Source organism: Pseudoliparis swirei, chromosome 17 (assembly GCF_029220125.1).
Source record: "Pseudoliparis swirei isolate HS2019 ecotype Mariana Trench chromosome 17, NWPU_hadal_v1, whole genome shotgun sequence".
In the NCBI taxonomy this organism is placed as follows: Eukaryota; Metazoa; Chordata; class Actinopteri; order Perciformes; family Liparidae; genus Pseudoliparis; species Pseudoliparis swirei.
In genome coordinates this window covers 18,073,649-18,145,737 of record NC_079404.1, presented here as the reverse complement: position 1 = coordinate 18,145,737, position 72,089 = coordinate 18,073,649, and the positions used below count along the sequence as shown (strand labels likewise).

The 72,089-nt window shown below is 42.1% G+C and overlaps 2 protein-coding genes across 3 annotated transcripts; both read right to left on the bottom strand.

The window, feature by feature from the left end:
* Window positions 1-23,899: 23,899 nt before the first annotated feature.
* wapla (WAPL cohesin release factor a) lies at window positions 23,900-39,059 on the bottom strand. Its single transcript, XM_056435806.1, has 20 exons — window positions 38,805-39,059; window positions 37,762-38,172; window positions 36,855-37,566; window positions 36,193-36,497; window positions 35,820-35,950; window positions 35,026-35,121; window positions 34,292-34,453; window positions 33,048-33,184; window positions 32,180-32,291; window positions 31,311-31,541; window positions 30,489-30,600; window positions 30,245-30,342; window positions 29,950-30,026; window positions 29,617-29,792; window positions 29,256-29,371; window positions 28,894-29,124; window positions 28,240-28,459; window positions 26,816-26,904; window positions 26,628-26,723; window positions 23,900-25,733 (listed from the first exon to the last, which is right to left on the bottom strand). The coding sequence occupies exons 2-20, from the start codon at window positions 38,144-38,146 to the stop codon at window positions 25,668-25,670; spliced, it is 3,552 nt and encodes a 1,183-aa protein (XP_056291781.1). The 5' UTR covers window positions 38,147-38,172; window positions 38,805-39,059; the 3' UTR covers window positions 23,900-25,667.
* Window positions 39,060-46,404: 7,345 nt separating this feature from the next.
* htra1a (HtrA serine peptidase 1a) lies at window positions 46,405-71,116 on the bottom strand. Of its 2 annotated transcripts, none has more exons than XM_056435808.1 (9): window positions 70,480-71,116; window positions 64,042-64,141; window positions 63,246-63,450; window positions 52,926-53,120; window positions 52,810-52,842; window positions 49,811-49,925; window positions 48,949-49,006; window positions 48,697-48,792; window positions 46,405-47,071 (listed from the first exon to the last, which is right to left on the bottom strand). In XM_056435808.1, the coding sequence occupies exons 1-9, from the start codon at window positions 70,937-70,939 to the stop codon at window positions 46,903-46,905; spliced, it is 1,431 nt and encodes a 476-aa protein (XP_056291783.1). In that variant the 5' UTR covers window positions 70,940-71,116; the 3' UTR covers window positions 46,405-46,902. The 2 variants fall into 2 exon arrangements, with proteins under 2 accessions (XP_056291783.1, XP_056291784.1); XM_056435809.1 differs by lacking the exons at window positions 48,697-48,792; window positions 48,949-49,006; window positions 49,811-49,925 and adding exons at window positions 51,531-51,626; window positions 51,782-51,839; window positions 52,623-52,737 and having other exon boundaries at window positions 70,480-70,947.
* Window positions 71,117-72,089: the final 973 nt, after the last annotated feature.

Below are 72,089 nucleotides of genomic sequence, written 5' to 3'. Positions count from 1 at the left end.
TTAAACACTGCAAATATTGAGGAATGCCAACAGGGGAACTCTTGCCGAGTGCAACAGGCCAGCTGGAACAACTTTCTTTAATCATTTAATTTGTTACCACTTGTATGTTTTACTTTCATCATATGTGATAATTTTAAAATAATTTAGAAGTTTCATCAACAACTTGGCGATGCTTTTTATCCTCAGCGGATGTTGAGTTGAGTTGTCTCTTTTTGGCCATTAATATTTAGTTTTGTTTATTTATTCTGTTAAACAGTTCGAGCTGCCACCATGTATGCATTTTCCTTTATAAAGAAATGACCTTGCCTTACAATGGGGAAAGACGGTATGGTATTGGAAACAAGGATCTTTTTGGAAAAATCTGCAGAAAAGCATTGAGGTCAAATGGACGAGAAGCCAATAAGAAAAGAGAATGATGTTTTAATCACATTATGACCTTCAGGGCTCGACTAGGAGCCCTTATGTTCTCAATGGTCCTCATGGTTTCGTCAACTGTTATTTCCAAAGTCAAGAATTAAGTTGCAAGTGCAGCCATGGCTATATACATCAAAATACAAATACTTATTTTTTTTTGTCAAACATTGCAAAGTCAGTAAAAAGTCAGACGATATAAATTGTATTATGCATCAACGTTCTTTTACAGAACCAAAACTGGTTCAAACTATTTCCTCAAATCCGATGTTTCAATATCAGTTCGCTGAATAATTAAACTCACTGCGAAGAATGAGCGCTGGACTTCCTGACCTGGATATATCTTACATTGTACAGAGAAAAATGATAGACTCTCGAGAAAGTCAAATAAAAATAATGAGTGTCTTGCCACATTTAGAAGCACCCAGTCTACTCGGCCATTCTTAAATTTGCCAACTTCAGCATGCGTCCTCCCCACACTCATCTGTCTTCACCCACTTACAGCAGCTGTTGCTAGGGAACAGTTCACGCCTGCATGTACTGTATGTACATACCAAGTTGTGTATCAAAACAACATTCAGAGTGTGAGGAATGGACTGGAAATTAAGAAATGGAACACGTAAAGAGATTTGCTTTTGCTGGCTCAGAATTAATATATAACAACATCATTTACTATAATGCATTACACCATATTATAAGTTAGGAGGGTAATTTAATCACATTAATAGGTTACTTAGAAAGCATTAGTGGTGTTTAGTCTCAAACTTCAGGCTGATAAGTCTCCCTTTACCCTTACATGAACCAAAAACCCGTGGCTGAACTCCTACCAGTAAATATTGTGCTTTGCAACCAAGTCCTACAGGGGATTTCTAATTAGGTAAGGAAACAAAAACTACATTGCAAGTGATGGGATGAGAGGAAGGGTACTGGCATATTTGGGGAATAGAGAGAAAGAGAGAGAGAGAGGGGAAGTAAATAACAGGAAAAAGGTGGAAAAGACGGAAGCAAAAAAAAAACAGCGGAAGATGACAGGAAGACTAGGGACTTATCAATGAATTATAACTAGAGAGAGCCATAGCAAATAACATGCAGCAAAGGAACCACAGTGATGAGGAGACTGGGACAGGCACACACAAAGAAACCAGAAGAAGAAGGAGATTTGCACATGAGAGGGGATCGAAAAATGTGCACATAAAAAGGCCAATAATGAGACTGTGTTGAGGGAATGACGGAGGGGAATAAAGCCCCTCTTCCAAGCCTCTTAATCATGATCCTGAGTAGTCAGCGAGGCAGCCTGCCAGCCATCTTGAGCCTATATATACGTCCTGCCTGTCACCGGCCAGCTCTGCATATCCCACGGATGATGCTCCAGAGGGGCCAGGCTCCGTGGCGACACATTCCAACACAGAGGCCCTTTGAGTACACATGAGACGGTGGTGTTGTGGCCGGGGACTAGTCTGGGTCAGCCTGCATCGCAGAGCTAATACGTGCCGAGACTTTCACCACGAGGCCCCTCAGGCCCCTCAGGCCCCACAGCCAATGAGCCCAGAGATTGCTGTGCCGCTTTCACTTTGGGAGCTTGGGATGCGAGGGCGAAGAGCGGATAGGGCGAAGCCACGCTGCCTTGGAATGAGAAGTAAAACAAACAGACGTTTGAGAGGAGGATACGGCTGGCTGCTTACATCTTAGCTCGCCCCTGATGTGTATTCAGCATTTGCAACAACACAACAACAGCCTGTGAGCAACATACTTGAATATCCATTTTAACTAGGAAGCTGAAATCGGGGAGTTTCAACAAGAATTCTCTTTTTGTACTTGTTTGCCATTCACACAAGCATTGTAGGACTTCTCCAAATCATACTTGCAAATGATGCATGGGAGTATTGGTAAGTGGGTTCACAGGGATGTCGGGAGGTAAGCAAGAATCACCGGCCAAATCAAAACCAGTATTTCAGGAAATGCCCCATTGAGAATAAGCAATGCAGGGTGCGTTTAGTCAAGGCGGTTCAGACGATCCCTTGAAGCAAACGGCAGCCAGACAAAGCCCGGCCCTCCATTTCACTTGGACAAATAGTATAGTTGACAAGTTCTTGTAAATTTTGTTTACAATATCATGTTTTGGTGAAAAACACCTTTAAAAGTTTGAAACACTTTCTAAATGAGACAATCAGACATACTATGAAGAACTTCTCCTAAAGCCAGTGCACATTCACGTTAAAAACTCACAGGCGTTTGTCTTAACCTGAGCAGAGGACTAATCAGGCTAAAAGAAACTCCCTACATGAAGAGGTAGCGACCCACACACACAAACACACACACACATACAGCAGCTTTTGGAGAAGCACTGTTGACAAAAGCGTGTCCTATTTATTTATGTTGTAGTATGGTATCGTTGAGAAAGTGTTCAGGATACATTTACGAAATTAGCTTAATGGTCCTGAAGTCTTTTATTTAAGTTATCCGTAATAAATGATGTGGCTCACCTGTTTGCGGTCATTGTAAGATGTTCTGTTACTATTCACATTTCGATTAGTTAGGCAGGAGTTAGTTTGACATATGTCACTCACTCAAGCCCGCTAATGTACCCATAATGCAGCGCTCTCTTAATGAGCCCCTGCTCACTCTTAAGAGCTACTCCCCCTCGTTAAAAGAAAAACATTGGAGTTATGAATATTAAAATGCCTTATCAATATAACATGACCTCCAGCTATTTTAATTATGTCAGACGAGCAGCTGAAACATAATTGTGGTTTTCTGACCACATTCAAGAATAAAACAGAATAGATACCTGCTTCTCCTGTCTATACCAGCCTACACCAGTCAATCATGTTATCTTCAAATGTTACTAATCAGTAGTCAATTGTAGTAGCGAATTCCCATCAAGCATTGTTCATCGGCAGAGACAAGCTGTACTAAATTAACTAAACATGATACCCTCCATTACAGGGAGACAATTAAAGAACAGAAGCAGACACATCTGTGCTATGGTGCAAAGGGCCATTCTATTTAATACAATAACAATCTTTCAAGAAATAAATATACTATTTTGTCTCCAACAACAGTTTAAATATTACAATAATAGCACAGCGGTTGAACCTCTAATTAATTTAGCAATATTCTGAGTTTAAAAAGCATTGAGGCAGATGCTTGGGTGCACTATGCACCAATTTACTGCAATCGCAGCATCAAAGAATCCCAAATATCCAGGTCAGGTGAGTTTGTGTTTTATTGGACATCCTTAAGTTTTTTGATAACTGATGAGCCCTTAACCCTGATTCTCCGTCAGGGGCTTTATATATATATATCTCCTGTATCAAATCATCATCACTGCTTCTGAAGCCCCAACATGAAAGATCGATTTTTTTTCTTTTCCAAGTATTTAGGTCTTGTAGTATGGGATACATTCAGGTGAGCCCCAGATTGAGCGTTGGTGTGATCGGCGTACTGAGTGACAGCACAGCAATAAAACAGGAGGAGATAGATGGAGTGGTTTAAAATTAATTATAAACATGAGAAGAAAAGTCATGCAGCCAAAAATAACAACCACGCAGACAATTTAAACTCTTTATCTTGGGGGCCTGATTGTATTGTACTCTGAGAATAACAGACACAACATTCTAACTAATCAGCACCTAATGTGTTAGTTTGATCGGATGATGCACAGAAATGTTAAGTAATGATGAGATACCCATAAGTAACATCTAGCGTGAAAGCTCATGATGCATTGCTTTATTATAAGAAGGCAGGAAAACAGAATGTAGTTGTGCGTAGTAAGGAAGTCATGATGTATTATTCCATTAAGAAGCTGATTCAAAGCTTATTAGAAATGATGAATTGAGAAAGTGGTTAACTAAAATGTGTTCATTACCAGTGTCTGACTCGTTAGCTATATTACAGACCTTGAACACTTATTGGTCATATTATAGTCACCAATTGCTGCCTAACCTATTTTGGACTTGACTGTGAGGAAACCAGACGAGTATCCATCTTTCTTTCCTTGGCTTGGTCTAATTTATGAATTTAATTGCTAGAATATACAATGTTGTCTCCCAGTTTCTTCACGGCAACAGCTTCATTTTGGTAACTTTGCCGTTTTTCTGTCCTTTTCCCATTTCTTCTAATATCTAAAATGTTGTCATCAGCTGGTTTCCCGCAGCCACTCCACTCAGCTCATCAACACGTGCCTGCAAACCTGCTCCCAATTTCCTCTACCAGCTTCCCAGCATGTATACCCGCTCACACTGGCTCTTTGTCAGATTATTGTGGCACTGTATTCATCGGGGTCCAGCCTCTGTTCTTGTTTACCTGCCTGCACCCTTTTAGGATTCAGCTGCCTTTGTTGACTTCCTGCTTTGAATTTCAACCACACAGACCAAAGACTTGTTTTTGAGCGCAAGCACTTTATACCAGAAACACATGACAGAATCAGAAAATCAGCTTTATTGGCCATGTGTGTGTGTGCACATACATGGAATTTGACTCTGGTTACATGTACACTCTCATCGTACATATATGTAATTTAAAAATAGCAGGATAAATATAAAAAAGACATTGAAGACAACAGAATAGCAACATGTATGTACAACATTTAAAAACAACAACAACAGTGACAACTAGAATGGGCACTCGGTAGAGCGCATACCTTCGCATATCACAAGATTGGGCATTGAATTATGAACATGTTGGCATTAGTTGCATGCCAATTGGATAAAAATTGACCGCGCTATGGTAAAAAGAAGATGTTGACCTTTTCATGACCTTGACCTTGACCTTTGACCCGATCGATCCTAAAATGTAATCAAATGGTCCCCGGATAATAACCAATCATCCCACCAAATTACATGCGATTCGGTTTAATACTTTTTTAGTTATGCGAGTAACACGTATACAAATAAATAAATAAATACACAGCGATCAAAACATAACCTTCCGCATTTTCAATGCGAAGGTAATGAATTTGGGATGTTAGTGCAGAAAGAAAGTGGTGATAGTGCAAGTACTGCTTATAGGTTCTATAGGTACTTTACACGTGTCCTTCTTTAATAACTCTTGGCATCAACTCTGACCGGGTGTATGGTCATGCTGATGATGCATCTCAAACTGCTTGCACTTCCCCATAATCAGTAGTGCGTTACGGTCTTGTTCTCTGAGGCCGCTCCGCATTACATCCTGAATAACAGCTTTAAAGGAGAATGTGTTTCTCTGGAAGGAAATGTGTGTGTGCATTCTGCTGCATTAAGCATGCACAGGGGTCTATTGCATATGGCTGGTGTCCACATTGCTTTTAGATGAAACTGAAACGTGCCAAGAATTTTGGACACCTTGCAAAGCATTTAATCATTTTACATATTTACTGTTACCTAATATCATCGGTGAGTCACGGTGACTACATTTGAGCAAAGTGAATCGGATCTAATCAATGTTTAATTCAAAGGAACGATTATGGCATTCCTGAGGCGACCTTAATGAAATTAGCTGTTTGATTAGTGATTTCACGCAGTGCAGTGTAGATTCTGTTTCGCTCTCGTTAAAAGCTAATGAGTCGACTGCTCCACTGAATCAGAGGACTCTCGCTTGTCCTCCCCAGGTGCTTCTCGCACATCTAAAATCCAAATTGTTTTTTCAACCATGACGGAAACCTCTGATATCTGATACGCGGGGCTCACAGCACCATGCATTGGTAAGCAGCGCTGCTGTCATCATCGCTGTCAGTGTGTGTCTGTGCCCGTGGGCAGTTACCATCGCTGCAGCCAAACAAGTCAGCCGCTCCGGCCGGCCTGGAATGTGCAGCGGGAGGTTGGGCCGGTGATCCCCTGAGTGCTTCCCCTGGCTGATTGCTGAGCTGAAGCTGAGAGGGCAATTAAAATAGATGGGAGCATTAACAGTGCATAAAACAGTGCGTGTGTAGGTGTGTGTGTGTGTGTGTATATATTATTCAGAATTCCTGTCATAGTCATTGGATATCATTATATAACTGTGTAATGATTCCTTCTGTACACATGACATCTCTTGCATATGTCCATCCTGGAGAGGGATCCTCCTCTGTTGCTCTCCTGAAGGTTTCTTCCCTTTTTCCCCTTAAAGGGTTTTTTTTTTTTTGGGAAGTTTTTCCTGATCCGATGTGAGGTCCTGGGACAGGGATGTCGTATGTGTACAGATTGTTAAGCCCTCGGAGGGAAATATGTGATTCTGGGCTATACAAAATATGTGTGAGTGTGTGCATGTGCGTGTGTGTGTGTGTGTGTGTGTGTGTGTGTGTGTGTGTGTGTGTAAAGGAGAGCAGGATGTTATACATTTGATCAGGAGCTCATCTTTGACACGTTGTTTCTCTCTGTCAAAATACACATGACTGTAAGAACGCAGAAAAGGCTTCACATTTTGAAACACAATAACGTTAATAAACTATATTTGTTCGAACAGGTCAGAGGGGTCTGCTAGACGAACATGCCTTACATCAGCTCCTGCCACTGCAGCTGCTTCCATGGTAACCGACGAGACATCCAGAAATACATGAACGCATTTAATAAGAACAGAGTACAGTCTATATGAAAACACAGAAAAGACACTCAAAAAAAGGAATTCACATCAAAGAGTAAACATGCACATGTAATTGCATTCTCGTATCAATCAAGTGCAAATGCAAGCGTTTTCTCTTTTCAACAAACAGATTGTGAGAATTAATAAGAATGTGTGAGGTAGTCAGAAACAAAACGGGAAGGGGAAGGACAGGAAGAAACTAAAAAAAGAAATCTGTGCATTCTTCTGTTAGGGAATATATAAATTTCTTTATTCCAGACTCATGGGTCCATAAAACAACAAATACAACAACAATATATAAAATACAATACAAGGACACAAGTCCAACCATTGCAGCTAAAAAGTCACTCGTGGTTAAAAAACATACAAATGCTTGTTCAATTTCTTCCAGAAACAAGACAAATCCCTGCATACTAAGTGCTGGATCAGCCAAGGCTTTTATAACTAAATTCTCTGAGACACTCAATCGACATTTAAATTTACAGTATATATAAAATTCCTCAAAACAGCATGGAAAGTGGGAACATTACGGCTCACTGACTTTGCACTTGTCCATCTAGGAAGCTTGAGCGAGATTCTGAAAGCATCACAGTTTGTTCGTCAGGACGGATTTGGAGTGGTTGGGCTTCAGCCGTAGCTCTGCCCGGACAAGCGAGGATAATCAGAGCGGGGATGCTGAAACTCTAAATGAACTCTGCAAAGTCCAACAGGCTCTCTTCATGCAAGCAGGAGCTTAGGGAAACCCACATTGTTGTCTGGATTTACCATGAAAATCTTTTTAGCCACGCATGGATAGGAACAACAAAGCAATTTGAACACCCGCAACCTCCGTTTAAAATGTGTTCATGCCCGGTAGACTCAGCTCCACTCTTAGAAAGGTCCAGCAGCGCTCACGTGGCCCTGCATTGCTCGACGATGGAAGCACTCTGAAGATAGATGACTCATAGTTTTACCTTTACAAGCATAACAGACCTCCTCCTCAATCATACTGATTGTGCGAGAGGAATAAGTGAGAGTCGTAGTAACATTGTTTCTGACATTTTGATCCTGAGATATGATTTGGATGTTAGGTAGTGTCGTCATTCTCTTCCTCCCTTGAGGTCTCATGGCTCCGACCCAGATCAGAGCAATTAACGTGTTCAATGAAAAAGACGCATGATCCCCAGAGCTTTTATAGAGCAATGAAACAGTGGAGCAGAGCAATATTTTCCATGTTCATTTCTTGTTTTGAGGCTAACATAAACTATCCTGTTTATTCACTTCCAGTATTCCAGGCTTCTTCTATGTACATTTGTTGAGGAAAACACAAGAGTTTAATGCACAGAGAGTAGTCAATGAAATTGCTGAAGCTTGTTGGTTGTTCATCACTCTTTAGTTTTAAACTGCACAGCATCAACCAAAAACAAATGTATTTCAGCTCTAAGCATTTTACAGCATTTACAAACACATTAGTTTCCTTGCCTGCTGCGGCGCATTAAAAATACACAGTGATATGTTTTCCTGTCATGGGTTGACCAGGCCATCTTTATTTAATATGATCTTTCATCAGCTCATGATGACATGAAGGTCAACAGCATGCCTCTTGTGATGGTACCAGTTGGTCCACAACTTTGGTCTGAAATATATTAAAAAGTATTGGAATGGATTGCGAATAGAAATGTGTCCAAACAATGTTCCAAAACACTAATATTTATCATACTTTCTGTCTGTCTGAAATACTCTTCACAACGAGAAAAAGGCCAGTCTGCTCTGATTGGCTTGAGAGGAAAATATGATCCACCTTTGTGGTAGATCTAATGAGCCTGTAGGCTATGTGACATACAAAAGGGGAACACAATCTGAATGGCTTCTCGAATCAAATGATTTCTGATCACGTCTGCACACAAAAAACTGACTGACTTGTTTCACAGTTTGTGGGTTGGTAGGCGCTCCAGATCTGAACATATTGCACGTACGTTGAGAGATTGATGCCTCAACATTTGTGCAATATGTCCCTTTTAAGTCAAAATGTAAACGTGCCCAACACTTCACTTCACAAAGCAGCAAAACAGTCCCGTCAGCATAAGATTTAGCATGCCAACGTGCTAAAGTAAAATGGCGACCTTATATCTGTCACGGCGCTATTAGAGTGGACCCAAAAGCACGACTCAGACAGGAGTAACAAAGATTACTGTCTTTGGTTGGAAACAGGCTGGGTCAAAACCGGGAGATCAGTCGAAGAAGCAAACAAGTCCAAAAAGGGGCGGGGCAGAGAATCAGAGGTCAGGGCAGGGAGGGTCAGAACAGGCAGGTCAGGAATATACTCTAATAACGCTGGAGAACTTGGCACGAAAACACAAGACAATCTGGCAGAGGATAAGTGGAAGTGAGGGAGCTAAATAGTGAGGAACTAATGAGGGGATGGGCTGCAGGTGAGAAGGGCGTGAGGACCAGGTGAAGGGAATGAGGGACTAACGAGGGAGTGATCAGAGGCAGGTGAGGGGAGTTGGATTGACGAGATGGTGTGACAGGATGAAAACAACTATTACAAAAAGGAAGGCGTGGAGCTAAACTGTTACAATATGTGCTTAACATCAGCATGGCATTGCCATGGTGTGCAAGCTAACATGCTAAAGGTAGCATTTAGCTCAAAGGTGTGTACAACCCCACAGAGCTGCTTGTCCGGCTGTGATGAAGAAATCACAAGCAAGTTTGTAGTCTACAATATAGGCTACTCTGCTGTGTCCACACACATGTCCAACCAGGATGTTCTTAAATCCGTTTTAGTTGATGCATACATGTATCTGTGTAATGGTAAAAGAACACAACAGCGAACACCTATACCACAGTCTGAGTTGGTCATTATATGTGATAACATACTAAGAATACCAATAAAGAGTGTTGTGTTTTCCCTCATTGATTTACAGCCTTCTACTCAACCAACTTTCTTTTGTGTGAACATTATTTCAATTATCTCTTATCACTGCAGAGGATGACCGTGTGCAGAGAGTACCACATTCCAGAGATGTGTGCTGCTCACTCAGGATATGATGTGGACTCACTCAGTATATTATGTGTGCCTAAAAAGTTTATTGGCTACATTTCTCCCTCAGGCGTCCAACAAATTCGAGAATAAATGTGTGAATTTCCAATGTGGGTAATAGTGGAGGGAGAACTAGTGACACAGTAATGGCATTACAAGCCCACAAAATAAATAATAATCATACATGTTTTACTCAAACACTGCACGTCTTCTCAATTGCATCAGGGTCTGTGCTGGAGGTGAAACTGGCATCTCTGCTTCTGCTATATAAAGGTCTGTGGGTATGATTGCAATTCATACATATATTTATATCATAGTATTTTGGATTATGTAAAGAATATTTCCTTTTTAGACTCCACAGTATAGAAATAAAAGTATTTTCTTTGAGTACTGAGTTTCTTTGGCTGCCTCGCTTCCGTCAGTCTGCCCCAGGGCAGCTGTGGCTACTGATGTAGTTTACCACCACCGGGATGACTGTGTGTGTATGACTACTGGACTCTGTAAAGCGACTTCGGGTATTTAGAGAAGCGCTATATAAAATTGAAATTGAATGTTAGTACACATTTTGACCATTTATATTATTCTTTTGCTAATTTAATGTAAAAAACAGTACATTTACATGTATGCTATCTATTTCTATCACGTTTTTTTAACCATGACTTCCCAATATAAATGATGTGTTAAAGCATAAACATGCATGTTATGCATTGAGGATATTCATGATTTTATCTCTAAAATCTGAAATATTTAATATTTGTGTCTTGAAGCAAGTCAGTCATGTTTACAATATGGAACTACAGCTATACCCAAGGTCTTAAAATAATCATGAGACATTGTTATTTATTATGCATCCATGTTTTAATCTCTCCAGCGAACGCAGAATTTAGAATATCTTCATAATGCGGTCGTGACAATGCAGCAAAGCCACCTGAAGATGAGGAAGGTAACAATGAACTGAGGAGCGTAACATGCCTAGAGGTTGTTTATCAGTGCTTCTTTCCATTCAGGCTCTGGTGAACACACCAATCTCTGATACTTGTATACAAGTTGTGTTGTCAATGTAATTGAAATGAAGTGATGAGGAGTGGGGTTAGAAATCCCAACATACAGGCTGAATGAGTTCTACACATGGAGCTAGAAGTTGTAATCAGGCTAAAAGCAAAATATCACACTTGGGAGATACCGGCCTTATTCTAAACTGTAAACACTTTCACAGGGAATGAACTGCTCGTGTGTAAGTGTCAGCAGCTTAAAGCGAAATGCACAATATAAAAACAGGGCCCTGAAAGAAGAGTTGTAAAAACTCTCAGTTTAGTGTGTTAAGAAAATCCTTTGGCAGTCCAGCAGCAAATCCATTCGAGCAAAAATAAAAATACAAAGCATAGTCAACTTTGCGACAGAGACGACAAAATCCTCCCAGATCGGTGCTTTCCGATTGTTAAAAGTATAACCGCAAACTTTTACTCACCCTCAGGGGCTTCACTATCTTTAAAGGTTTTACAGTACCTTTTTTTCTCCTTTTTATTCTTCCTCTTGGAGCCAACAAGAAGCATCTGAGGAGTACCCTTGTCCTCCACCAGATTAATAGGTTTACCTATAATTCCACTTTCCATAATGTTGACACATTTCACATAATCATGATGGCAGCTTATTCATGGTAGTCATTCAATGTAATGCTGCATTTATTAATAATTAATCCTCATTCTGTCATGCAGGTATTTACCAAACACTATTTATAAATACATAATTTGCGCTTTTCATGGCAACTGGACAAATTCCATCTGCTGTTGAAGGTCATGCGATGCTGCTGAGAACTCAGGGAGAACTCGACTAAGTGGACCTGGAGAAAAAACTCAACATGTGTTTCATCGTCATGTGGCAACCTCCGCTGAAAAACAGTCATAAATTTAATCTAACAATGCTCTCGATATGGAGGAGGATGTGAAGCCCCCCAGAGTCAGACTCTCACGGGTTTTAAAGTCAAACACCCCATTGGTGCGGATTGTTTTACTTGAAGAGGATCTGTGCATATTTTTCCCCGTGTATTTATACTTCTCCCACCGGCGCTACAGTCTTTCAGGGCACCCTGCCACAGGAAAGGATTAATATTCCTTCCTTCCAAATTACTCGGAGATTCAATTATGCAAGATAATGCAAATACTGAGTCTTTCAGTTCTGATCTATTTCGTACACACACACACACACACAAAAGAATACAAAATGTGCCAATTGGTGCAGCATTGTCTGACATGGCTATTTGCCTTCTTACCTGCACCTCTGGGCTTCCTCTGTGTTGGGGAAATATTTGGTATGAGGCTAACGATATCGGGGAAGATGGTGTCATCTGCAGGTCTTCAAACTCCGTTTAGGGGCTTGTGCTGCTGATGTTTTGATTTGCTTTTCTGAAGCCACAGGGGTCTCGACTAGTTGGGCTTGTATGCCCTCAAATGCTTCACGCTCACGGTTAATCTCCAGCAGCAACAACAACAACAACAAAAACAACAAAAAACAGCCTGGATAAGTGAGAAAGAAATACATAAGACGGAGGAAAAATCACGGCAGGGGAAAGTGGGGTAGAGACAGAGGGTCAAAGTCAAGAGACCAAAGTTTAAGAAATAGTGCAGATGGGGCTCCTCCAAACGGATAGCTTGTCTTCCAAGTTTTGAATACTTCTTTTATACTGTGGCATATAAGGCGGTTGACCAGCTGGTCAATGAGTAGAGCCCTGTATTTAGAATAACGTACGTCCTTGGAACAAGCAGGAAAAACCATAGACATTCCATCCATCTCTCCACCAATCCCCAGTAGCCTACTATATCTCTCCTCCTAGATAGCTTGACTACGTTTACCCACACCCTGGAAATCGCAGCTGCATCTAAAGGTGCGTTCACACCAAAAGCAAAACTATTTTTCGTGCCGCCCCAAAACGCGTGAGTTTACTCGCTCGACCATTCACCGTGTTCTCACCATAAGCGTCGAGAATCTCCGCGAGGGGCGGGGCTTATCTCCGTGTCTCGTCTCCGTAAAGACCGTTATCATCTCCTTCATCCACCACGGAATAACTAACCAGTAGTTCTGCTTTATACTTGTTGTGGACATCCCACACACTAACGCCCTCGTGTTTGGGTTGATGACATCACCCGGAGGCTCACTCAGCTCGGTCACTTTCACCGATGAAGTGACTATTACGTCTGAAAGACTTCCGCTTCCAGCTACGAGAGCGGAACACAAGAGCTGATTGGCCCGAGTTGCGAGATGACCGCCTCAAAGTTGAAATATTTCAACTCGGGGCAAAAATTGCGCCGCTGCAAACGCGTCACCCACATCGCGTCGCCCCAAACGCGCCACCCGGGGAAATATCGCATCTATCGCAGCCACACGCGTCTGTACGTTGACTTTTCATGGGATTCGGTCACGCGAAAAAATAGTTTCGCTTTTGGTTTAAACGCACCGTAACAGCTTTTCATCCCTAAGTTGCCAAACTCAATTTATCCTCTGTCATAATTGCAACTATAAACCCATGTGTTACAGCAGAGAACCCAACACATTTACAAAAAGGGAACCGTTTGCGTAAACAAGAAAAGTAATCGATACCGACGACTGAGCTTGTGCTGTGTTTCTAAGCTAACGAACTTGCTTGTGAAGTTGTTGTTTTTACGGTTAACAACTAAGCTAACAAGCTTGCTAGTGTGGAGAGTGTTACCCCAAAGTCTTAACCAAATTAAATGATGTACAATCCTGAAAAAGAATATTTGTGATTTGACTATAGCTACTGAGCATATTCGGGGCTGGCCCTCGTGTTCGTAGTTAGCTCTTGAGCTCCAGGCGTTCGCCAACTCGCCTCGTGAGGAGTTCCGTCACCGAGCTTAGAGAACAAACTATTTCACCAAGAGGACTTTCGCTGGTTGTGACCAGGCTGTGAAAACAGTTTCAGTGGTCTGACATCACTCGAGTCATCTGTGCTTGCACTCGCTATTGGCTGCATTACATGATCGGGAAAGAATAACACTTACAAAATAATATACGACAGCCATTAGAGATAAAACATAAACCTGTATCATATTAAGGGTTTACGGTCGTTACACGTGGCAGTATAATAATAGGCAGGCTCTATGGAGGACTTAGAATAATAATAATAATAATACATTTATTTTATAAGGCGCCTTTCAAGGCACTCAAGGTCGCCGTACAACACATTTAAAAATGGACACAATTAAAAAGCAGAAGTCAGAATCTAAAATACACAATAAATAATTGTAGATAAGTAACACAGAAACTACCCAATTCAAATCCAAGCAAGGATCTGTGTTGCACGTCATCAACCTCTTTCTCTCGCTGTGTTTCCTGGAAATCTCCACAATGGACCTTCAAATAATTAGAAAAGATGTCACAATAAGCCCAGGCTTGCATCGCCTCATTGGCTCTTAATTTGCAACCAAGAAATAGTCAATGTTGTGCACAGCAAGATATATTTGTACGCGTGTGTTGAATTGACATTAATTTATTCCCTCTGTTGAACACATTTCTCAAGACTCCCCCTCGGTGTTGTGATCTCAGGACGAACGCAGGCACAGATGCTGTGAATGAGCTCGTGTCCCTGAGATCCTCATGACGTTCGCACAACCCAACCCACACACTTAGCCTGCTTCCTCACTGCAACCAGCCAGCGGACAAATATGAACATTTAAATATGAGGCTTCATAAAATCAGGTATCATTCAGCGGCTGATTTGCGAATCTGTAATCCGAGGGGGTTTGAGTTTCCCGTGGGACTTTCCTGATGAATATGCATTATATGTGCGTGTCAGTGATTGATGCAATGCATTGAAATGAAACAATGTCTTCGCAGTTGACACAGGGATCAACTGAAGGTGTTGGCAATGTCCGTCTCAAAAACTCAAACCGCGCCTGCAGGTGGAGGATAGCAGAAGGCCGGGGCAGTGTGGGGTAGTAATACTCTGCTCCTCAAAGCCCATCCGTGAGAGTGCAGGTCACGCACAACAGAGAATACAGATGGGCTGCAGAGTCTTTCTGTCCTGCCACTCAGGGATTCAAGGGCCGAGATGAGACAAGTTGAGCAACATGCGGGTGTTAAGCAGACAGCGTTGTGCTCTGGAAATGGAAATGGGTTTGATGTTGCTCCTTGGTTTGTTATTTTCATTGCGAGGGGTCTGCAGACCTGTGTCGTTTTTTTCATCCGCCTGATTGACCGTGTACCTAAAAACTGCCTGTGTGTGTGTAAACAAGACACCCTGTGAAAGAAAGAAAAAAGTCATTTTGGGCTGCAGAGCACACAGTGTGCTGTGGCAGCAGAAAAGAACAGCACCGGAGGACAAACTGTTCGAATAAATCCTTTGTGGTCAAAGCGACATAATTCAAGACTTGTTCACAAATCAGCGAGTGTCGGGGTCCGTCGTCGGCCTGCTTTGTGGTCGAGTGCAAAGTTCTTCATTCAGTTGACAGTGTGAGGCTCCGGGTCGGCTCCAAGTTCTCCTGCACTTTCAAGTTAAAGTGCTCCTGCAGCCCGTGTGGCCTCGGACTTAAACTGTCTTGACGTACAAATTGAAGGGCATAGTTAGCGGGAAGAGTCGCACTTGGTTTTAACAGCAGTGGTGCAAAGTAGCCAAGTACAATTACTTAAGCGGTGTTGTTTAATACAGCTCGGAGATACTTGTTGCTCTTTTCCCTCCACGACATGGTGACTTTTCCACCTGGAACGAGGTGACACGGGGAGGCTAAAAATAACCTGCTGGAGATGAGACTCCGGCTGCTCCAACGCGGCACAGGAACCGGACGGAAGCGGATTGCCGCATCCTCGTGTTCCACAGGGAAGGAATACATTTGATTTTAGCTATTAAAGTATTGCAGACATTTTAATGGATCTGCAACTATGATTTCTTATGGAAATAGAAAACACTGAAAAAAATACATCTGCATAATGAGTCATCTGTTATGCTTTGTGAGTTTCTAGAATCAGGAATTAATTCTACGAATTTTTAAAACACACCAGTTAGCATGACATGTGGCTTTATTACTTTGAATAGGGGGGGTAGTTTATTTGAGTATATCTTATGTTTTTCTTCCATTAGAACTCACTAGTGCACAGAATCGACATTAAATGTTTAAATAAAATTAGCAAAAACCTACACTGCCCAGCAGGCACGTGCACAGATAGAGCCCTAGTGGTGCTCAAGCACCAGCCCCTTTGCCCTGGATGAGTAAAGTGCCCTTTTTCCTGGAGACACATTTTTTTCATTCATCCGTATTTAAGAATAAAAGTTACTCTCTCGGTCATCAAGTCCCCCCAAATGTGTTTTAATATCCGACGGGGCATTTATTTGAGTTATTGTGAGAATTTCGACCCGACCCGCTCCGCGACGCTCACGAGCCCCCCCTCCTCTCCCTCCCCCCACCCCCCCCTCCTCTTCCACTTCCTCCTCCGCGCAGTGCTCCTCGCGCCACAAAACGGCTGCACCTACTTCTCCTCTGACCCGCAGCACCAGGCACACAGGTCATGACGGTGTTTGTCCCCTGACGTTGTTTTGTGATAAATCAACCACAACATTAGTGCTGCTGAAAATATGACATCACAACTGGTCCGACGTTTCCTGCAAAAATAAATAAACAAAAACTCACGAAATCCGTGATTTCAAAGCCTCGTCCAGCGGTTTACTGACGTTAGTTATGTTTAGAGAATAGAGCGAGGGAGAGAGAGGAGAGAGAGAGAGAAAAGAGAGAGAGAGAGAAGAGAGAGGAGAAAGTTAGAAAAATCATACGGCCTCTCTTGTTCAGAGGGCCGGGCCTTAGTTTGAGGACCACTGCTCTTGGCTGTTGATGTCTATCAATATCGCTCATTTTGAAAATGACGTCAGAGGGCAATACGGATCCGTATCAGACCAGCGAGGAGGGCGATACGTGGCTGGCATGAAGACCCATTAGCCAACCAGAACGCTTGTACTGTTGTTGCTATATAATAATTCATCTTTATTCATAAAGAAAATGTAAGCTAGTGGTCTGATGCTGCCCAGAGGAAACGCAGGTCGAGGACAGCTCCATCAGTGTATTGCTGCTTATGCTTCAACTCTTTCAGAATTTTTTTTTGGCATTGGGTGCCCTTTTTTTTGGTTTGAGCACCTGCCCCCCAAAATGTCTGTGCACGTGCCTGCTGCCCAGGATAGGAAACAAACTAGCCTTTTAAAAAAAAAAAACTTTTTAGGCCATGTCCTCAGTAGAAACCAATGGGTTTGGGGTCATTTATGTTCACTTAAAATGTAATCATGAGATATACAATATATAAATGGCTAATAAGAGCAATGCTTTTACATTGTGGTATTGCTATACCTGTTCCACTAGGAACCACTCATCTCTTCCAGTGATATTCTAAAGCCCGATTTCACTTTGCCTATATGTTCTAGTTGATTGAAAAAAATATCCGCGAAGAATTAAATCTGCCTAAATATGTAGTTGAGTAAATCTTCTCTGAAAGTAAAAAGACTGAATGTTTGTTTTAAATATCTTAACCCCACGTAATCATCCAAAGCACTCAAGAGCGCTGCAGATTCAAGAGATGAGCGCCGCTCGAGTCCGTTTCATGTGTCGGTACAGAACTGTGCGCCTATAGACTGATGTTGACGGTAAACGCATTCGATCGAACATCCGGTTTTGCAAAGTTAGCGGAAAGAACTACGTGACACAACATCCGTTTTTCAAAATAAGATGTCGACAAATCATACACTAGCATATACAAGTAAACAATTAACTGATTTTGAATCTTTATAGATCGTTAAATTATGCTAACATTAAAACGTGTTTACTGTACCAAGGAAGAGTTTATAAAATAAAACTCAGACTTTGTATATTAAAAAGATTTCCAACAGTTCCAGGAAATGAATGATGCAGCTGTGTTCAAGACAGTCCTGACTTCCATTATCCTGGGAATCAGACATATCTTCAGGACAATCCAGACTTCCATTATCCTGGGAATCAGACATATCTACGGACCCAATTTGGAGATATTTCAAATTAAAAGTCCAAAATGTTTGAAGTGCTTTTCTATGTTTTTCCCCATAATGCCCGGCATTGACTGATGCAGCTGTGTTCAGGACAATCTTGACTTCCATTATCCTGGGAATCAGACATATCAGATATTTCAAATTAAAAGTCCAAGATCTTCATTGACTGATGCAGCTGTGTTCAGGACAATCCAGACTTCCATTATCCTGGGAATCAGACATATCTACGGACCAAATTTGGAGATATTTCAAATTAAAAGTCCAAAACATGTTTAAAGAAATCGGTCATTTCTTTCATGTTTGAAGTGCTTTCTCTATGTTTCTCCCCATAATGCCCGGCATTGACTGATGCAGCTGTGTTCAGGACAATCTTGACTTCCATTATCCTGGGAATCAGACAAATCTACGGACCCAATTTGGAGATATTTCAAATTAAAAGTCCAAAATCTTTAGAGAAATCGGTCATTTCTTTCATGTTTAAAGAAAATCAGATAAATCTACGGACCCAATTTGAGATATTTCAAATTAAAAGTCCAACATCTTAGAGAAGTTGTTGTTCAGGGGAATCCAGGTTTCATTATATCGAATCAGACATATATACGGATCCAATTTGGAGATATTCATGTTTAACTCCAGAGAATTTCTTTCCCAGAAGAAAGTGTCCCACCAGTTGACAAGTTTCAGCCCAAATACGGAATTGATCATTTCTCGTGTTTCCAGGACACTGACCTCCATTTTCTCAGAATGAACCGGTCATTTTTTGAGTTGAACCAAAGTCCTTTTCCCCAAGAGAACAAAATTTTCCACCATGACCACCTGATCATCCGAATCAGACAGTCTCTCCCCCGGCATGGATTGATCGATCACTCATTCCTTTCTTCTGTTTTCTTTTTTCGACACTTGACCCATTCTGAGTTCAGACCAGTCCGTCATCATCATCTGACGATTTATCCAATCACCCGACCAATATCTCCAGAACTCAAATTTCTGATTGAAATTAACGGTCATTTTCCAGTACAACGTGATTCTTCTCTTTGAATTTTGACCATGTCATGCTGCATTGCTACAACCACCATCTCATTCCAATCCATTGATTTGAAGAGTGAATCAAACATTCACCCGTGTCACCCTTCAATGACATCAGGAATCATGACCCTTTTCCCACTTCCAGACCGATTGACTTTTTCTTTTTCACCGCTCTACCTCTTGTTGACTGCGCCACGTTTTGTCTTCCCTTCTTCGACATGATCGATACTTTCATGGATGCCCTTCATCACATCGTTGCAGATCACCAAACAGCTCCCTTCATGTTCATCACTGAGAACATTTACCATTGAACGATTCAGCTATCAGGTCATTTTTCTTGAGAGATTTCAAATTAAAAGTCCAGAATCTCGGCGGCACGAGTCAGCTCCATCAGTTTGACTTATCTTTAGTTTTCCAGATGGCTTGGATGACATGATGCAGTGTATCAGATTCTCAGCAGACTTCCATCACATGATGCCTCGACTTTCTGGACATACCGATGCACGATATTTTTACACCTGGACCTAAATGTTTACAAGTATTAAGTTAATAATTTATAACAATGCCTTCACATACATGTTAAAGCAAAATGGGAATTGTGACAAGAATTGATATTTTTAACGCAATTTCCCCATTTGGCTGGAACAAGCAATATGCATGAAACATGGTTTACACACACACACACACACACACACACACACACACACACCACCACACCACACACCACACAACACAACACACAACACAACACACAACACACCACACAACACAACACACACAGACACACACACACACACACACACCACACACACACACACAGACACACACACCACACACACACACACAAACAACACCACAGAACACACACACGCCACACACCACACACACACACACGCATACTCTGCAGACTGACCGAATTTGAAAGATCCACATCTTTGAGTTGATTGAAAGTATGACAAATTAACTAAAAGACTGGTTTTAGAGGATATAAGGGGGTTATAACGGTGACAATTTTCTCTTGTGAAAGTTTGAGGGATTCCTCATGAGAGTGTGTGTGGTGTGTGTGTGGTGTGTGTGCCTGTTTGTCTGTGTGTGTGTTGTGCGTGTGTGTCTGTGTGTGTGTGTGTGTGTGTGTGTGTGTGTTGTCTGTGTGTGTGTGTGTGTGTGTGTGTGTGTGTCTCTGTCTGTGTGTGTGTAAGTGAGTGTGTGAGTGTGTGTGTGTGTGTGTGTGCAAGGTTGCCTGTGTGTGTGTGTGTATGTGTTGTGATGTTGTGTTTCTGTGTGTGTGTCTGTGTGTGTGTGTGAAACAATTATCAGTTGTTTTATTTACAATTCCCAAATTAATTAAATTTTCCCATTAAAATATTTTAAACATTTTCCAAACATTATCATATTAAGAATACTTAAACATTTTGTAGATTATTTGATAATGGAAGTCTGGATTGACCTTTACTTTGTCTGTCTCCCAACCAGGATAATGATAGGGGGAATCTGAACGAACCTGCATCAATCAGTGCCTGCCGGGATGGAAAAAATCAGGACTTGCAGATCTTTAAAAAAAAAAAATGAATTTTCAATATAACCAGAAGATCGATTAATAAATTAAAAATAAATCTCCTGAAATCTCCGTGAACATATAATGGGAAGTTAGTAGGGGAAAAATAGAGAAAGCACTTCAAACATGAAATCAAATGCGAAATTTCTATGGGGAAAAACATTAAAAGTAATTACATGAAGAAAGACTTTTTTTTGATTTGAAATGAAAAATCTGATTTAACAAAGATTTAAATGATGGATAATAGTCTGGATTATTGTCCTGATCTCTGGACTAGACTGAGTCAGTCTCCATGGGTCTGAAAATGTAAATGTAGCAAAATTCTCAGGAAATGAAGAATGGGAAGAAAAATGTAAATAAGGCATGAAAATGAAAGAATATCCTGAAAGATGTTAGACTTTTTCCATATTATGAAAAATATCAAATTGAGATTTGAATAGATTTGGCTCATAATGTAGCTTGGCATTATCTGAACAAAGCCAGACAAAACTGTCTCAATGTGACAGAAATTCTGGGGACAAAAAAAGAGCAAACATTGAAAGAAAAGAAATGACTGATTTCTTTAATTTAACTTGAAATATTCCAAATTTTTGGACTTTAATTTGAAATAGATGGGATAATGGAAATTGAGATAAAGATGATCCCAGAATGACCAAGAAATGCCGCATGATAACTAAATGGCATCAGATAAAGCTGAACATGAAAGAAAATGACCGATTTGAAAACATGAAAGAAAGAAAAGATTTGAAAATTTTAAAGAAGATGAAAGTGACCGATTCTCCAAAAATGATCAACGATTGTCAGGATGATAATTAAAATAATTGTTGTCGGGTCCTTGGATATGAGGTAGAATGCATGCCATATGGAACAGACGTCAGAAACAACAACAATGCACGGCATGGGGAAAAGAAAGAAAAACTGAAAACAAATGAAAGAAAATAATTTCCATTAACTTTTTGGACTTTAAATTTGAAAATCTTCTCATTTTAACTTTAATTTGAAAATTGATAATCAAAGTCAAGATTTTGTCTTGTCTCCAGTGATCACAGTTTGAGTCACACAAGTCGGGAAAGTATATTCAACACAGCATTAGAAAAAAAGAGAAAGAACAAAAAACATGAAAAAAATGACCGATTTTAAAAAAGATTTTGGATTTAAATTTGAAATATCTGAAAATGGGTTGAATATCTCGCCTTTGATTGGGTCCATGGGAAGTCTGGATTGTCCTGAACGCAGCTGGCTGCATCAGTCAATGTCGTAGTCGGGGGGAAATGCAATGGGGAAAATTATACATGAAAGAAACAACATGAAAGAAATAAAAAAACATTAATTGATTTATTTCTATTTTAAATATCTCTTATCTGGGGATCTCCCCGAAGATATGGAACTCTGGAAGTCTTCCCAGGAAGGATGTCTGAACACAGCTGCATCATTCATTTCCTGAACTTATTAAATTTTTTATATTTTTTTTTTATTTTTTTTATTTTTTTTTTTTTTTTTTATTACCTAAAACACGTTTTAATGTTATAATAATTTAATAATTACTATAAAATAATCAAAATCATCGCAAAAGATTCAAAAAAAATCTGCTTGTTTGTTTGTTGTTATTAGTGTCTGATTTGTCGACATCTTATTTTGACAAACGGATGTTGTCACGTAAATCCTTCCGCTAACTTTGCAAAACCGGATGTTGTGTCACGTGAACTCAAAATCAACTTGCGCTAAACCGCGCGCGCCGTCGAATGAATGCCATCACCGTCAACATCAACCCATAGTGTCACAGATTGAGTTGACCGAGGAGATCCGATGTCGGCTGAGTTTGACGCTGTCGTACAGAGGCGTACAAGTGATTGAGAAGACAGATTGACACAGATTTGATTCACCAAATACATCGTGCTGACCAGCAGAGCAACTTCTGAGCCTCTTCGTGAAAGTTTCACCATTCGGATGGACGTGCGCGAGCGTGTGACAGTTTCAGCGAGGGCATTTAGCTCACCAGATAGCAGAGTTCTTACAACTCGAGGGGAAATCAGTAGGCAACACCACCGATGAGAAGATGCGTGTGTGTGTGTGTGTAGGGAGGTGGGGCTTCAGTTGTTCAGGCACTGCGGTCAGAGCACTCACACCACCTAGTGGCATCGAGGCCTTGTATCGTAGCTCCTCATGTCGGCGGATCCTCCCTTCGACAATCCCATTCACAACACGGCAGGCCAGAGGTAGATCAGAAGTCTCCTGGAGTTGAAAAGATCATCTTTGCATGTGCACATTCAGCAGCATCCGAGACACACGAAAACAGGTTGTGAGGCACGAAAGCACAGACGGCTGAATAGACAGATAAGTGCGGCGGGAGAAAGGCATCCGGAGACGGCGGGAGATGAAAGGATGAATCGTGGGGAACCTGCAGCATTCATTTGTCGTCCTCCCCCTTCAGGCTGTGCCGCTTCACGGAGGCTTCTGATTGGCAGGTGGTCCCTCATGCTTCCCTCCTCGCATCCTCTCAGTGGAGGACATCTCATCAATCTTAGAACCCTATAGGCAGCGTCGCTTTCCTCCTCGCCTCTGACCATCAGAGGGAACACACTCCGCCTTTGTCTTCCTCCAACTGAAGAACCGCCATGTATAATGCACAGAGGCAGCCATCATCTACATAACCACTCTTTGGGATTTTAAAACCTGCACTTCCACCCCCATCTAATCACATATTTGCATGTGGGCGACGAGACATAATCACACGTTATGTACGAGGTTCATCAGAATTCCCGACGTTTCAGATTTAGAGTGCGCATTCGTCCACGACGTCGCATCGCGGTTGACACCGCTGTCGGCTGCGTGGATTCAGCGTTGACAGATGGTATTTCTCTGCGTTCCCCGAGCTATTTGTAAGTTTGACTCTCGCGTAGCAACTGGAACATGAATCTTTTGGTTCCATTATGCAGCAGTCAGTCAAGCCGAGGGCCCGTGTCCGCAAACTGCCGCAGCTGAGTGCCGTTAAGTACACCGACGCGCCTCTCACTCCATCCCCTGCTAGTTCGTCAGGGATGAGACAGAAACGCTGGCTAGGCGTGCACACACACACACACACAGAGAGAGAGACATCCCTCACCACACACACGTCCACTTAAAGCCGTGACAGGTTACAGGCACAGAGGCGAGTTAGAATACAAAGTTAAGCATCCCGTAGCTGCCAGATGCATGAATGCCAAAAGGAAAAGGAAACGCCCCGTTGGTCTGGTGAGACTGGAGATGTTGCTCCTGCAGCGCGAAACGCTGGAAAACATTCAAACAAACCAAAAGACTGAAAGAAATCATTCAAGGAAGAAAACACATAAGGGGGGGATGTACTGAAAGTAGCAAGTTTTCTTTCTTTTTGGAGATACAACTATTTACATGTAACCAAAGACAATGTCCTTGAAACGGGTACAAACTTTTTTTTGTTGTCCTCTTCCTGCAATCTTGTTTTTCCAAATGAGAACTCAGAAATACAATACAAGATAAAAATATCAGCTTTCAGGGAAAAAAGTAGTCTTAGCATCATTTTGTGTTTTGTTTTTTTAACTGTCCATTACCCGCTATGTACAGGAGTATTTACAGTCTAAAACTTCATTCAGACCCAAACTTTGCAAAGTAGTTGATAGTAGACACGGCTGCAACCCTGTGCACTCGGCCCTCCAGCCCAGGTGGAACTGCTCTGCCTCCACAGGTATGGCTGTCATTCAAACCAGTGATCGTACATGTGAGCAGCACAAGACAGAGGCGTTCGCTTTGAAGGTTCATGTGCGTCATTACAGGTCACATGACACCAAACGAATAAATAAACCGGAGCTTATGAACGTTGAACAATGCAATGAGTAAAAACACAAAACTGAAAAGGATGCGGGAAATCCAGAAGCCATCAGGAAATCCTCCACATCGGTTAACACGAGGATAAAAATGACATCCCTTTCTATTAAATGCAGAAAGTTTTGAGAAATTGTTTACGCTTTAAAACCAAAACCACGAATCAGCCATGAAGTCTGTTGAGCTGTGACACATGGGATTTACCTCAACAAAACAAATAGCATCTGAATAGGTAAAGACTATGCATTTACAAAGGATCAAAACATTAAATTAAATTAATTTCTAAAAAATTAACGGTTATAAATTCAAAACAAGAACAACAAGAATTTCACAACTCGTCACATCTGTTATACCGGTGAGTTCCAATGCATACTGGACTTACATACTCTTGAATTCATGGGAATTTAAATAAGCCAATAGTAAAATGTGAGGACATTTTAAATTGCTGGAAGGAAATCTAGTTATTTCCAGGTGGCCTCATCGGTCAATAAAGGACACAGATTTAAACTCAGCTCATCACGCGGTCCTGAGTCCTTTTAAAGTTATTCCTAATTTGGACGAAGAAAAAAAAAGAAATGCACCAAATAAAAAACCGAAAATCTAAAAACGTAAGAGCGCAGAGGCGACTTGCTAACAAAATTGTTTACAAAATGAACGGGCATAATGAAAAGATTTTTAAAAAAAATCCCTTTAACATTAAAGCCAACTGCAAAAGTTTACTTAAAATGGATGAATGCATTCACAATCATTCCACACGAGTTTACACAGAGACGTCGCTCCATCATTCTTGAAAAGTATCGTTTTCCATGCTAATCAATGATTTCACCCGTGAATTTGATGGGGATGAGTGGAGATTCAAATGTAATGAGCCATCAAATTTGATTGCGAGGTTCAAACTGCAGCTCAGTGACCAGGCTCCACCTCCGTGGCCTGCAAACTATTCCTAGAAGAGGTCCGCTCTCAGTCCATCTTCATGTCTGACATTCCAGAGGATTTAGAAACGTTGGGCTGATTCCCAGTAACCTGAGGATGAATGTGGCGTGAGAGGAGCTGCGTGTCCGTCAGGGCTTTGGTTCAGTCTGGGCTCCAGAGGGAGTGAAGCGTTGACGTGTGTGCGTTCGCACGCCTTTAAATCGGGAACGGTCCAGATTGATCACAGCGGCAGAGTCTCCGATGACCCCGTGTGGCTCCCGTCGGGTGAAGGGGGCCCCGGGGCGGCCTGGGATCCCGTCACTGTGCCGCGCGCGAGTTCCCCGTCTGGCGGTCTGTTAACAGTGCTCCAGGTAGTCGATGACCCGCGTGATGGACTTCTGTCCTGTGGTGCCCATCTCACACTAAGAGACAAAGGAAAACAAGCGTGTGAGAGCACCGACACGTACTCGTGTCCTCCGACAGGAAGGACCGCTGAGCTTCCGTTTGCTTGAAAAAGAGATATTTATGAAACGGATGGTTTCGGTCTGCGGCGCTGACGAGATGAGTCGCTTTCAAGGCTGCAACAAAATGTACATCTGGGATTGTTCAGTTAGATATTCATGGTCGACTTACTTTTTTAATAATCCTTCATATCACTTGAATTGTGCCGCTTGAATATACAAGTCATATTTAATTGATAACAATGTGTTGGTCACATTTTGTATCATAGTGGCACACAGGCCTTTTATTAAGTGCCCCTGGATGCTGCGTTTCAGATCTGCTAAGAAGCTTTAGAGATACAATCAGAGCCTTTTGTATATTGGATTTTACAGCCATATCAGACATTATGCATCCCTCAAACTCTGCGCTAATGAAGTAAAAGCTTCTGCTTTTATCGAAATTATAGGGGTTCCTCGGAAAAGGTGCCGAATGGAGGTGTAGAGAAAAAGAGTAAAAACTGCAATTACATTTGAAACTAAAAGGAAATGTGGAATTACTGCTCCGTGAAAGTGTTCATTTGATCCAGGCCTCACCATCGAACAAAAATGTGCTTCTCCCCCAATGAGTACAATTTAAGGGCCTTTTGTAACATATGTAATTTGCGAGGATCGCATCATCATTTTTAGGCGTTTCCAAAAACATGCCTCTCATGTCAGCGAGAAAACGATCACTTATCTTTAGGAAGGAAGTCGATTCAATTCGTGACGACAGCACTACACGATCATTTACTTCCAACGCTCGAGTCTGGTTTCTTTTATCATAACGGCGACGGCATCATCATGCAATGCTGATGAAAGACACCCAGATATACTCACAGTGAGGTTCATGAAACTCAGGAACTTCTTCAGCATTTCTGTCATGATGGAGAAATCCCCTTGAGGCAGATTCTCTCTCACAGTCGTCACATTGACCTGAGGGGGACGGAAAGGTGAGTGAGCAACGGCGTGAAGATCCCCGAGGGGGGGGAATACCCTTGGATATTGTGCGTGTCTGATCGTCTCACCTGGCTTCCCTGGCACAGGCAGCCCAGCAGCAGCGCGGTGTAGGAGGCAACGATGCTGTCCTCCATATGCTTGCCTGCATGCTGCAGAGCTGCAGCAAACACAAGGGAGCAAGAACAACATTTACAGAAACATCCACCGCCGCCATCGGAGAAGACGGTTTCAAACCCTTTTCTACCGATGATAAAACTGTTGAATAGAAATGTGGTCCGGACACGGGACAAGTAGCTGCAAATCACTTCTCGAGCCAGACTGGCTTTTTTTTAGACAAAAGAACATCTGCAATAAGAAAAGCGTAAACTAATTATTTGTTTTTAATTGAAAAAGTCAGAGTCTAACACCAAGTATCTTGTTTTTGGATTGATGGGAAGGGTTACTTTTAAATACCATGTGATGCTGGCGAGTCAAAAGGCTTCTTCTATTAGGAATAAAAACATGTTTTCCTCTGCATTGTCGGAACACACTCATTGGAGCAACTCAGTCATGGAGTATGCCGACATGTTATCCACGCATGATTCAGCTAGGACTGATGCCCCTGAAAGCCGGTTATCACTCTGCACTAAGATTTATTACCAGAGATAATTACAATGCTCATCACTGTGACCTGTACGTTACGGTTTGGTGGATTTTTTTAACGCGGGCCCTTGTCAAACACGCTCCAATAAGTCAAACACTCTCATGATTGAATTACGCTGCAGGTGTTGGGATTGTTTGTTTCTGAGCTTGGAAAACACCTTTTTCTTATTGCGCAACAACAGCGTGGAATAACATGCAGAACAATTCAAAGCTTACATGACTTTAATCGTACGGCGATTGCAATTCTCATTGAATCCTCTTCGTGTTAGTTTAGTTTCCATTTTGGTTGATTAATCTGCCTTAAACTGTAATCTCTTTATTTATTATCAAGTTTAATTTCTATTTTTCTTGGTGGCCATCGTCGTTTCTTTTATTACCTTAATGTATTTTTAAAAAATTGGAAATGAAGTTAGAATGATTGTTTTACTGTGCTTACCATATTCATTTGAACAGCAAAAAATGTGCAGCTCAATGGCTCATCATTGTTTTTCTATACGTCTTCACAGTATCAGACAACAGCGGCATGACGCCAGTTTAGAAAGTGGAACAAGGGTAATGTTGGGTAAGATGTGCTTTGACAAGACCTTCAGCGCGAGGTCAATTGATAAATCCCTTCAGCTCCAGTGAGTACTGTTCAACGCCTTCATGATCAAGTGCAGTTATGTGAAAGAGACTGAAACCCCACTTGCTCCAATCTTAATTAGATGAGGTTACAAAAAGGTAATTAAGCTGTCGCACAGTAATCATCACTGCAACATTAAACACATGCATCTGGATTATGAATTTAGAGCGAGCTAAAAACAGCTCCTGATACATGCACAAAGACAACTTCCCACACACAAACGCCTACCTTTATTTAGATCCAACTCTTCATCCTCCTCCTCCTTCTTCTTCTCCTCCTCTTTGTTCTCAGTTGGGTTCTCGGTGGGTTCGGCTGCCACCCACTGGATCTCTCCCGACGTCTCCTGCCACTCTCCGCTTTGGTCCAGTGCCGGTTTGGGTGCTTCGGTGATGATGTCGTCAGTCTTAGCCTCAGCCAAGATGGCGGCGCGCTCCCTCTCCAGGAAGAACTACAATTTGGAGGGAAAAACAGACGTGAACCCTGAAAGCAAACTTTCTAATTGGAGGCAAGTAACACAGCAGATTTTTTATAATATAAAAAGGGAATTAAAGGATGGCAGTTAATCATGATAGCCGAGGTAGTTCATTTCTTTATGGCGAGATCAGAAAGCAACTCGGTGTGCCAAAAAGTCCCACGACAGTTAAAAAGGGCAATTTAAAGTGAATCACTACTTTACTCTCAAAGAACTAGACTCTTCAAAAAACGTTGCGCTAATAAGTCAGTTAGGCAAAGAGTTGGGTGAAGGAAAATTAATTATAAAAGAAATTTAAAAAAGAAAAATTAATATAAAAAAAGAAAAACTATATCTGAGACAGGAAGAAACAAAACAAAAACACAATGACTGCTATAATATATATTAATGAGTCCTGGCAGAATTCCTACCAGCACCAGAGCAGCCAAAGCACCGGAGGCCCTGGGCTTCACAGCCTCTTCTCCCGGAGTCTCAGCTGTGCTTGGCGGTGCCGCCGCTGCCACCGAGTCGGATTGTGTTGGGTCAGCAGGCTGCATCAGGCTGTCTTCCAGATAGGTGTCGTCGATTATATACTCCATGTCCACCAGACAGTGGCGGTTCCTGGAGCTATACTCCACAAGGTTGATTAGTAGACCCATACCCTGGTATACACAACAAAATGAACAAATGAGACACACGTACGTACAACACAGACCTACACCGAGCAAACGCGGGTTGGAGGAATGCCCTTTTAACAATTATGAGGCGTTTTGCTTTGTTCAAGACATCTTACCAGGACTCGCACGTCAAATCGCTGCTCCTGGGGGATGTAGCGTGGAACTCGGAGGACGCAATTCAGAGCGGTTACGGTTAGCTGTTCCTGCTCACCTGTCTTCGTGCTCCCCCACTCTGCAGAGAAAAACAACAACATTAACACACTCTGAGTGCCTGGGTGATATGATTGAAGTCTAGTCGAGCACATTAACAAGAATATAGTCCAATAATGCAATAAACTGTGCTTCATTGTTATGCATCACATCAGACAAACAACGAATAATACCGAGTCATTGTCTAGCTTACAATATCCAGAAAGGCCAAATAAAAGCAAAAAAACAGAACAAAGTCAAAACGTAGAAAGTGTTAAATGAGAATACCATTGTCGTGCGTAAGGTTGAGCAGCACTCCTATGATGGCCCTCATGCAGTCCTCCACGGCCTTGCCCACGTTACTAAAGCTGCAGTGGGGCAGCGCTGCCCCCGACAATGACAGAGAGCTGTTGTTTAAGGCCCTGCTGTATCGCTGAATCATGTCCTCACAGTAGCGCAGAGCTCTGGGGAATGCGAGAAAAAAAATGCGGATGAGAGAAACTGAAGAACAAATATACATGGCAGGCTAGTGTTACAAAAGGTGAACCGTTATATTAGTCAGTGCCTCAGTATGTGTTCCTGTTCAGTCAACAATAGCTTGAAGCTTTATCTGGCGCTCACCTGGCAGCGGACACGATGAGCTGCGAGTCTTTGTAGGCAATCAAGTAACCCTGGTTTTCTGGGTTCTGCACCGTCACCTGTTGTCAGAAGAAGAGAGAAATAAAATCAATATTGGCGGATGAACACTGACTGAATCAATAAACAGAAAAATGATGACACTTTTGCTTTGACTTTTGATCAGAGAAGATTTTTTTCTTCTTCTTTGAACATAGCCTTCAATAAAGGGAACAATAAAAGTAACCATCCACTTAACAGTACTTCGGTGAAAGAGGAAACCCAACTGAGCAGTACTTACACTCTCAAGTACTCTCAGACACCTCTCAGCCCCCCATAAAGACGCCACGAGGTTCTCCTTGTCATCCTCTTGGCTCAGGTTCTCCACACACTCTTTAACTGTTGAAAAACAAAAGACTTGACCATTGCAGACCCTGACAGATACATGAAAGTTAACAGCTGTGCTTGAAAAGCAAATCGTTGCACATACAAGTATAGAGAATTGCAAACTGCCAATCCGCGTTCTTTTCATCCCCTTCACATACCTTTGTCGACAATATGGTCCAAACCGCCGAGGAGTCGCAGCTCTTCTTTGAACCAATCTCCTGCTCTCTTGGAGGTGAGAGAGAGCAATGTCTCCATGGCAAGGTGGCCCGTCTACAACAGGAAAAAAAAACTTCTGAAATCGACATAATACACCTATTTCTCATCTTGTCAAACTAGAAATATCTCATAATTTTCATAATTATTTAATAATATTAATATATATAATATTGTCATGGATGCTCGTCATCCAATTTGACATCTCCACCCAAAATATGATCTACCCCGCCCTATTAAGTTAAGCTTGCAGATAGAGAATATACAGGAGTTAATGTGAAAAGTGACATCACTTTAATATAAGGGGCAAAAATATAAGCATTTATGCTTCAGCCTATATCTTTTCAGTCATTTTCTAAATATTATTAGTTAAAGTATATATTATTATATTATATATATATTATTAAAGTATATTTGATAGTTACTTTACTTATTGTATGCAATGATTGACTGAATAAAACACTCAAAATACCAGTATAGTTATTTCTTTAAATAACACAATATATTTTCCACAAACAGGTGTTTAGTATTTCTTCAGGAATAAGAGAATAGAAAAGGTTGCGGTGCATGAAAACAAATTAGACAATATCTTTTGCTCAATTTGAAAGATTAGGCTTGTTCTAAAACATTTCCAAAGAAGCCATTCAAGTATTCATGGAGTTTTGCTCATTACAGAAAGAATCATTGAACCTAGAGAACGTCGTTACATAATGAATCGTCCAATACATCAAAAAGGTGACGGTTTTTTATTCTGTTATTTAACCCACCGTGATGTTTTCCAAGTCGAGGTGCTTGTTGTGCACCGTCTCACACAGCTTCCTGATCTTCTCCTTGACCTTTTCCACCTCCTTTGGGGTGAGCTGCTCCTGTTCAGCTGGGCATTCTAGGTCCAGCTCCAGCAGCTTGATCATAAGCTCCAGACAGGCCCGGTCCAGATCCATGTTAAGACGATCCCGACTCAGGATGTACATCAGTGCAGCCGTGCACAGGGCAAGGTTCTGATGGACCGATGGAGAACGACTTTTACAAAGTGGTGTACTGAGGTGAGACGTGGTCTTCAGCGGTTTGTATAGATCTCCACTGTCACGACCGCATTCTCGAGGTTAGAGGAACTTTGACATGAGGGTTCCACATAGTCGTGTGTGGATATGTGCAACCAAGAAGAATAATCAATAGAAATAATGAACAGAGGAAATGTGACAAACTAAAACTGCACAAAAGCTCTTAGTGCTTTGAAAATCTATGTAATAATGAAAAAAATAAATGATGACTTTCAAATAACTGCAGGCATGTAGACATTAAAAATCGACTTAATTAGCAAATATTGCGACGGTGTTGTACAAGAACCTAGAACAAAAGTCAACCACGCCAGAATATATGTAACATTTTTCTAAAGCCTCTCCAGATCACACTGCTATTGCTACTGACGCCCTTTTCAATACTGATAATTAAGCAACAACGTCAACATGACATAATAACAATGGAGGTCTGCATGTCCTGCAAGCAATGAGCTCCTATAAAACACTCGTATTCAAAACTTTGGGACTTAAACTTAAGAAAATGTCTTTCCCAAGTAAACAACGAAAGCAGTAATTACTGGAAAGGTGATACACATTTGTCAGTGTTCATTACTGACCGGGTGTTGTGGAGCATCACTGATCATTTTGAAGACCTGCGCCACTTTCCCTCTGGCCCGCAGGTGCATCCTGAAACCAGGCATGGCACACCGGGTGGCCAGGCTGATTACACTGCAGCAGCAAGAGAGGGAGAGAAAGGGGAGGATTAGAGAAACGCTGGGTCCAATATTTATCATTTAGTGCTAGAATCTGAGATGAATGAGTCAGAACATGGGATAGCCCACTTACAAAACAAATATTTTTTTTTTTGTCTTATCTCTATATGGATAACATTAATACTGAACTACCAAAGGAGGCTGTACTTAATGCAGTGCTTTCTGAAGTCAAGGTTGGCTCTCCTGAATGGATTAATTTTTCACAACAAGATGGCTTTGTGCTTTGTCAAAAAAAAAAAAAAACGGTTTATCTCAGCACATTACCCTAAAAGATAAGAAATCAAAGAGCAGATGATATAGACAAATATAGTTAGTACACACATACTGCCTCTAAAGCATTCAAAAATGTTCCTTAAATAAATAAAAAACACAAAAGTACCTGTTGGTATACTGCATTTAAACGAGACATTCAAATAAGAAAAAAAAAACCCTTTAAGAATTCTCTTTAAAAGACATGTACTTTTTATCACTACCTGCTGCTCTCCCTTAGAATATTTTTTTTATTTAATGAAGTATGAAATTTCAAGCTTTGATCAAGTAAAGTAAATGTGTAATTGCTTTATCAAGAGGCCAGGCTAAGAGTGAACAAATGTTAGGTGATAGGTACTTGTACCATTCAAACAACTTAATGAGGTATTTAATACTCATACAAATCAGAACTATCAACACGAGAAAAAAAGAAAGAATATTCTGCCAGTTTCATTCGACCTACCTAAGGCATCTTGTGTTGAGTGGCTGACTGCTCTTCAGCCCCGTCTCCAGGTACTCAAAATCATCTGTGAACTCTTGATTCTCTCCAAACTCCACGACATCATTGAAGTGTTTCACATGCTGCACCACCGTGTACAGCTGGGGAAAGGGGAGTGGGGTTAATAACAACTATTTGGAATTCCACAATTAGAGTCCACTCAAACAAGCACAGACACACCAACACGATGAGAGAATTGCTCTCATTGTTAAAATCCTCGTGTTGATCGGTGCCATTACCAGAAATAGCTGGCTGTGCTAATGCCCCGTTATCAATAAAGATCAGCATGTGGAGTTGGGGCTGGGTCAGCAGTTGACTCTGTATGTTTACCAGAGTCAACTGTCATGCTGTGTCTGCTCAGCATGACACGGGAGGAAGGACCCGGGTTTCAGATAACACCAGCGTGTGGCGACAGCTTAGCTGAAGCCATTTTACCTGAGGGGGTCTGTGGCCAACTGCCTGATCTGGGGCCCAGAAGGCTCATCTGTAAATGAGACGAGCTGAAGGACATTTTTTATCAACCGCACACTCTTACGAAAACCCAGTGGGTAGCTAGCTACCTTGATTTAGTGAAGATGGAACTATCAATAGCCAGAATTCATGGTGCTAAATTAAGAACCATCTTATCCTGGTCCACGGCTTTAAGCAACATTCAACAATATATATATAATTGTAATATAATTGTAACATAATATAATACATTCCCTTTTATCATAGCTGGAGATGTATTAGGGGGGCGGGGGCGCCAACAATGGGAGGGGGTACATTTACATTATGTATGCGTGTGTATGTGCAAGTATGTGCATACGTATGTCAATATGTATGCAGGTTGTTGCATGTATACCCGTGTTTATATATAATTTCATTTTTATTTTTTACTTGTTATTTTTATGTTTTTGTCTGAGTACCAATGTGTACATATTTTCCTGCATGTGCATATCTCGAAAACCAATAAAAGATTTGATCACAAAAAAAACAGCTTCAGTCCTCATTGCTACCTCCAATCAACAAAGAGGTTTGACATGGAATCAATAAACGATGTGCCTTTACTGTATAACCTGCATCAATGGGTAGCAGAAGCTTGGCTGAGTATGAAAATATGATTCAAATCACAGCAGCATACAAACAAATGTAATAAAAACTAAACACAAATAAGCTTTACGCCGTGTTCCCCAGTTGACTAAAACCATTCTGTGCTCCGGATTCACCTCCTTGTGCTCCTTCCTGCATTTGAGCGCGGTGACGATATCCTGGTTGAGTCGCGTGGGGATGGTCTCTGACTTAATGACTTTGGGTGGCGGTGGAGGGGCTTTGAACAAGCCATCATCTTTATGGGAGTTGCTGTCCTTGCTGCTGCTCAATAAAATTGACTGAAGAAGAAAAGAGGCAGGAATGGGGCTCAAACCAAAGCAACACAATCTGTTTAACGACATATCTGCAAGCTGAATAGTCTGCTAACCACACAAGTCTTTAATAAGTGTTGTTGACATGTCTGAGGAAGCAGTGCAAAGTTAAAAACTACTTTTAAATCATCTCTCTTAATGGCCTGTCTCTGAACAAACATTTATTTTCATGGTGGGAAATCAACATATAATATACATAATTATAATATACAAATAAACCCAGTTTCACTTGTCTGGGAAAACCACCGTGGGATAAGAAAGATTAATTTTAGCAATTAAACAAAACTGTTGACTACCAAGAGACCAATAAATGCTATATCCTGGGCTGTGGACAGTAGGGAATGGGAAATGTTGGAAACAAATAATACTGCTCATTAGCATTTGCTTAACATAACACCTGTAATATTGTTTGCCTGCTTTGTGCAGATGAATGCATGCATTTCAAATTAGACCTTTAAACATCGCAAATTCGAACGCACCATAATGGTGCTAAAAAAAACTTGATATCAATAATATCCAGTCAGGGAGCGGTATCTTACCGGGGCAGTTTGAGATCGAGAAAGTGCAGGCACAGGGATCTCTTCAGGCTCAGGTTGGTTCCAGTGGCGAGCGTTGTACACAGCTTTAGCAGGAGACTGGAAACGAGTACGGATTAAAAAATTGGTTAGTTAGACAAAGCATATCACCAGATGTATTCATATATATATTGCAAAGACAATGTGCCGGATTTTGAGGATGATGTGGAAAAAGTAAATGGAAAAAATTGGGAAGATGGACCGCAAATAACCCAAAGCCACTGCACAATGTTATCTAGATGAGCAGAGCAAATACAGCATTACACAAAATACCACAGTTCAAAGCTGAATTGAGATAAATATGAGCCTGACCAAGAATCCCCTGCATAATGAAGGACCGCATGGGGGAACGCTACTGAACACACATTCATATGACTGCTGTCAAAAGTTAGTCAATGATGGAATTGTGATGGGCAACTGTAAATCTAGCACACATTAAAGCTAAAAAATAAATAAAAAATACATTAAATTACATCCAAATTAATCTTAGTAAAAGTTTAGATTAATGATAGCCTCCTTGCTTATTGTTTTTTTCTCTGGTGCTCTCCTCTCATCATTGTCTCCATCTATATTTAGACACACTGGGTATTCCGTTACATAAATTGCCATTCAAATATCCAAAACATGGAAGTAAGGCCAGTTAAAGCCAAGCCATGTCATACCCGAGAACAACTCTGGCCAGGAGGATGGCTATGAAGGCAAATTAGATGACCACATTACTTATTAGTGAGGCAGATATCTCTAGCATGCTCACATACCTTTTTGGGTCCGCTAAAGATCTTTTTGAGGCCACAAGCAGAGTCCTTGGATTTTTCACTTGACTTTCCTGAGCGTCCTTTCTGCCCCTCAGCGCCGCCGGGACTGGAGTCATCAGCCAAGTCAAATCCATCTGTCAGACAAACCAGATTGTTGATGGTGAGAAACAAGCATCACTGTGTGAATGGACTGGAATCCTATGGTTAAGCATTTTTTCCAAGTTCTGAAAAAAATTTTTTAAAGCTTCTAGTTTAAACTTAAGTCAGGCTTCCAATATATTGATCATAATATCAGCGAAGCTGCACAGAATTGAACTCTTAAGTTAATTAAGAGCAACCGCATAACCGTGTGTCTATATATTAAGGATCAGCTCACCTGTATTGCTGCTGGCCTGGCTGTCCTGAGAGTCGCTGGTGTGAGGGCTGTCCACTCCGAAGCTCAGAGCAGCTAAGGCTGCAGCCGCCTTCTTGGCCTTCTTCTCTTTGGCTTGAGAGCTCTCCTCATCGCTGTCACTTTCGCTCAGGTCGTCGAAGCCAAAGTACTTGATCTTGTAGCTACTCTTGCCTGCCATGCCACCTTCTGGACCCTCCCCGCCCCCCTGCTCCTCAAAGCCAAAAAACTCTAGCTTGGTCTCGGTCTTGGTCTTGGTTTTCTTGGTCTTTGTCTGGGTGGGTCTGAACCTGGGAAGATACAGTAAATCGATGGATGTTGGTTTCCAATTAAAACAAAAAGAAGGCATTGAAGCTGACTAAATAAAAATTGTACAATTAAAACAACAAGTAAGACATGTGTTCTCAGTAAAGGCAACACAATGTTACCATTTAGAAACAACGAAAACATGAGTATTTCCAAAGAGCCAACCTCGACAGTAAAAGTGAAAATCTAATCACTAAAAGTAAATTCAGTCATGGTGAGTGATGTGACACTGTATGCAATATGGATATTAGCCTCCTACTATATATAAATGATAACAACTGTTTTTGTAATTTTCTTCACAGCGCAGGCCGTTAAGATACACAGAACTTGGAATTACTTACCTAATAGATTTGGATGCGGCAGCATCGGACTTCTTCTTCATCTGGCTTGATTCTCCCAGGTCAGCTGGGATAGCTGGGGTGACGAGTTCATCAATGCTCCGCTCAATTGAATCCTGGATGGTGACGTTGCACACCGACAGACAGGAAGGGTGCAGAACCGTGTAGTCCCGTACCCGCCCGCCTCCTCCTCTGCCTGTGGGCTTGGCTGCTGGTTTAGCGTTGGCAGCAGGTTTAGTATTGGCAGCAGTACTACTTGCGCTCGCAGAAAGGGCACTGTTGGGTTTGTCCTGGGCACTTGCTGTTTCAGTGGGCTTGTTGCCATTGTTTTCAGCCGGTTCAAAGGACGTTTTCTTAGACTGGTTGGGTCGCAGGTATTTCTTGCAGTTTGAGGCCCTCAGGGTGAACGGAGAAGGGAGAAGGTTGTCCACCTGTTCTGGTGGAGGCTGAAACTGAGCGCTTCTCTTATCTTCCAATCGAAATTCATCATAAGAAGAAGAGGTCTGGAAGTCTCTGCTCCCGCCTGGTGCATCAATGGACAGTTTAAGGGAGGTGACTATGTTAGGAGTGGAGGAGATTGGCCTCAGTGGCGCTGAGATGTTTTGTTTATCAGAGGGTGTGTTTGACAAAGATGCAGGTTTTTGGTTGCTATTGGATGTACTTTTGTACCCGGGCTGATTATTTTTAATAATGCTCTCTTCCGATGTTTGCTTGGCTGTGAATGGAGGAAAAAAAATGATGACAAAGTGTTACGTGAAACAGCTGACACTGCGACAGAACAGCTTGCAGATACCATCAATTAAATAAACTCATGGAGATAAATAATTAAATATCAGGGAGACAAATTACTGGCAAGTCAATCCGGGGTGTTGTTTGGTATGTTGCTTCAGTTTATGCATTCATGACTTACTTGTGAACTTGGTTGTTGAGTTTGCAGAGCCCTGTGCAGACGGAACAGTGGCCGTCCCACCGCTCTGCGCTGCAGTGGTCTTTGTCGCTGCCCCTTCATGGACTCCCACCTGGGACACGCTGTGAGAAGTCACAACCTTCGACTCATCGTCACTGTCGAACCCGAATGGGTCTTCGTCACTGTTGCGGTCCTCAAGCCTGGGCCTTTTGGAAAGCTCAGAAACTTCCGGTTTTACAGCAGGCCTCTTGGCCCCCAACTGAGCCTTGTAGGTGGCCTCCCCCCATTTGGTGGTCAGTGTGGGCTTTTTATTGGAGAAGACCTCGTCAAATTTAGAGTTCGCCTCACCTCCCTTGCGGTTGTACGTTTTGCCGAATCTGGATGTCATGTTGGTTGCTTTATGTTACATATTCCCTGTGAACAGAAGCGAAGACGATTTAACATTTGCAACATCACTCATGCGTCAAGTAAACGGTGCACATATCAGGCAGCTTCAGCTCGACTGCGCCTGAATAATAACGTCAAGAAAAACGTTAAATGTGACGCACGACACACGGAACCGGACCACGTTTTTAAACACGCAATCACCCGCAGGCGACGACGGTTTCATTAACTTGGCGTTAGCTCTAAAGTTGCGTGTGAACCGTCGGTTTACACCAAGTTAGCTCGCGAGCTCGAACAGCTAGCAAGTAAATAACATAATCGCTCGTTCGTGTGAAATACGACATGCAGCTCGAGCGACTTGGATGAACTTTAGGAAAAGTTTCTCCAATTCTATTGGATGACGTCGCACCGAGAAGACAGTGACTACGTCTGTTCCCACGAGCGAGGCCCGCCGCTGCTTGTAAAGTTACTATAAAGTTAGCCGTTAGCTTTACCAGTGCTAAGCTAACGTCCGTCCTGTTTACGTTTCAGACACTTGATCGCGTCAAATGTGGGAAACGTGGCGTTTTAAATACGATGAAGTAAATTCAAAGCACGCGTTTAATTGCACAGATTGAGGTTTTAAAATCTTTGCGAGTGCAAAGGAAGAGCAGCACAGTTACCTTTAAACTCCGAGGACTAGCTTAACGTCCGCTTGTTTTCTAGCCAGCCGGCTAGGCCTGATCTCCACTCGCTCTCGAATCAAGCGGGTAAAGTCCGTTTAAACAACTCTAGAAACACATCTTCAAGCCTCATGTGAATCCAAAAACGATGCTCGTCAGCAAAGAAAAGCGGCCCAAATGCACCCGTATCTAGTAGAGTCTAAATAGAGTGGATAACTCGGACTTTTTGCATATTGTAGTGCTACTGACGGCCATTAAAATATCCCCTCCCTCCTCGTTCCCTGGCAGGACCCGAATGTAGTCCGCTGCAAGAAGGGGGCTGGCCAATCAGCGGAGAGGACGTTTTCCTGTGCATTAGGACTCTGTCAGCAAACGGGGTTTTGATTGGCTGACAGCTGAAACCATAACACACGATAGGGGACGCTGGTGTTCCAGTTTAATTGATGATTTAAACTTGAAAACTCGCCAGAAACGACTATTTCTCTCAAACTCTTTGGTTTTAAAAATACGTAGTGTATTTCAGAGTTATGGTGTTTCTGCTCACTAGGTTTTTACTTACTAGAACAACGGTGCAAAAGACCTGAATTGGAAAATATTTGGAATTTATCCGATGAGGAAATATGGACTAATAGCCTAGTCATTGTCGTCATTAACAATTGCAATGATTGATTATTGAATAAATAGTGAAGGAGGGTAAAAAGAAAAAAACTATATATATAGATATATATATATATATATATATACACTACCGTTCAAAAGTTTGGGATCACCCAGACAATTTCGTGTTTTCCATGAAAGCTCACACTTTTATTTATCAAATGAGTTGCAAAATGTATAGAAAATATCGTCAAGACATTGACAAGGTTAGAAATAATGATTTGTATTTGAAGTATTAATTTTTTTCTTCAAACTTTGCTTTCGTCAAAGAATGCTCCTTTTGCAGCAATTACAGCATTGCAGACCTTTGGCATTCTAGCTGTTAATTTGTTGAGGTAATTTGTTGAAATTTCACCCCACGCTTCCTGAAGCACCTGCCACAAGTTGGATTGGCTTGATGGGCACTTCTTGCGGACCATACGGTCAAGCTGCTCCCACAACAGCTCAATGGGGTTGAGATCTGGTGACTGTGCTGGCCACTCCATTACAGACAGCAAGCTGCCTGCTTCTTCCCTCAATAGTTCTTGCACAATGTGGAGGTGTGCTTTGGGTCATTGTCCTGTTGGAGGAGGAAATTGGCTCCAATCAAGCGCTGCCCACAGGGTATGGCATGGCGTTGCAAAATGGAGTGATAGCCTTCCTTTTTTTAAATCCCTTTACCTGGTACAAATCTCCCACTTTACCAGCACCAAAGCAGCCCCAGACCATCACATTACCTCCACCATGCTTGACAGATGGTGTCAGGCACTCTTCCAGCATCTTTTCACCTGTTCTGCGCCTCACAAATGTTCTTCTGTGTGATCCAAACACCTCAAACTTGGATTCATCTGTCCATAACACCTTTTTCCAATCTTCCTCTGTCCAATGCCTGTGTTCTTTTGCCCATACCAATCTTTTCTTTTCATTGGCCAGTCTCAGATATGGCTTTTTCTTTGTTTTCCCCAACAGCAGAAAAGACAAAAAAAGAATAAGAATGAGAATAAACATAATATCCCACACACAAAAAATATATATATACAGCCCCAACACTGATCCAGCTGCACATGGTAGAGTGCAGGATCTGTTTTGACGATATCAGGTTACCTTCAGGAACAACAGCCTGGGACAGGAGAGGTTGAAGATGTGCCAACTGGTCTCCACCTTCTTGTCACTCTGCCTAGAAGGCCAGCATCCCGGAGTCGCCTCTTCACTGTCGACGTTGACACTGGCGTTTTGCGGGTACCATTTAAAGAAGCTGCCAGTTGAGGACCTGTGAGGCGTCTATTTCTCAAACTAGAGACTCTAATGTACTTGTCTTCTTGCCGAGTTGTGCACCGGGGCCTCCCACTTCTCTTTCTACTCTGGTTAGAGCCCGTTTGTGCAGTTCTCTGAAGGGAGTAGTACACACCGCTGTAGGAAATTTTCAGTTTCTTTGCAATTTCTCGCATGGAATACCCTTCATTTCTAAGAACAAGAATAGACTGGCAAATTTCACATGAAAGTTCTTTTTTTCTGGCCATTTTGAGAGTCTTATCGAACCCACAAATGTGATGCTCCAGATAATCAACTAGCTCAAAGGAAGGCCAGTTTTATAGCTTCTCTCATCAGCAAAACAGTTTTAAGCTGTGCTAACATAATTGCACAAGGGTTTTCAAGGGTTTTCTAATCAGATATTAGTCTTCTAAGGCGATTAGCAAACACAATGTACCATTAGAACACTGGAGTGATAGTTGCTGGAAATGGGCCTCTATACACCTCTGGAGATATTTCATTAGAAACCAGACGTTTCCACCTAGAATAGTCATTTACCACATTAACAATGTATAGAGTGTATTTCTGATTGATTTAATGTTATCTTCATTGAAAAAAACAATGCTTTTCTTTCAAAAATAAGGACATTTCTAAGTGATCCCAAACTTTTGAACGGTAGTGTATATCTATATATATATATATATATATATATATATGTGTGTATGTGTGTGTGTGTGTATGTGTGTGTGTGTGTGTGAAAATACATTAGTTTTGGGTTTTGTTTCCTAAAGTGTACTGCTTTATTATAGTCCATATATGTGGTCACAATTAAATATAATAAAGTATATATTATACTATCGAATAGAAAATACAACTATACAACCAAGTATCTATACAACCAAGTAGCATTGTGTGGATGCACTATACCTGGAGCATACTGGAAAAACAGAAAGCAAACATCACCAACGCTGGCACTGGTCTGGGGCACAGATGGTGTTAAATAAAAGAATCGTTGGTTATAAACAGCCCGGGTCTGCAGGGCAAAGCAGTCCCTACTATATCAACACTGAAGCATTACTCAGCCCAGACAGACATCACACCATCTCCTTCAAGGCATTAGCGTTTTTCAAAGATGCAGCGAGGGGTCAGCTCTGAAATGGATGGTCTCCGCTCAGAAACAGAGGGATAGCCTCCTAATTTCTCATGGGAGGCATTTTAAATGTATTTTTCACTATATTTAGCCATCTGACCCAAAGTAAATATAATAACTGTGACTGTAATGGGGTCACAGCTGTATTGCTGTAGTGCATGATATCAACATAGTACAAAATCCATAAACACATTTCTTACTTTGTCAGATGAGCAAAGGTCCTGTCTTAGATCAAAATGAACTAAATGACCAACGATTTACAACCTATCATAATTATGCAACATTTGGACAAAGGTAAGAAAAGAAAACGAACCTCCATATTCAGTCATATTTCTTTTCTTGGCGTCTGCATGTGACAGAGTCACTCCACATCAAAGCTCAGAGGTGGTGAGGTAACACAGCCATATGCAGCCATGCCTGACTGATGGTTTTCAGCTCAGGCCTTATTACTTCTTGCAACAGGCAAACTTTATTGCTGAGTCCAACTGCATTCTGTAATCTATCAGAATGTGTTGCAGTCTTGTAATAAATGAGTCAGGAATCTGTACTATTGCCAGCTGAAATAAAAACATAGAACTTCAGTGTTGTGTGTAACATTTTCCTAAAATATCGTAACATATTTGGATAAGCAAGACTGCAACACTTATACAGAACCATGAGATGGCAGCAACACTTCCTGTCAAGCTTCTAATCTCAGCGCGATCTTTTGTTTGTTTTTACAACATTCGCATTTTTGGCCTTTTGATCGGAGATGAATACATCTATGTAATAATACTCAACCGAAACAAGTCAATATATTTTATAACATCCAGTATGGCCTGACGATAATCTGTGATTATGAAATGTCTGTGGGCTGCGTAACATCATGGGAATGCATCTTTAATATAGCTTCCATGTGGTGTATGGGAATGGAAAATAGAGTGAAGGATAAACATCCACTGGTTATTAGATGGTAGCCACACTTTTAAATAAAAAAACATGTTCCTCTCTCTGTAAAGCATACTTTTAAAGCTGTTAAAGTTGCTCTAGACAATTGGGCATCCATAGCAGCCCTTTCCTTTGAGTAATGGTGGATTACAATAGAAAGAAAACAAAAGCTTCTGCACAGTTTTTCCACAGCAGATTTCATGTTTAGTGAAAAAGAAAGACCGTCTTGCAAACCATCAACCTGTTTGTTGTGTGTGCCTGTTTTTGTAGTTCTTATGAGGTCTATCATTGTCACCCAAAATGTATTTATGTAATCATGACCAAAACATAAAGCTTTTTCATGCGAGCCACTGCATCATGGGCCTGATCTCTGTTTGGCTCTCACTCCTATCTCTGAAGTCAGCCTGCAGAGCCCCAAGCCCAAAAACCACAACATACCCCAATAAATATGAAAGCAATAAAGTCAATGTGGACATAAATCCTGATTGGTTATATGTCCCCTTGTTGAAATGAATGAAATCCCAAAATGAGTAAAGTCCATCTCAAAATGTATGTGTGTATTGTGAAATTAAGAAAACGAGGAAGCCAGCATGCTTAGTGTCAAAACAAAAGAAGCTAAACCCTATATTTTATTCTCATTACATAATCAACAAAAACATTTTACAGTACTTTAAAAAAGAAGTTTAGAAAACAACAAGTATACAAATCAGATTTCCCAGCGAGTCTCTAATTTGCTTGAAATGGCAGGCTCGACGGAGCATAAGTCCAAAGTACAAATGACACGAAACAAGAGAAAGCAGTTTCAAACAAGATGCCAATAACTAACTTATTGTGTTTGTGACCAAACAGTAGTATCATTGATCAAAGCATTAAAGACTAAAAGTGAAAACACAGAGAACAAAGTACAGCACTGAGCATCTGTACAGTCATTTCTTTCAAGGCAAAGCCAGAATATTCCTGGATGTGTGGCGCCTAGCGTTTGGCCACAGGACGAGGGCGTATCAGGAGAAGACCCTCTCCAATATAAGGTCCACCAGTGATAAGTAAAACCTAGCTCCAGCTCCTGTGGTGGGATTTGCGGAGGGTCAAGGGTCGATCTCCATGGGAACCACCGTGAGAATAGCGTCCTCGTTTCCACGGCGCACAACTACTCTCAAGGTGCCGCCCCGCTTGACGGCGGTGCTGACGTCAGTCGCTGATGAGATCCTCTGGCCGTTGACCGAGATTATGACATCGTGCTCTTTGAGCCCAGCACTGGAGGAAAGAAGGATATCGGATGAATGATGCATATGTAACAGTGATATCAGTTTTAGTTATCTAGGTCTGGTTATCTTTGCAGAGTGACATCATATGCTGGCACAGTTCTAGCCACTGAAGATGCGGATGGGACATGAAAGGTAACACTGGCCATTGACGAGGGCTTCCTGTAGCTTTAAGATCACCACAACATCAGTTCAAGAAAAGCTTCTGCATGTCACCCCATCACTCTCTACCCTCATCTCCTGTCAGCTCTAACCTTTTGTATTCAATACAACTATAAGAAATTATATTTTGTGTGATGATATAAATTATTTTCTTATTGTCAGCCATGAAAAGACCAAAACCATCAATACATTTATATCAAGTATTATTTCTGTACATATCTTATTCCTCTTATTCATCTGTTGTTGGAAAACAACACGCTCAAAACTTCCACCGCAAAAATAGTCCCCAACTCATGCACCATTTACTTATTTCTTTGCAAAACATGTTTGTGTTTTGGGAATTTGAACGGTAATAATTGATGACATTCATTCATGTCATCACATCGGTAGAAATCAATGTACTATCCTTTGAGCGTATTGAGAGACAGACAAACTCATTAATAATAATAATGCTAATAATAAAAACCATATAATCAAGTTATCTGAATGTGTTTATAGTCTTTCTTCAAACAAATCTCCTTTGTTCTTTGCTCGGTTTTGTGTGCAGGCCTGTGAGCACAATCTGAATCATCGTGACATCTGTTGTAAGAATTGTAACGGTGGAACAATGATGATGGGTATGATATCACTTATACAGGATTGTCTCAGAAAATTAGAATATTGTGATAAAGTTCTTTATTTTCTGTAATGCAATTAAAAAAACAAAAATGTCATGCATTCTGGATTCATTACAAATCAACTGAAATATTGCAAGCCTTTTATTCTTTTAATATTTAATATTTTTTAATTGCATTACAGAAAATAAAGAACTTTATCACAATATTCTAATTTTCTGAGACAGTCCTGTACATGTCACGCATTACAGAAGGAGCCACAGAAATGTCACTATTCAAAAAGCAGGGTGACTTCGGCAACGAGTAAACTGACGAGGCCCTGCAGGGCTCACCGCCTGGAGCGAACAGGCAACAGGACAACCACCGCGCAGCCAGTAACCTCCTGCATGAGCTTTGAAGGAATTATAGCTGACCTCGGCATCTTTCGAGCCCAACTCTGCTGGAGTTGTGGTCACGGTTGATTGGAGTGGGCTGCGATTGTTGAAAGAGGGCCATATTTTAGAGGACCAGGCACTCCAGGGATGCCAGAGTGAGCGATGAATGTACGCCCCCTTAGGACAGTTATGGAGGAGGTTTTGTGTGTCTTTGAGTGTGTATCTATGCACACTTGACAGTCAGAGGAAGGAAATAAAGAAAAGGAAGGAAAATAAATCTGTCTATTTGCATTGCGATAGGGGAGCAGGAGCTGCAAGGAGAGCGACGACAGCCAATTAGGACGTGGAGCGTGAAGCGCCAACGAACATATCACATCGCCGAAAACCAAGGAGTTACAATCGTTAAGTTGATTTGAGCTAAGCCCACTTCCATGGAGCGATATGGTGAAAAGACATCTTCCTTACCTTGCAGCTGGTGTCTTTGCGATGACCTCCATAACGTAAGCTCCAGAGGTGACGTCAGGGAAGTCCCGCATCGAGTCTTCAGCTCCTTGGTCAGCCTGAGGAGGAAACGGGGCGCAGGGTTTAGCAAGCAACCGTCATTTTGATGAAGCAGAAGACAAGAACTGCATAAGTCCCAATATCCCATCGTCTGAGCGTAACGGCGTTGCCGTTGCACTGGCGACGGACATTTATGAAGTGTGCAACTTACGCTGAAGTGAGAGTCATCATCCTCACACCAATATACTTCTTCTTAGCAGCTGCTCTCCCTAAAGATGGACAGCAACACAATACAGATACAATCAGTCAACTTCTCGCCTGCAACAGTCTGGGTTCTTAGTTTTATGAGGGTGTTTTCTTTTCTTTTTACTCCAAAACAATAAAAATCCTCCAGAGTTTGCTTTTCTGTATGTGAGTGGACAGTGGATCACAGTATTTATGTAATCATGACCAAAACATAAAGCTTTTTCATGCGAGCCACTGCATCATGGGCCTGATCTCTGTTTGGCTCTCACTCCTATCTCTGAAGTCAGCCTGCAGAGCCCCAAGCCCAAAAACCACAACATACCCCAATAAATATGAAAGCAATAAAGTCAATGTGGACATAAATCCTGATTGGTTATATGTCCCCTTGTTGAAATGAATGAAATCCCAAAATGAGTAAAGTCCATCTCAAAATGTATGTGTGTATTGTGAAATTAAGAAAACGAGGAAGCCAGCATGCTTAGTGTCAAAACAAAAGAAGCTAAACCCTATATTTTATTCTCATTACATAATCAACAAAAAAACATTTTACAGTACTTTAAAAAAGAAGTTTAGAAAACAACAAGTATACAAATCAGATTTCCCCAGCGAGTCTCTAATTTGCTTGAAATGGCAGGCTCGACGGAGCATAAGTCCAAAGTACAAATGACACGAAACAAGAGAAAGCAGTTTCAAACAAGATGCCAATAACCAACTTATTGTGTTTGTGACCAAACAGTAGTATCATTGATCAAAGCATTAAAGACTAAAAGTGAAAACACAGAGAACAAAGTACAGCACTGAGCATCTGTACAGTCATTTCTTTCAAGGCAAAGCCAGAATATTCCTGGATGTGTGGCGCCTCTAGCGTTTGGCCACAGGACGAGGGCGTATCAGGAGAAGACCCTCTCCAATATAAGGTCCACCAGTGATAAGTAAAACCTAGCTCCAGCTCCTGTGGTGGGATTTTGCGGAGGGTCAAGGGTCGATCTCCATGGGAACCACCGTGAGAATAGCGTCCTCGTTTCCACGGCGCACAACTACTCTCAAGGTGCCGCCCCGCTTGACGGCGGTGCTGACGTCAGTCGCTGATGAGATCCTCTGGCCGTTGACCGAGATTATGACATCGTGCTCTTTGAGCCCAGCACTGGAGGAAAGAAGGATATCGGATGAATGATGCATATGTAACAGTGATATCAGTTTTAGTTATCTAGGTCTGGTTATCTTTGCAGAGTGACATCATATGCTGGCACAGTTCTAGCCACTGAAGATGCGGATGGGACATGAAAGGTAACACTGGCCATTGACGAGGGCTTCCTGTAGCTTTAAGATCACCACAACATCAGTTCAAGAAAAGCTTCTGCATGTCACCCCCATCACTCTCTACCCTCATCTCCTGTCAGCTCTAACCTTTTGTATTCAATACAACTATAAGAAATTATATTTTGTGTGATGATATAAATTATTTTCTTATTGTCAGCCATGAAAAGACCAAAACCATCAATACATTTATATCAAGTATTATTTCTGTACATATCTTATTCCTCTTATTCATCTGTTGTTGGAAAACAACACGTTCAAAACTTCCACCGCAAAAAATAGTCCCCAACTCATGCACCATTTACTTATTTCTTTGCAAAACATGTTTGTGTTTTGGGAATTTGAAACGGGTAATAATTGATGACATTCATTCATGTCATCACATCGGTAGAAATCAATGTACTATCCTTTGAGCGTATTGAGAGACAGACAAACTCATTAATAATAATAATGCTAATAATAAAAACCATATAATCAAGTTATCTGAATGTGTTTATAGTCTTTCTTCAAACAAATCTCCTTTGTTCTTTGCTCCGGTTTTGTGTGCAGGCCTGTGAGCACAATCTGAATCATCGTGACATCTGTTGTAAGAATTGTAACGGTGGAACAATGATGATGGGTATGATATCATTATAAGGATTGTCTCAGAAAATTAGAATATTTTGATAAAGTTGTATATTTTCTGTAATGCAATTAAAAACAAAATGTCATGCATTCTGGATTCATTACAAATCAACTGAAATATTGCAAGCCTTTTATTCTTTTAATATTTAATATTTTTTAATTGCATTACAGAAAATAAAGAACTTTATCACAATATTCTAATTTTCTGAGACAGTCCTGTACATGTCACGCATTACAGAAGGAGCCACAGAAATGTCACTATTCAAAAAGCAGGGTGACTTCGGCAACGAGTAAACTGACGAGGCCCTGCAGGGCTCACCGCTCTGGAGCGAACAGGCAACAGGACAACCACCGCGCAGCCAGTAACCTCCCTGCATGAGCTTTGAAGGAATTATAGCTGACCTCGGCATCTTTCGAGCCCAACTCTGCTGGAGTTGTGGTCACGGTTGATTGGAGTGGGCTGCGATTGTTGAAAGAGGGCCATATTTTAGAGGACCAGGCACTCCAGGGATGCCAGAGTGAGCGATGAATGTACGCCCCCTTAGGACAGTTATGGAGGAGGTTTTGTGTGTCTTTGAGTGTGTATCTATGCACACTTGACAGTCAGAGGAAGGAAATAAAGAAAAGGAAGGAAAATAAATCTGTCTATTTGCATTGCGATAGGGGAGCAGGAGCTGCAAGGAGAGCGACGACAGCCAATTAGGACGTGGAGCGTGAAGCGCCAACGAACATATCACATCGCCGAAAACCAAGGAGTTACAATCGTTAAGTTGATTTGAGCTAAGCCCACTTCCATGGAGCGATATGGTGAAAAGACATCTTCCTTACCTTGCAGCTGGTGTCTTTGCGATGACCTCCATAACGTAAGCTCCAGAGGTGACGTCAGGGAAGTCCCGGTATCGAGTCTTCAGCTCCTTGGTCAGCCTGGAGGGAGGAAACGGGGCGCAGGGTTTAGCAAGCAACCGTCATTTTGATGAAGCAGAAGACAAGAACTGCATAAGTCCCAATATCCCATCGTCTGAGCGTAACGAAGTGCTGCCGTTGCACTGGCGACGGACATTTATGAAGTGTGCAACTTACGCTGAAGTGAGAGTCATCATCCTCACACCAATATACTTCTTCTTAGCAGCTGCTCTCCCTAAAGATGGACAGCAACACAATACAGATACAATCAGTCAACTTCTCGCCTGCAACAGTCTGGGTTCTTAGTTTTATGAGGGTGTTTTCTTTTCTTTTTACTCCAAAACAATAAAAATCCTCCGGGGAAGTTTGGGCCTTTTTTTGGTACAGTAAAATTTTGGACAGTGGATCACAGGTTATCTTGGACAGTGGATCACAGGTTATCTTGGACAGTAGATCACAGGTTATCTTGGACAGTGGATCACAGGTTATCTTGGACAGTGGATCACAGGTTATCTTGGACAGTGGATCACAGGTTATCTTGGACAGTGGATCACAGGTTATCTTGGACAGTGGATCACAGGTTATCTTGGACAGTGGTGTTACACATGTCTGCAGGACAGTGTGCACGTGTACTTTTCTTCATCATTCAGACAAATCCAATCAAGATGCAAGAGTTGGCAGTCACATTTACAATTCATGTGTGTGCTGCTCCAAAACAGATGAAAAGCAATAAAATAAAAGAACAATCTGACATGTGCTGGCATTTTCTTCTCAGTAGTTTATTTGCAATGTCATAATGTTGTTGGGTAATGCTGGCCAAGGATTCATAATCCAAGAAATGTGGTTCATATATCTCATGAGCGCAGAGGAGGTGAACAATATGAACCAAAGAAATGTCATGCAGAATGATGTGTTTCTTCATTACACAGGAGATCTGGCTCCAACTCTTGGAGCCAATTCTAAAAATGTGCCTCCCAGGGTTTGTCTTGGAGATTAAATAGAAGTAATAAAATGAAAACTTAATATATTTTGTCAGTACCTCTGGACTGCCTGTCATAGGACTCCGCAAGGAACTCTCGTATTTTGTCTGAGGGTATGGCAAAGGAGATGCCGGCCGTCACTTTCAACGTGTTGATCCCAATCACCTCGCCATCCTGAATGATGCATATGTAACAGTGATATCAGTTTTAGTTATCTAGGTCTGGTTATCTTTGCAGAGTGACATCATATGCTGGCACAGTTCTAGCCACTGAAGATGCGGATGGGACATGAAAGGTAACACTGGCCATTGACGAGGGCTTCCTGTAGCTTTAAGATCACCACAACATCAGTTCAAGAAAAGCTTCTGCATGTCACCCCATCACTCTCTACCCTCATCTCCTGTCAGCTCTAACCTTTTGTATTCAATACAACTATAAGAAATTATATTTTGTGTGATGATATAAATTATTTTCTTATTGTCAGCCATGAAAAGACCAAAACCATCAATACATTTATATCAAGTATTATTTCTGTACATATCTTATTCCTCTTATTCATCTGTTGTTGGAAAACAACACGGGAGAAGGGCCCACCGCAAAAAATAGTCCCCAACTCATGCACCATTTACTTATTTCTTTGCAAAACATGTTTGTGTTTTGGGAATTTGAAACGGGTAATAATTGATGACATTCATTCATGTCATCACATCGGTAGAAATCAATGTACTATCCTTTGAGCGTATTGAGAGACAGACAAACTCATTAATAATAATAATGCTAATAATAAAAACCATATAATCAAGTTATCTGAATGTGTTTATAGTCTTTCTTCAAACAAATCTCCTTTGTTCTTTGCTCCGGTTTTGTGTGCAGGCCTGTGAGCACAATCTGAATCATCGTGACATCTGTTGTAAGAATTGTAACGGTGGAACAATGATGATGGGTATGATATCACTTATACAGGACTGTCTCAGAAAATTAGAATATTGTGATAAAGTTCTTTATTTTCTGTAATGCAATTAAAAAAACAAAAATGTCATGCATTCTGGATTCATTACAAATCAACTGAAATATTGCAAGCCTTTTATTCTTTTAATATTTAATATTTTTTAATTGCATTACAGAAAATAAAGAACTTTATCACAATATTCTAATTTTCTGAGACAGTCCTGTACATGTCACGCATTACAGAAGGAGCCACAGAAATGTCACTATTCAAAAAGCAGGGTGACTTCGGCAACGAGTAAACTGACGAGGCCCTGCAGGGCTCACCGCTCTGGAGCGAACAGGCAACAGGACAACCACCGCGCAGCCAGTAACCTCCCTGCATGAGCTTTGAAGGAATTATAGCTGACCTCGGCATCTTTCGAGCCCAACTCTGCTGGAGTTGTGGTCACGGTTGATTGGAGTGGGCTGCGATTGTTGAAAGAGGGCCATATTTTAGAGGACCAGGCACTCCAGGGATGCCAGAGTGAGCGATGAATGTACGCCCTTAGGACAGTTATGGAGGAGGTTTTGTGTGTCTTTGAGTGTGTATCTATGCACACTTGACAGTCAGAGGAAGGAAATAAAGAAAAGGAAGGAAAATAAATCTGTCTATTTGCATTGCGATAGGGGAGCAGGAGCTGCAAGGAGAGCGACGACAGCCAATTAGGACGTGGAGCGTGAAGCGCCAACGAACATATCACATCGCCGAAAACCAAGGAGTTACAATCGTTAAGTTGATTTGAGCTAAGCCCACTTCCATGGAGCGATATGGTGAAAAGACATCTTCCTTACCTTGCAGCTGGTGTCTTTGCGATGACCTCCATAACGTAAGCTCCAGAGGTGACGTCAGGGAAGTCCCGGTATCGAGTCTTCAGCTCCTTGGTCAGCCTGGAGGGAGGAAGCGGGCGCAGGGTTTAGCAAGCAACCGTCATTTTGATGAAGCAGAAGACAAGAACTGCATAAGTCCCAATATCCCATCGTCTGAGCGTAACGAAGTGCTGCCGTTGCACTGGCGACGGACATTTATGAAGTGTGCAACTTACGCTGAAGTGAGAGTCATCATCCTCACACCAATATACTTCTTCTTAGCAGCTGCTCTCCCTAAAGATGGACAGCAACACAATACAGATACAATCAGTCAACTTCTCGCCTGCAACAGTCTGGGTTCTTAGTTTTATGAGGGTGTTTTTCTTTTCTTTTTTACTCCAAAACAATAAAAAATCCTCCAGAGTTTGCTTTTCTGTATGTGAGTGGACAGTGGATCACATGTTATCTTGGACAGTGGATCACAGGTTATCTTGGACAGTGGATCACAGGTTATCTTGGACAGTGGATCACAGGTTATCTTGGACAGTGGATCACAGGTTATCTTGGACAGTAGATCACAGGTTATCTTGGACAGTGGATCACAGGTTATCTTGGACAGTGGATCACAGGTTATCTTGCACATGTCTGCAGGACAGTGTGCACGTGTACTCTTTTCTTCATCATTCAGACAAATCCAATCAAGATGCAAGAGTTGGCAGTCACATTTACAATTCATGTGTGTGCTGCTCCAAAACAGATGAAAAGCAATAAAATAAAAGAACAATCTGACATGTGCTGGCATTTTCTTCTCAGTAGTTTATTTGCAATGTCATAATGTTGTTGGGTAATGCTGGCCAAGGATTCATAATCCAAGAAATGTGGTTCATATATCTCATGAGCGCAGAGGAGGTGAACAATATGAACCAAAGAAATGTCATGCAGAATGATGTGTTTCTTCATTACACAGGAGATCTGGCTCCAACTCTTGGAGCCAATTCTAAAAATGTGCCTCCCAGGGTTTGTCTTGGAGATTAAATAGAAGTAATAAAATGAAAACTTAATATATTTTGTCAGTACCTCTGGACTGCCTGTCATAGGACTCCGCAAGGAACTCTCGTATTTTGTCTGAGGGTATGGCAAAGGAGATGCCGGCCGTCACTTTCAACGTGTTGATCCCAATCACCTCGCCATCCTGAAACAGCAACGCCCAGTTTAGTTTTTGCTAACGAAAAAAATGATCGTATGGATTTAAAAGATGGCTTACCAGATTTAGCAGAGGCCCTCCGGAGTTGCCGTACTGTGAAGCAAAAAGATGCATCGCTGAATATTTGTGTTTGTTAGAAAAATGAAGCGTGTATGCGTGCATCTTCATTCGCTCACATTTATGATGGCGTCCGTCTGAATGTACTCCATGTCAGAGTTGGGAAGGCCCAGCTCTTTGCCGCCTCGCTGAGTGGTACTGACGATCCCCGTGGTAACGGTGTTCTGGAGGGAAAACGGGCTGCCGATAGCAACCACAAACTCCCCTGGTCGCAGGTCTGATGATTGGCCCAGCAACAGTACAGGGAGCTTAGTCTGAAGTGAGAAAACATGTTCAGATCACTGGAGCCCACACATAATAATTAACTAATGAAGACCACATACCAAAAACACATACACTACCGTTCAAAAGTTTGGGATCACCCAGACAATTTCGTGTCTTCCATGAAAAATCACACTTTTATTTATCAAATGAATATAAAATATAGTCAAGACATTGACAAGGTTAGAAATAATGATTAATATTTGAAATATTAATTTTGTTCTACAAACTTCAAGCTCAAAGGAAGGCCAGTTGTATAGCTTATATCACCAGCATAACTGTTTTCAGCTGTGCTAACATAATTGCACAAGGGTTTTCTAATCAGACATTAGTCTTCTAAGGCGATTAGCAAACACAATGTACCATTAGAACACTGGAGTGATAGTTGATGGAAATGGGCCTCTATACACCTATGGAGATATTTCATTAGAAACCAGACGTTTCCACCTAGAATAGTCATTTACCACATTAACAATGTAGAGAGTGTATTTCTGATTAATTTAATGTTATCTTTATTGAAAAAACAGTGCTTTTCTTTGAAAAATAAAGTCATTTCTAAGTGATCCCAAACTTTTGAACGGTAGTGTACAATTGACAATTTATAAATTAAAAGGACATGAAGGCATGCAAAATGCTTTGCATGTGTACAGAGAAGCTGAGGATATCCCTGTACGTCGGAGATGTAACATGGCCTGTGAGTAGCTGGTCTGATGAATACATCTGTTTCATAGTATGAATGGGTTTTAGTGACTAATATACCAAAATCACAGAAGACAATGTATTGCAACATATTTGTAACTTTTCTCACGAGGACGGCTCGAAAAGAACATCTCAGACCGAGCTTTAAGGACAGCAGGAAAATAATTACAGCAAAACCACGAACAATCCTCAAAACACAAACCACTCAACGCTGCACGGAAATGCTCCCAAAAAACCACAATTACTTCTTTTCCACCGCAGTAAGAAGTGACATATACGGAAAACAACGTGAACTCAACATGCTAATAATCAAGATCAAAAGCATCTTTGTTGTTTCACTGAGAGTGAAGCCCGGCTGACCGATCCTTCCTCAAGGCGTTTGTGTTTGTGCCACAGAAGCTGGAAAATGGACTGAACCGTAAGCTCTGGTGAGTCTGTTGCACTGGGAGGTGGAAACCAGGCGACGGAGAGCTGGCCTCTCCAGACAGACAGGATATATTTATCCATCCACAGTGACAGTTTCCTTCTCTGAATGAATGAAATCATCTCTGCCGGTGAGTTGAGGCCCAGACGGCCTTTGGGTTCCCGACTAAATGACCTGTCCAGAGTGCTCCTCCTATGCATCCATTTTGTTTACTCAGGGTTATTAATAGGAGACAGAGGAGGTTGCAAGAGGAAACTGAGACAGCAGCACAAGTTGGCACACACAGACAAAGAAAAACATTTTCTTTTTTAAACACAGCCGCTCATCGCACGCTTATTATAAAACATATTCTCAGTCATAAAACATGACTATTTCCTGCCAACGCATGTATACGTTTTCCTCTCTGTTTCTGGATGTATCCGGGTAAAAACAACATCAACTGACATGTGATTCATGAACTGGGGGGAAAAGAAGAAGAAAACAAATAGAAATGTGAGATAACATTTAAGACAATCTTTTGATTCAGTCGCCGTCATGTTTGACTTTGCTGTGTTGAAAATCAGCGACCCTAAAGGTCAAGTTATAGTTAGAAGATGACAAAAATAGTGATAGCAGTAACTGAGGAAGAGGACCTTTCAACCCCACTTTCCAACTGACCTCAAACACACACACACACACACACGTCCGAGGCCGTGTTTGTGAATCCTGTGGGCTTGCTTGAACATTGTAGGGATGTTCAAAGTAAACACGGCAAATACACAGGCTGCAGAAGTATGTACATAAACATGCATTTGGCCCGAGCAAACACAACACACACACAAACAAACACACAGCCACATGACACAGGAGTAGCAGTCTGGACTCTGGATTATCCCCTTTCCGCCCGCCCCCCCGCTGCCCCTCTCCCTTCACACGCGCTTGTGAGATAAGAGTATAACCAGATGGAGAGAGGAAGCAAGAGAAACGCACACAGCTGAGAAAGAGAGGGGCCGTCAGATGGACGCTCGGCCCTGCCAAGACGTTGAGGACTGTGCCGGTCACCAGGACGATGAAAACAGTTAGTCAGAGGCGAAAACCTTGTATCTTCAAAATGTTCACTCAGAGGAACGGCTTTGTTTTCAGCTCGAAGGCGGTTAATCCTAACGCCTTCTGAAAGAGTTTCATGAACCGGAGTAATGCAGAGTTCATACACAAAATCAGCATTAACAAAGAAAAGTGGAACATGCCTCAGTACGCTGACAGGGTGAGAGGGCAGAGCAGACACTGAGCATGCAGACTGCCCTGCTTCGGGAAGCACCCTCAGCTTCCATATCACGTACTCATTGTGACGAGTCAGCAAATCTGGAGCGAGTTTTGGAAAAAATCATCTTAGTGTGCCTCTCGTGACCACCCAAGTGACTCGCACTGCTATTTCAGCGGAAGGTTTACGACTGCACTCGTACTTCACCCAAAGACAGCCACACTTAAAGGAAGGAGGCAAGGTGAAGGAGGGGAACAACAAACACCACAAACCACGGGAGGAGAGGCTGAGAATGTGAGACGGACTAGTCAAGCGCAGTGTCCTTTGATATCATGTGATGAACCCAGCGTGCGTTGACCGAGACCAGTTTATGAACAAAGACATAGTGTTGGTCTCAGACCCAGAAGTGCAGCAGTTTGATAGTATGTAAAAAAAATAATTAAAAAAACATACGTACTTTAGAGTTTTTGAAAAACAGCTGCCACAAAGGAAACCATTTTTTTCCTTTTAAATTCTTGAGTGTTTAGATAAGAGAGGAAAGTGGGACATCCGATTAAAGGATAGACGGCTAAACAACTTTGAGCAAATGCGTAGTTGTTTTCCATCTTCTGTCGCTGAGCTGAGATTTTGATCCAGCCTCCGGCACACAGACATATTATTGGGACAGTCGGACGGATACGCTGGCAGATGTGTCACTGTGTAATATTACTGCCTCGGTCATTTGGAGGCTCATTTAAAAGTCATTACACTAACTACCATGTGATGAGCAGGGGACCAGCTGCACACCACACACGTGTCTCTGAGGCATGTGGACGCACACGGACACACACACATATGAGCACACAGGGAAAAAAAGGAGTAGGGTGCCAGGTTATGAACCCTCACAAACGCAAGTCTGTGAATTAAATCCCACACACCTGGCACTGCTTAGACATCCAGCTGGATTACTTGGATAACACACATTCAGACGAGGACGCGGCTTTGGATCCGAGCGTGACTGCAGTCACTTCACACTTTACTCTCCTTTTCATACAGGTGTCTTCAAAGCGGGGAACACACTTGTATAAGTTCCACCTTGCAACATTCCTAAATACACAGAAGTTCAGGGTTTTACTGCTGACGTGTCCCCTCGGGGGGGGTTGTGCTCATAAATAAAACAAAAGGGGGCAGGATTCAGCACGCTCGTACGTAACATCGGGTCGCAGGAACAGAAGATCAGGCCGAGGGGTTGAAGAGAGGGGACGCCACACGTGTGTGTGTGTGTGTGTGTGTGTCTGTCTGCTTGCGGGACTCATTTAGGTGTGCATGAATGCCTGTTTGTGCATGTTCGGCAGAAAAAATAATAATATTTGAGGTGAAAGTAACCAACTTGACACAAAGCAATAGTCAACACATGGAAGTGTGTCTATTGGCTCCACTGAGCATTTCTTCACACTGCCAGTAACATCAACGACTTCAAATCACACTGGCTGAGTAATATCCTTGCTGACACCAGTACGGAAACCACTTTGGTTTCCATATGTTGTTGGAAAGGTTTTGGGTCGGTGTAAGAGCAAACACATGTCAGGGAGTTCCTTGTGTATGTTCCCGCTCTGTGGAGCTTTGCATGAGAGCTCCGAGGACTTGAGGGCGTCTCTGGCGAGACACCGCAGGAACTTTGAATTGCACAAATCACAATGATGAGAGGAGATGAGGTCTTCAGTCGCTTCAGGAAGATGGCCGGAACTATGTTTCTACTACAACTATCTTATTTATAGAAGATTGAAAAGTCTCACTGTGCTCCGGGATGACGCTTTCAGCATTTACCCCGGTGTGTGCTGGGATACGTTGTTTTATATAGCTTTATATGTCTAACGCAGCTATATTGTAGTCTAGACTCTTCTTTATATGGCTGAGGGAACACACTGGAGTCTGCTCAAGGAACTCAGTGGTTCCCTGGATCCCAGTCTAAAAACCAGAAGGGTTATAGCCCTGCCTGTATGTGTTGCACTCTCCTAAAGCCAACACCCACATTGTGGAGTAAGACACTTGCAAGAAATGAATAGATAATAAAAGGAAAATATATTTTTCTTGTTTACCTCTAGTGCAGAAAGTGTTATCGTTCTAGGGTTTGAGACATCTGCCTTTTATGATACAATAGAGGTGACTGGCAAACAAAAGATTTGACTTTTTTTTTTTAAAGCAACATGTTTTTTATCGCTGGATAAGACAATAGTTAAGGGACATCTTATTGCACATTTGAAGACCATCCACTGAGAGTGAGTGCAGAGTAAACTCCTAAATGCCAAAGCTGTGAGGAACACAGACCACAGACACAACTCACCTCAACTGCATCGGATTGCAGGGGAGGACCACAGAACATGGCCAAAAATAACACAACGTTTCTGCATTGTTTTGTGCCAGTAAGAGGAAGTTAAAAAAAGTTGTTCCTCTTTTCTTTCTAATTTGGGTGAGCAAAGGCATGGACTAGACTCGAGGGTATGAGCTGCGCCCCTAATGTACTTTTGAATAGGTGTTGTGAATACACCCGAATACACTGTAGCTTTGTATTGACCATTTTAGAAAGTGAATGTCTCAAATACACTGTTGGTTATCAGCAATCTGACTATAGCTGCGGTTGGATTGAAATGCTTTTTACACACAAATTAAGTGACATCATTTTGTGGTAAGGCAAAACAGTTTTAGGCAGCTGGTGTTGGAAAACAATTCTGCAGCATCAAGACTCAGCGGGGCAAAAACGTGTGTTTGTGTGTGTGTGTGTGTGTGTGTGTGTTTTCCTTGGCTCTGCTCCCTCCCTGCTGTATCCTTAATCATGGTAACCATTTTGGGATAAGAGATGAAGGAAAGAGGTTGGGTCAGGAGGAGAGGAGGAAGTAGAGTAATTTCCTCTGCGTGTCTCTAAAGGACGGCATGCAGTGTCTTTCCACAGGCAACGGAGTGTGTCCTCTTAAACCCATCGATGTGCACAAACACACACACACACAAACAGATTTGAATAATTGATCGCAAGCTTACATTTGTCTGTCAGTACTGTTCATTAAGGGGAAGTGCACATCTCCTACTTCCTGGGTAAACATTTACACAATGTCTCTGATAAACAGATAAATGCAGGACCACATGGCTCCAGAGAGGCACATTCCTCCTCTTTCCTCTCTGCACATACACACAGACACAAACTCAAACATATTCCAATAATAGCCGACTCCAAACCAGCACCAGGCAAAAGTGCCAGAGAGCGGGGTTTGAGCCTCTTGATAGTGAGACAGACAGAGTCGTTGTTTCAGGGGACCATCAGGAAAACACGTGACCAGTTTTCCCTGCCACACTCCAACATATCCTAAAAATAAAGGTTTAACTAAACGGCTTATTAATGAATAGTTATCCAACGGTTTTAGTGGGAATTACTTCCTTTTCAGACAACTCATTATTAGACCGCCTCTGGAGGAGGACACACCTCATCTATCATTTACATCACAACAGAACACCACTACATCTGGTCATCAGTCACTATGTTTTTACAAACATGACACCACTCATCTTATTCATTATTGAATTAATGTGTTATGTCTATGTATTGTCTTTTGTCTTATAATAATAATTAAAAAAATTACAAAATGGGAGTAGCAAGCTTTCCATTCTAGCATGGCATCTATATGCACTTCACATTATTACCTCTTATGATTTTGTTATTTGGCTCCATAGGTTTGGAGCTCCAGTGTGGACAAAGCAACGTATCAATGTAGTCACTGGACTCAGCTGCATGTGCAGTGTAGATCACTCAAACACAAGGTTATGACTGCACAGGCCATGCGGTAAAATAATCTGGAGTGATATGGAAAATCCCCTGCGCGGTACGTTTGAGTGTTTTGAAGTCCTTCCAAGTGGTCAATATAAGTCCATATGGTGACATAAAGTTCCCTCCAAGTCAGAGTGAAAGCAGGTAAATCTGAACGCGTCCAGTTCATTGTGAGCGCTTCCAAGTGAATTTGGCCATGTCCAAGTTCTGAGTGAAAGAATGAGGTTAATGAGAGGCCTTCGAAAAGCTGAAGCACAATGGGCTCTATAATTATTGTGCCGTTGCCACATCACACAATGCAATTAGCCTATTAGCTCATATGGTCTCTCCAGATGGATCCATTTTCCAGGCCTTGATCGCACCGCTCGGTCTTTCTTTGACCCTCTTGCTTTCTCTTTTTCCCCCATTCTTTCTGCAGAGGAACAAGTGAGTGCAGCACTTTCCCCCCTTCCTTTCCCCTCTAAAGTTCCATCTGCTGTAGACGGACTGATGTGTTCCCCAGAGCTGAGGGTTAGACCACAGCCCAGAGAACGGACCGGGTCTGGCGACCAATAAACTCTTATTTCACATAGAAAAAGGGTAGAGGAAGAAGAAAGAAGCGATTCTTTACGCTCAGGGAGAACCGTACTCTTCACTCTCTCACTCATAAACCGGTGCAATTGTTTATTGATTATCTGTGGCTACTTGTGGAGTGCTGAGTCAGCTTTTTATCTCACAGAGAGGGCTCTATGAGGAGGAGAGTAAGGAATAGAGAGTGAAGGCGGATGAGAATGAGAGAGAGGAGGATGAATGATATATTCAGCAGGGTATGATTTTTTAAAACTTACATAATGGTAAATGTGTTACAAGACAGTCCAGCTTGAGGATGCAGAGATGTCTCAAAAAAAACTAAATAACCGATTTGAAACGCTTCTTACAATAAAGATAAATTGTGTGGACTCATTTAATGTTTGTTTAGCGACCTATTGTTGTTATGCCTTTAACTCTACAACTTCCATTTCTCATTCTTTCTCTACGGATGCAATATGCAGTCAGAAATTCGGGATATCTTTCTCATTTCTTGCTTTGTTGCATAGATGTTAACTCAGGTCCAATATCAGAGGTGGAGAAGTGAGACTTGACACTGAAACCGACTTAACCGCAAGCTATTTCACGATTAACACAGCTGACATAACAATCTTCAAGTTCCACTTACTCTCTTATCCTTTTGCCTTTATCGCACATTCTTCACCAGCAAATGAAGTTTGCTTCGCTGTCATTAAGTGAAGATGTTCAACCCCTCCATTATTCTGAGGACTGCGATACATTCGAAAGCACCAGAACAAGAAAGTAAGTGGACCTCGGGTGAAGACATCTTTTTCAATTGCTGGTTCCAATTCAGCTATTACAGCTTTTAAATGGTCAGCAGTCAGAGGCTTGAAGACAACTGATGAAGACGAACACTTGACCTGGACTTGTCTGCAAGGGCTCCACATTTGATTTGAGACTTACTTTGACGGCACTCTGTTATCAAAGAATTCAGTGAAATGTCCTTGTGTTAAAGAAGAATATTTCAAAGCTGGAATTCCCAGTGATTACTCTTGGGAGATGAAATGAACGACCATATAGCTATAGGTTTGGATGACTATACTTTCTCTTTTAAATGTAATCCAAATGACAAGTTTGCTCGCGCTCCTTCCCTCTCATTAGATCCTACTCATCCTCTAATTTCACCTAGTATTAGACAGACACACACACACACACGCCAACTTCCCCTCATTAGCAGAAATGCCAGTTCCATCTAAATCATGTGGGCTTTCCAAAGAGACCACATGTCTTCTGGGGCTTCATCACTGACATGCCGTGCTTCATCTTCACACAATAACTCTTACACTCTTCATCACATGTAACAAGTATACCCATGGTGGTGAATGTGTTTTCTACCAGTGTGACACCCTGAATACATCTGGCTGTCATTTGATTGCAATGAACCTGCTTCAATACAATCACACGTTCATCAACCAGTTAAGTCGTGATGTCACGCAGCGGACTTCTGCCATGATGAAGATTACATTATTGTTGACCAGCCATCAGTTATTTGTCATCTTCTCCCACACAGAGTAACAGTTATTCCTGAATCTGCAGCCATCTGCAAAGGCTGAACACGTGATGCAAACAAATTCCCCCCCGAAAGAGGATCAGCTCGTCATCAGCAGACGGAACAGCTTTGATGAAAGGATGAAGAAAAGCAAAGTGTCTGTCACTGCTCTTTTTACTCTTCGCTCCCATTGTCAGGCGAAAATAACTGAATGTTTCCACTTGTTTTCAGACTTTGAGTTATTTGTCACACACCTTTTAGCTGTGTCACCAGCCATGAGCTCCATAATGCACTCCGCTCTGCTATGACTCACGGGCAACGGGCCCTGACTCCCTCTGGTCCAGTAGACGGAGAAATAAACACAGACGGGGACGTGGAGAGGAGCGCAGCAGACATATGTCCTGTGCGGCAAAGTGTCGAAAGATATTTTACTCTCCTACAAGTAACAACACTGGCAACAGCTCTATGAGTTTATGGGTATAGATTGGAAAGCCCTCTGAGGCAAATTTGTAATTTGTGATTTTTGGCTAGACAAATTAAATTGAATGATAGTCTCTTGAGGTTTGTAATATCCTTCAGTGGTTTTTCTTTAGTGTCTGAACAACAACAGGATCTGGACCATCTTTTAAATACCCAGTTGGCTGCACCTGCATTCTCATTCTGAATAATATTATGTCATGCCAGTTTTCAATCCCTCAGCCGTCAAATGCTGAGCAGTTTAAATGCCAAACAGTGAGTTGTTGCTTTGCTGATTTAGCGCTGGTTGTGACTGCTGAACGCTTTGTCAAGAGGACATTTACTTTCATTCTAATTGGCTTATAAATCTTTGAATAAAATCTTATTTCTGAACCCGAGATGTCTGGTTCTCCTCTTGGAGCCGGGTCAAATGCATGGTTTTTGTGTCGACGTGATATGGAGGTTGTCACCAGTGTTGCCAGGTCCGCGGTTTTCCCGCGGAATTGGGCTACTTTGAAGTGTTGCCGCGGGTTGAATTTTTTGTCCGCTGGTTCGGGTCGACCTATTTTGCATTCAAATTACATGAATATCTTTAAATAAAAATCCATATTTAAAATGAAATACTTTATTTATATCCAAATCCTACCAAACTGACTCCAGATCAGTACGTACACGCCGACACATCCGCGCACACGCTCGCAGTGGGTCACTTTCCTATCTCAGGGGGGCATCATGAAGGAGTTATGGGCATATTTTGAGTTCTGATATTGGGCTGGTTTTTGGGCTGGTTTTATTGGCCATTGGGCTTGTTTTGGGCTGGTTTTGATTGGCCATTGGGCTTGTTTTGTCACACAGACCTGGCTGGCAACCCTGGTTGTGACATCACATGAAAGGAAGAAATGTAATCATTTGGATCAAGAACCAAAAGAGAAGCAAAGTAAGAGACTGTTTAGTGAGAAGGAGTAAGACCCCCTAGTCTTAATTAAACTACGATCATTAAACTACTAATTCAACATCTCAATGAGACACTCTCCTGCTCAGAGTTTGATGAGAGGATCAATCCCACTTCTCCCATGTGTGTATTCCTCTAGTCAGGAGCCAAATAGCTTAGCTTAGCATAAAGACTGGAAGCAGAGGAAAACAGCTCGCAACGCGGCGTTAATCGATGCTAAACCGAGGTAATCACCTCCATGCTCTAATTCTATATTTAAAGGATGGACATAACCCTGGTATTGATCTTTTCATCGCATTCGCGAGAGAGTGAAGAAGCATATTTCACAAAACGATCCGAAAACTTTTCCTTTACAAAAAAAACGGTCTGAGAGGGGCGAGAAATCAACACTTCACTTTCTAGATGTAGCTCACTATGACTGAACTACTGCTGTCTCTTTACTGGCCTCCCGACTGTCGAGCACCTTTGACTGACCGGTACGTCGATCTTGATGAGGGCGATGTCCGATTTCTCGTCCACGTCTTTGATTTTGGCGTCATAGATGCCACCGCTCTTCAGCTCCACTTTCACTCGGTGCTTGTTGGCCACGACGTGGGCGTTGGTCACAATCTGGCCATCTTCCGCCACAATAAAGCCAGAACCGCTGGCTACCGCCACTTCCCGCTTGGAATAGGTCATTCTGTGTGGGGGAAGGAGAGGATGGATGGAGGGAGGAAGGAAGAAGGAATTAGAATTTTTCTCTTCACTTCCAACAGATGTCCTCTTCTGAGAAGACAGCAAAACCAATGCATGGTGTAACAGCAGTGGCCCACTCCAAGCTGGAAAGCAAACAAAGTTTAAGGTGTTTAAGCGTCTGCACAGGAATTAGCTGTGGAGATTAAGTATTAATAAAAACAGGAAGAGGAAGAAACACAATACAGCACAGGCTCAATGAAGAACTGCTAGGAGGAGAGAAAAAGACGTGACGGATCCGAGTGAGTGACAGATGGAAACGTGGGAATCAGAGAGCTGCAGACGTTCAAGGAACATTTGACAAGCTCGTGACAGACGCCACGGAGACGACGCAGACTGAGAATTGAGTTGTCACAGTAAGACGAGATACAGAAAAAAGAGCCTAAAAGCTGGTGAGAGGTCGAAAAGAAAAGACGTTGAAAGACTGAAGAATTAGGTGCTCTACCAACTGGTGTGGTCGGGTTAAGTACACAGGTGTGTGTTTCAGTCTGTCCCAAACACACACACACACACACACACACAGGTGCACAGCTCTTACTTGCGGTAAAGTTCAATGTGAACGACAGACGGAGCAATTTTCTCCACCACGTCGGCGATGAAGTTGTATTTGTGTCTTGGGCTGTCTGGGTTGTCCTGAGCTGGAAAAACAACACAAATACACAAACGCACACACACACACATGCGTCAGGATGGCAGAGGAGTATAAAAGCAAACAAAATATGCACTGAAATACTGCACGATGTCACAGCTGTGTGAGAATAGAGAACCAACAAATGAAACTGGCCTTTATCATAACACAGAGGCGAAAAGGAAAGATGACCGTTCCTCTGTGGTGGAGACTGTCTCAGTCAGGTCCGACACACACACACACACACACACACACACACACACACACACACACACACACACACACACACACACACACACACACACACACACACACACACACACACACACACACACACACACACACACACACTCATTTACAAACTCATAACCCTGGCCAATAAACCTCTCATATGAACACTCAACCTTGACCTTTGACCCTCTTACTTCACGGTTTACGGTATGCACCGACTTTAAATTCTTGAACCATCAAAAGATCTTTTGTCAAGACCAAACTGGTCCACAAATATAATTCCACTCAGACTCACACGCACACACACTGTCTGACACACCGTGTGTGTGAAGACTGCCAAATTCCTTGAATCACCCACCCACCACCTATCCGAGGCAAGTCAGGAAATGTTGACTGATTCACCTGGCACTTAAAGTCTGGCCAGAAGACAGCGTAACCAAAATCATGAATCAACCCGACCTTTCCCTCTGAGCTTTTCCATCCTCCCAGTACGTAAATCCCTTTTTTTTTTGCCACGAGCTTCAAGCTATTTCGTCTGACAGGGATCATTTTCAGCCATTGCTTTCTCCTAGAGAGCATCATTTCCAGAAGTCAAAGGCGCCCATAAGCTCTGGGATATCATTGATTGCAGTGAAGGGTTAAGGAAAGAGAAAGAGTCTTTCTGCTTGAGGTGCATTTAAGTTAACAAAAGCATGGAATGAGTACCATCTTGCCGGACTGAATGCCACTAAATTATACAGCATGAAAAAATGTGACAACCCGCAGGGAGAACATTCTGGTGTTATTTGATCATTAAACTCAACTCTGTCCGTCTGCCTATAAGACGAGTCGACCACCATGACTATGTGAGCCTGGACTTTGGCACAGAGGTGCTGCCATGCTGATGTGATCATGTTTACCAATAAGGTCCGTGTGTTACGTTGGCTTAATAGCATCAAACACAACACAAGTACAACTGAGACTGAGAAAAAAACCGTATAGAAAGAATATAATTTTGACACGATGATCGTCATAGATAAAAAGTCAGAGGATCATTGAAGTGAGAGTGAATGTCTATATCAGACTCCATAAACATGTTAACAATAGATATTCAGATATTTTACTCACAACCACACATTTGAATCTCATGCTGGCGCTAGAGAAAAAGTCACGGGAGCACCAAAGTCAGTAGGAAACATCCTCTGGGCATCATGAACGCCTGTCTATGATGTTGAGATGTATAAGAGAACAAAGTGTTCTCAACGTTAGTGTTGGATAATTAAAATAAAAAATAAAAACAAAATATTTTAGTTTTTTAGGAATGTATTGACATTACTTCGCCCTTACCAGGGATATAATTTGCCTCAAAGTAGATTTTATTGAGTGTCTGCGAGAGTCAAAGTGAGCGTGCATTTAAGTTTACGATGGGGGATTTCCGGCAGATCAGTGGGAGAGAGAAAAAGTCACAGAACGTATCAACAATCCACAGGGCCTGCGGCACATTGGACAACAACTAGGTGCTATCTATTCAAACTGGAAATTTGAGTACACCGACCTGATTATTCTGGGGGGTTGAGACTCGGAAAGGTTGCTGCTCTAGATATCCTTTGCAAATGTAATCTAGTTGTGGAGCCCAATTTGTAAAACTTGTTGTGGCACTAGAGATAAAGTTAAGGTGGAAACCAAAGTCGGAAGGTTTCATCATCTGGGGAGCATGAACGTCTGTATAAAAAGTCAAAGCAATCCATCTGCTCGTTTTTATATGTTGGTCTGTGACGAAGTGTTGGACTGGTTCGCCAAACCTCCACAAATGTGTTTTCCCAGTTGACCTTTAAAGCTAAAAACCAAGCACTAAATCTAGTAAAAGTCACACAAGTCTACTCATCACAGTCAGCGAGAGGAGAAATGGAAGGATTGGAGTATGATTTTCCCCACACTAGATTCACACCCGCGTTAGTGGTCAAGTCGGATGGGATTATAATTCGAGAGAGCAGGCCCAGTGTCCAGAAGCTGTTATTTATGGAGCATCCATTCAGGCTCTCAGTCTCTTCCACTTCACCATGTTATACGATGAGCGCCGCCTCCTCACGCTTCAACTGCAACGTCGAGGGATGACAGTAGCGTGATGGGCCCATTGGTGACGAGTTGCAGTGGGACGCGGTGGGTGGAGTTGCAGGATTTCCCTGAATCAGATGTTGTGCACAGTTCAGTGACATTAAAGAGCCAAGCTATTGTCGTATGATTCATACACTGTGTGGGATTATTCCACGACTGAACTGAGCTTTGAAAGGCTTCACTGTTTTAGAATGAAGTCGATTTATGAGCAGATGTCTCCTTAAATGCCGCAAACTACTAATTCATCTTTAACCTCCAAGTGTTGAGAGAAAGACGGCATTTCAAGTAGCGTCTGATCCACATAAGTGCTTTTGTAACATTTCCCCATCTACTGAATGGCTGCCAGAGGCTCACCCTAGAAGCTCTGTAATTACAGGCATCGTATAGGTAGCAAATAATTGACTTTCCACTGTGTGGAAGGACATTTTGAATTTTAAAATGCTTATTATAGGGCAAGAAAAGGGGAGATACCTCAGATGATGTAGATGTTGGTCAGGTCGGTAACATTTCAAGTGAGAGTGATACGGATACGGGAGACACATCGACGGCTCCCACTCCAATTAAGCACGCAGCTCAGGTAACTTAACTAGAGGATGATGTTTTTATATATTATAAGTAAAAGAGACCAGAGGGCAGGCTTACTTCTGGTTTGAGGTTGATATGACACTTAAAGCTGCTCTCAGACATCACTACAAAAAATACAGACGTGTGAGTGACATTCATTGTAGGTAAATACATTATAATAATGATGGAGTCGGGGAGGGGGTTATATTCTGAGAAAAAGACTCACCTAGCAAGCTAACTAAATTGTAATCATTTATTCTGACTTTGACCATCCTCTTGCCCATCTTCAAACTGAGACGCCTGTCTGGGTGTACAGCGGCTTTGAGCATCCGTTGACATAAAATGTCTAAAAGATTGAAGTTTGGAGTCAAATCGAGCTTTAAATGACAGGAAACCATTAGAATACAACATTTGGAAAGTACATATAAACTTGCTCTCTTTTTTTCGCCATCTCTCTCTCTCTCTCTTACACACACACACACACACAAACACACACACATACAGGCCCCCTATCCCCACCACTCCATTTTCCCATTACCCCCTCTCTGCTGTAAACATTGACCTTCACCACACGGGTCCACCCTCAAGATCTCAGCTTCTTTTCTTTTTCTTCTTCTCTAGTACTCACTGTGTTATTGGCGCCTGCAGGCAGAAGCACTTTTTTTTCTGATCCCCTAAACTATAAAAACTAGATGTGAATACGGTAGGATCAGATCTTCTTTGCGCACGGACCCTCACACACACACACACACACACACACACACACACACACACAGGTTATCTACTGTTGGGCAAACTGAGGCCCTCCAGAAACAGGCTTACACTGAATATGTGAAATGGAAGTAAATCTTTCTTTTGGTTAAAAAACAACAACAACATAGTTATGTTTATACTATTATACAAGATCATTTCACTGGTGGCTCCATATGGCTCTTATGTTCTGCAGGTTTTTGTTTTATTAGTGACTTCACCCAAGATTGGCAGCACACGATACAGCCAGAAACATAGTAACAGTGAGGTAATAAGTCATGCACTTGGCTCAGGATAGGGGGATACACAGACTGTCAAATGTACATAAGTAATGCAGATTTATTGTCCAACAGTGAGGGCCGACTGGAGGTACGGTGGCCTTGGGAAGTCATTTGTTTGTTTGTGTGATTTTTAAGACGTACAAACGTGTTGTTGTCAGAATTAGATGAGATACATGAGAGCAAAAATAAAAGAAGCTGCAGCGCAGATGGTCGAGCAGAAAGAAATCAGGAGAAAGCGTATTACAGGCATCGTGAACAGGAGGGATGATGATGAGAAAAGCAGACAGAGACGTGCAGAAACAGGAGCCGAGACAGACTGAAAGAACAACATTCAAAAAAAGAAGGGAAAAGACACATGCACAGAGATGATCTTTTAATATTATGAGTGGCTCAGACAAGTCGAGGAGGAATGTGCATATTCAGCACATGTCACCAGCCGGAGTCACAGAGTGTATTCTGCTGTATTTGGGTTGGCTTTATAATTGGATTTAAAACTCAACAGATCATCTGCACGGCCACATCTGTATTCGCCCAGATCCACGTCTTAAAGCGTGTGTCTGTAATTATTAGGCTGTTTGAGGCCTCCTGTTGCATGCTGGATCAAAGGCCTGCATGTCATCCCTCTCTATCCCTCAACATGTTATCCTGTCAGTCTCTCCATTATCACTGGCATTGAGGGCTTTCAAATGGCAAAAACATCCGAAAAAGTGGGTCAATTTAAACAAATATGAACCCACGGTCACAGAAAAATGTGGCCTCATTTTCTTTGCCAAAACTAACAACTTGCATAATCAAAGTCTTTTACCCTCCAGATCCTAAATGACATCATGCAAAATGTACTCGCATATGTTTTCTTAACATGGGGCCGAGTTGCAGGGTAGTTCAAGTTAATCTCGGGGGGGGGGGGGTTGAGTTTATTTTCAATGTCAACTCCTGCTATTCATATTCGACAGCCTCAATTACATCTTATGCTGAATGTCAAAACAATTAAACGGGGGAGACGACATCGGATTTATCAAACCACTGGTTTCATCGCAGCGATGGGAATGTGCACTGGGGCCACTGGAACATCGATAGCACTCACCACAGTCTTACTCTGTTTCATGACTTAACTCTGTAAGTTGCTTACACGACTGACGAACAACTTTCTGCCCGACAACCGCGCCCACACAGTATTTGATGTAAAGCTACCCTAAAAACCCAGGTCGCTATACTTGGTGTTTTCCTTCGTTGTCTCCTGCCTGTTTTAAACTGTCTTCAACGAGAGGCGGAAGTATAGGCTTTGAATCAGCACCAGGCATTCCTCCATGTGTTTTACGAGTGACAACAGAAAGACAGCGAGGGAGGGAGACACCGAGAGAGAGAGAGGAAAAGAAGAGAGAGGAAGGAGTTGGGTGGTTGTGGGAAGGCGGTGAGACGAGTTTCCATGCTTTGAGGTTATCGGTCTTCGAGGCAACAGGTGTTGAAGCCCTTCATTCAGACGTGTTCAACTGCAGACACTTCAGATGCACATGTGTAAAACACATACACCAGAAACTGATACGATCCCTTTACCACCTGCAGCCGTGTGCGGTTTTCTCCTTCCTGGATACTTCACATGATCTTTTAAGACACATCACGTATACGTGTGTATCATTAGCGATGATGAATGGCTCACTGATTAAACTGGACAGAATGTGCATTCTTAGCCGGGCTGCAGACATGAATAATGGTTAGTTTTGAGCTCCACCATTTAAGGTGAAATACTTTTCACATGACACTCTGATAAAGTGCAGGTCCAGAGTGAAACACTCACTTATATAGCAGTTATTAAAAATGTATCACTTCAGTGCTTTTTCATAAAGGCTACACTGCATCCTACTTATCAGGCTTTGGGGATTCCTTTCTGTACAGCTAACAGGCTTCACTGGGATGAGCTGTATTGTTTCAAACAAGGAGGCGGATTATAGCCGTGTGACTGCTCACATCAAGCATTACATCAGAGGAGAGCTCAATGCTCATGACTTCATTCAACCGGACACAAGTAAACAAAACAGATCTCTAATTAAGATGCAGGGACAAGAGGGAAAGCGTTGAATGGTGGCTCTTGTTTTCCTAAACACAGGGGATTGTGTGCCACTGAATACAGCTTTAAGCTCTCACATCTGGAGGTTCCAACCACACACGTCCTGTGAGGATTTGAGGGGTCACAGAGTGAACGTGACACACAATAAAGACAATTTACAGATGTACTTGAGCCAATCTGGACATCCTGTGAATGAACATACAATACATGTGTATGTTGGAGAAGGGCACACGTGTCCAGTGGGATGTATGTTTGTTTCGCAGTAGTTTAAACGCGTAAAGTGTTCCAGATGTTAGTAGCACCACGATCATGCATGTTCGACCACATCAATATAGGCCTATCACTAAACAACCTGAGCGTTACCTTTGCCACAGGCTCCCCTCTGAATGAAGAGAACAGGTGGCTGCTGCAGCTTCTGCGCCCGGCGGCTGACCGTCTTCAGCTCGCAGATATTCCGGTAGGACACCCCGTCGCTTCCACAAACCGGGTCGGAGGCTTTGCACACGCAAGTCCCACTCTTGCTTCTCCTCCTCACCGTGATAGTGTATGCTACCCCGGCGGAGACCGAGCACTCCAGCCCTTCTCCGCACACCGGGTCCCCGAGCTTTCCCAAGCCGCCGCAGGCTTCGCCCTCGCCGGACGCGCACACCAGGCAGCAGTGGCAGGCGTCGAAGCTTTGTCCCGCCTGGCAGTCGGCTGGTTGTCGGGGACACATCGACTTGTCACACCGAGCAGGACATCCGATGACATACCGGCTGGAGGGTTGCGCATCGGCCGGCACAGACGCAAACGTTACGATTACGCACAACAGTGTCCAAAACATGATTCTTAAAAACTAAACTAAAACGAGTTTTAAAAGTTAAATAGAAAGTTTTAACAGGAGTTCGAAAAGCTCGCTCTCTGCTTGCAGTGTAATGGGATGAGAGAGCTCAGTAGTAATGAGAGGGGAGTCACTTCAGCTGGAGAGGCATTTCACAGAAACTCCACTGCGCAACCCTTGACTCGACTTTACGTTTTTTTGTTTTTTGCCAGCGACACAACATAGAAGCAGCACACTTTCTCCATTATCACAACACGCCTGGTGATTGGTGCGTTGACATGACGTACAGAACGGAGGAGCTGCGCCATTGGCTTGTCTCCAGAAGTCTGAGGATTACAAAAACTGAAAATCAACCCGCATGGGAATGGATGTGCAATTCTCTAAGCGGAGTGACAGCAAGCTAAATATGTGTCAACAAACAGCATTGTCTTCAAGGTGAGTGCATATCTTTCTTCTTGACTCCCAAGGAAGATTAGTAAGGAGGCCAAGGTCATCCAACCCTCAGAAAGCTAATTTTAGACCAGTTTTGGCTGATATTGGCACTGACCCATGATTTTGTTATTTACAACAACAAAAATAGAAAATAAAAACCCAGTTGTGGTAGGAGCCACAGCAGTCCAGCTGTTTTACATGCTGCACAGACCTCCACACATCCTGCAGACCAATTTCCTGCATATTTTTTATTTTTTCATTACTCCCTTTATGAATAAGTTGCTCCTGTCATCCACACAAGACCTTTGGTTAATTAAGAAAGCTAGGAGTGGAACAATTTACTTAATGTAACACTTGTTAACAGCCACGTTTATTCTAAAGGGAGAATTGTGAGAACCTCTTAAACATCCTCATTTCTGATCTTACCCTTTCGCTCTATAAGCACTCGGCTAGTTTATAAATAGACAACATCTAATGGGTCCATCCACATTACAACAATTATTGAAGCCACATTTCAAGTGTAAATCAGAGTAATCTAAACAAGTCTTTGCAGATCCAGTGTGCCACATGCAGAACTCTTGGAGAACAAAAACATCTCTGTTCATGTTGGTGAACCACTAATGTCTGTAGGGTTAAATGTCTCAGGTGAGCTGTAAACGCTGAGGCGGTGAGTCGGTGTAATGAGACTCCTCAGTGTGATTGACTGTGGGAACAGGGTTAT

What these genes read in the sequence shown, in the direction of transcription:
- wapla (XM_056435806.1), bottom strand. Translation starts at nt 38,146, where the DNA reads ATGACATCCAGATTCGGCAAAACGTACAACCGCAAGGGAGGTGAGGCG. An exon ending in GCCGCATCCAAATCTATTAG is followed by an intron (nt 36,498 to 36,854) that starts GTAAGTAATTCC and finishes GTATCTTCCCAG; the next exon opens with GTTCAGACCCACCCAGACAA. An exon ending in TCTTTAGCGGACCCAAAAAG is followed by an intron (nt 35,122 to 35,819) that starts GTATGTGAGCAT and finishes ACTCGTTTCCAG; the next exon opens with TCTCCTGCTAAAGCTGTGTA.
- htra1a (XM_056435808.1), bottom strand. Translation starts at nt 70,939, where the DNA reads ATGTTTTGGACACTGTTGTGCGTAATCGTAACGTTTGCGTCTGTGCCG. An exon ending in AGACGGACGCCATCATAAAT is followed by an intron (nt 52,843 to 52,925) that starts GTGAGCGAATGA and finishes TTTGCTTCACAG; the next exon opens with TACGGCAACTCCGGAGGGCC. An exon ending in GAGGGCCTCTGCTAAATCTG is followed by an intron (nt 49,926 to 52,809) that starts GTAAGCCATCTT and finishes TGCATCATTCAG; the next exon opens with GATGGCGAGGTGATTGGGAT.